The sequence below is a fragment of the Colius striatus genome, chromosome 1 (genome assembly GCF_028858725.1).
Source record: "Colius striatus isolate bColStr4 chromosome 1, bColStr4.1.hap1, whole genome shotgun sequence".
NCBI lineage: Eukaryota > Metazoa > Chordata > Aves > Coliiformes > Coliidae > Colius > Colius striatus.
The window spans coordinates 118,844,691-118,916,779 of NC_084759.1; the positions used below are offsets into that span (position 1 = coordinate 118,844,691).

General features: G+C 40.9%; 1 protein-coding gene across 1 annotated transcript; it reads right to left on the bottom strand.

Annotated features, from left to right (window-relative positions):
- Nucleotides 1–2,443: 2,443 nt before the first annotated feature.
- Nucleotides 2,444–31,852, bottom strand: ZBTB20 (zinc finger and BTB domain containing 20). Its single transcript, XM_062004967.1, has 3 exons — nt 31,669–31,852; nt 8,534–10,153; nt 2,444–3,301 (listed from the first exon to the last, which is right to left on the bottom strand). Exons 2-3 carry the CDS (start codon nt 10,131–10,133, stop codon nt 2,883–2,885), a joined length of 2,019 nt encoding a protein of 672 aa, XP_061860951.1. The 5' UTR covers nt 10,134–10,153; nt 31,669–31,852; the 3' UTR covers nt 2,444–2,882.
- Between the last annotated feature and the right edge of the window lie 40,237 nt (nt 31,853–72,089).

The following is a 72,089-nucleotide window of genomic DNA, read 5'->3' on the forward strand; positions in this document are numbered from 1 at the left end:
ATGCTCCTTCTCCAGCCCCCTTGAGCTACCTAAACAACTTGACAAAAAAGAAAAGATATGTTACCATATAAGGGACTCATTTGCTCTGCCACTTGCCTCGAAGACTCTTTTTGCTGCCTACTGCAGCTGAAAATCAGGGCTGCAGTGTTTAAGATCTGCCGAACAATACCTTGCAGGGTACAGAAAGATTCTGAGACTGAACCACCTGTCAGTTTTTTCTCCAAAATCAATCAGTAAGGGAAGAAGCGTAGAATGTAGCAATGAGGTTACCTGTGCTGAATCACAGACATCCAATATAGAAGCCGCAGGTGGAAAGAACAAGCAAAATTGTACGTGGAGATCTATCAAGTCAATAGTTAGAAAGTTATCCTGCATGAATGAATGTCTCATGTGAAATGCTCAGTGTTCACAAGCAAAGTTTTGTAAACTTAAGGAAGCTTGATTTAAATATAGACACGAGTAAAAGCTAAACTAGTAATTCTATTTTTTTTTTCTTTTTGCATATTTTTGTTAGGTGCTTCTTCTCTGCCTAAATCATAAAGTCCAGAGTGCAGGTGGTGCAAGTCCTAGCTATAGATTTCAGTCAAGACAAAGACGGTGTCAGACACTGATCCAACTGAACTAAGGACCCATGTACTTTGGGAGTTGGCTTTGGGGGAAAAATTGTCACACAGATACACAGAAGACAACTAGGGAGAACACCAGCTCAAACACAATAGAACAAAATACAGAACACTAACATATATATGAAGATCGGGAATCAATCTTTCACACTGATCCTACATTCCTTGCATAGTTTTGCATATGCAAAGAATGCGGGATGTGGCCCTTCAGCTAAATCTTTTTTGCAAATGAAGAAGGGAATATTATTTGCAATGGTAACGTTTTAAGTTATTTTGGCATCAGCACAAATTACCAGGGGCAGGATCAGATTCTCACACAAATATGGAAGCTCTCTAGCGAGCAAGGCAGGGATGAGAGAACAATACAGCAGATTAATTCTTGTCCAGTGACCAAAAAGAAGGGAAATCTTAGTTATTACACACTTCCAAAACTTTCAATATTTTTTCAACTAAGAAGAAATAAAAGACTACAGATTCTATCATCCCTCAAACCAAGGGAACATTGCTAGGCAAATCTCTTTCTCAAAAGGAATCGCCCTTCAGCAGAAATAAATTCTGAGATGGAACCGAAAAAAAAAAAGAAACGACAGAACCTTGGTAAGAGGCAAAAAGAGAACCAAGTAATTCAAAAACAAAGTAGCAGTTTCAACGATACTGCAGGATGCACAAACTCTAGTAGATAATCTCACAGATGACTTCACAGAGCCCCTCATCGACCCAGGTAATTCTTGATTCCATTAGAAAAGAGAGAGAGTAATACTAGAAAAGAAAACGAAGAAACATCCTTCCTCTTTTTTAAAATAAAAATCAAGATCATCTCCCCTCCCCCCCTCTATCTGGAAGCAGGTTAGCTAACCTTAACAGTCTCAATTTAAAATAAAATATATATTTTTATATATATTCATATATATAATAAAAGAGAAGATATTAGTGGCAGTGTACGCAAAACAAAAAAGAAAACAAAGAAAAATTACTTTCAACAATCTCAACTTTTTTTGTTTTTTTACACAAATACTGTTGTAAATATATTAAAAAAATCAGCATTCTATCTGGTAAACGTCACTTTTGCCCCTCTATAAAATTTTGAATTAAAAAAGTCCCAAGAACTCTTTTTTTTTTAATTATTATTCCCCTCCCCACCCACCCTCTATTCCTCTTCCTTCCACAAGAATAAATCCTGATGCAATTTTTCTTTTTTTTTTTTTTTGCAAAGATTGTGGGAACTAACCCTTCTCTTGTACCTAGATCCATAGGTTGCAACCTCTGATATCTTTGATTTTCCTCTGCGTTTCTCATTGCCTTCTGTGAAAGTCCCTCTTGATTGTGCTGAGGCCCTGGGCTCAGCGAAGACACTGAATAAATTACAAAAAAAGCCACCGTTGCTCGTTGTCTGAATCTTCTTGGTTTCTGCTGTAAGGTGGTGGTGGTATGGGAAAAGCAGCGGGGAGGGTGCGCCAGAGAGCGTGGGATGGAGCAGAATCCAGGTGAGGAACCTCTGATTCTTTTTCCTCACCCTGCCGGGACTCCACACTATCCAAGCCACACTGCCTTGCACTCCCCTCAGCCCTTTCGTGTGTTTGTGCATGTGTGTGTGAGAAAAGCGGACAGCTTGGTGGAAACCAGCAGGGCCATGTTTCCTCTGGTTGCTGCTCAACCAGAAGTAAAATATTCCACAGTTCTAACTGGATACTGTGAAGTCCAAAAGCGGTCAGCATTGTGAATTACGTCCATTGAAACACTGCGAGCGGTGCACTTATAACGACAGTAGGCCTTGTAGATTTGTAATATATTTTGTTTTGTTTCTTTTTTTTTTTGTAGTGCTCTTCACAAGTGAGAAAAAAGAAATTTTTTTGTTTTTTTATTTTTTTCTGTCTGTTTTTTTGATTTTTTTTGTGATTTTTTTTTTCGTTGTTTGTTTTTTGTAGTAAAGAAAGGTTGTATTTAGAGGCCAGTAGCTAGAGATCCAACCAGTGGAGCTCATGAAGCACTACCTGGCCTTAAGGCCACCATCCAAGGGAGGTTGGGAAAATTATTATTCACCCAGCCTCCAGAAATGTAATGTACCAGCAGGCAAAAAACAGTTCTTCATGTAGTACAAAAACAACAAAACGAAACGAACCAAAAAAACAAAAAAAGGAGAAAAATAAAGGTAAAAATGAAACAAAAATCATTTCTTAAATTCTAGTGCCATAGCTTTTTTTGTTGTTGTTTCTATTTTTTTTTGTTTGTTCATAACAAAGAGAGAGAGAGAGATTCTACTTATCCGTCTGACACATGCATCCTCATGTGGTCGTTGAAATGCTCGATTTGGTCAAACTTAGCTGGACAGACAGAGCAGACGTATGTGGTCCCCTCTGTGCAGGCCACCACCCCTGCAGGGACAGCCCTCGTGCCGGTGCCGGTAGCTCCGGGCGTGCCGTTGGTGGCACTGTGGAGAGCCACATGCCTCTCCAGCAGGGTCTTGTGGGAGAACTTCTTCTTGCAGATGTAGCACTCATAGGACTTCTCCCCACGGTGGAGGCGCATGTGCACGTTGAGGGAGCTCTTCTGGGTGAAGCGCTTGTTGCAGATGCTGCACTGGTACGCCCTCACGCCAGTGTGCGTCACCATGTGTTTGATTAGATAATCCTTTAAAGAGAAGGAGCGCCAACAGATGCTGCATTGGTGGGGTTTCTCACCTGCCCGTTACCAAGGAGAGAGAAAGACAAACAAACAAACAAAAAAGATAATAAAATTAAACCAGCTGGATACAACTCTATGCCATACACTAACGGGACGTCTTTAGAGAGGTACTCTGGCTAAGATAGTAATTCTGTTAACAATCCTGCTTTGATATGCCACATTTTTTTTTCAGCCAGAGGTTTCAAAATGCTTTACAAAGGGGGCTGTAGGTATTCCCAATTCACATACAGTAAAAAGGACCCAGGTGACTCCTGCAAGTTCACATAGTAAACATCGACAAACACTGGACTAGAGTTAAACTCTTGGCCCAGGTGGACAAAAAGGCCAATGGCATCCTGGCTTGTATGAGAAATAGTGTGGCCAGCAGGGCCAAGGAGGTGATTGTCCCCTTGTACTCAGTGCTGGTGAGGTTGCACCTTGAATACTGTGGCCAGTTCTAGGCCCCTCAGTACAAAGGATACTGAGGTGCTGGAGTGTGTCCAGGGACAGACAATGAAGCTGGTGAAAGGTCTGGAGATCAAGTCTAATGAGGAGCAGCTGAGGGAGCTGGGAATATTTAGTCTAGAGGAGACTGACCGGAGACATGATCACTCTCTACCACTACCTGAAAGGTAGTTGCTGTGAGGTGGGGTCTCTCTCTTTTTTTCCCCAGTAATGAAGACACAAAGAAATGTGTTCAGGTTGCGTCAGGGGAGGTTTAGACTGGACATTAGGAAGAACTGTCTCACTGAGAAGGTTATTAAGCATTGGAACAGGCTGCCCAGGGAGGTGGTGGAGTCATCATCCCTGGAGATACTCAAAAAACACGTAGATGAAGTGCTGAGGGATATGGTTTAGTTTAGTGATGGGCCTGGTGGCGTTAGATTAGTGGTTGAACTCTATAATCTTAAAGGTCTTTTCCAACCAAAATGATTCTGTGATTGTGTGATTAAAGAGCCCTGGCATCTACCTCAGGCTTCAATGGCACAGCCTCTCCTGCCTATGCTCCTGCCTATGCTCCTTGCACTCATTTCTAGACAGATCTCAGTCAAGTTACTTTGTCTTTTAGTGCCTCCATCTCCTGACCTGTATGCAATAAAAGCTTGGAAAAATGATAGAGATTACTAGATATCTGACCTGCAACACATTTGTTTCTGTCAAATTGCTTTAAATTTCTCAGAAGAGAAATGCTAGAGATTGCCAAGGAAATCATATGCTTACAATTGTTTACCCTTTTTCTGTTCAAATCTCATAGATGAAGCATGGAGAGGAGTAACTGAAAAGGCAATCTCCGCAGATAGAATTTCCCAGGCTAGCCAGTACCATGCAAAGGGCAACTCAAAAAGTAAACTTAATAGATGTGAAAATTAACTGATCTGACTGCCAATTAAATAGAACACCTTACTGAATAAACCAGAGATATCAAATAGTTATGTCATCTACCACATTGCCTCGTGCACCAGGGCTGCTGTAAAACTGAATCTGGTAACTGGTGAACTCTGATCACATCCTGACAAACCAGTGACTACAAGGATAAACTGAAAAAATTATTTAGCAGAGCACATATGATTGGTTTGTCCAGACTATTTTTAATTCCTTCTCATGCTCAGAGTTCTTCTGGAAGACAAGGAGTGCTGTGGCTTTGTGTTCCATGGTATCAGGCAATGTTTTCATGAAATGTTGACGTAATGATACTGTAAACAATACCCCAGATTCTGAATGACCCATCAAAACCTACTTTTAAATTTGTTTTCTGAATCACTTGTGGTATATTTCAGGTGTGGTAATTCATCATCCTCAAAGCTGTCAGGGGACAGAGATAGTACCATAGCTCTGTAACAAACAAAATGATCCTGTTTCTCTGACTGAAATATGTTTTTCCTTTGGTCATTCTTCAATTTCCTCTCTAGTAGAGATTATTTTTTTTTCCTTTCCCCAGACATTCTGATTCCTCCTTGTTACAATCTGTCTGTCACTGTTCTAAATCCTGAAGAACCAGTCTTTAGGGACCATTACACATCTGCAGTAATATATCATTTACTCTTTGTATAGTGAGATTATAATATGCTACTTATATTCATTTTTAAGAGTAGATAACTAATATGGACTGATTGGGAAGGACCTACTTTTGTACCTCCCCCAAGTCTCTGTTTCTTTTTATTTGATGGTTGCGCATATGACGGTGACATCTGTGAATTAAATCCTCATGCTGCTCTTCCTTTCACCAATGATGAGTTTGTCCTTACTTGGTGAAAGATATTTGGTCAAAACACCTTAAGTCCTTACCTTCTTGCTAGCTTTGCAGAGCTAAGCATGTCAAGTGCAGACAGACCAATATGCTTGACATGTTATGTGAAAAATGATAGTGTGTCAGTTGTAATAATGTCTGATTAACTTACAAGAGACTGATTATATTGACAATGCTCATTTTTGCCTTGGGCAGTATATGTCCCAGAGTTTGTAACAAGTCAGTCTCCTCTGCTCCAGACCTTGTTAAGATTATGATATAAAAATACCCTAACTTTTGCGTACACACGTTTCTAAGATACATTGGGTTCTGGCTTTCCAAACTTAGCTTCAAAATCTTCCTGGGATTTCAACTCTCCTAAGAATCTCAAAACATCTTAGGTTTTCTTTTTTGTATGCAAAAGTATGTGCTTCCTAAGTGAGCACTGTATAGTTTTTATTCCTATGATTCTTCATCTTGAAGCCAGAGAAAACTTTGCTCAGTGAATTAAATGTTCATGTTCCCCCTTTTGGTTCTTCATTTCATATTTGGCTGGTTTTAAGACAGCAACACAGGACAGTTTTCAAATATTAAACACAGTGTGACATGTCCGAGAAGCAATGATGGCTTATAACATGTATGGACACTGCACACATTCTAGCACTGTCACATTCTAGCACTGTATTTCCACAACATTCTAGGACTGTACTTCCATAACATCACTTATCTTGGGGAAGAACACTGTGGGACATGGAAGAATATCCATCTCTAGTATGTTTGTGTCCATGCGAAAGAAGAAAGAAAGATAGGTTTCCACTGTATGGAAAGCTACAATCCCAGCGTAGTTTTTGGAAGCATAAAAACATGTAGAGATTGGGAGGCCTTTGGGTTGTTCAATTCTGGTTTATGATTAGACTCCTCCATGGCTTCTCTTGTGAGCCCTTCAAAGAGCAAGACCAATTCCAACATTTGCATCTCCCAAATCTTTCCTTTTTCCCATGGATCTTTTCCAGAGCCACTTTGCCTGGCTTCCTTTAACAGGGCTGAGGAAAGTCACCCTGACAGTAGGAACAGCTGTCTCCTTTTAGGTTTTTTACAGAATGGTTAAGGGTTAGAAGGGACCTCTAACTTCCAACTTCCCCACTAAAGCAGGTTCACCTCGATAAGGTCACACTTTCATAATTATCCTGTCCAGCACTAGACGAGGCAGCAGACGTGTTCTCTGAGGCTGAACATACAACTTGTTTTCAGAATGGTCAGAATGGTTTTCTGAAATCCCCACTCTCTCTTGATTAAGGTGCCATTATGTTCCCAGACACTCCAGGAGCCTGTTTGTTCCTAAATGAATTTTGAAATCATTCATCTGCTCAAATTAATCCTTGCTGCCACAGTTCATTCTTTTCATCATTCTCAATTAAAATATTAATTCATGACTGGAGATGCCTATCAATTTCATTGGTTGACTTTGAGTTTGGTAGCTAAGATTATTTTAGGTCAGGTCTTCCAATACTATTCTTTATCTGACTCCAAATATCAAATGCAGGGCACAGTTGGGGGTGGGGGAAATAATGCATCTAGTCTCAGGGAAGTTATTTGTGAAAAGGTCTTTCTAATTTTTAGAATCAGGATGCAGGCAGATACATTTTATTGTGTTCTGCAGGGGACAATTTCTGAACAATACAATACTATCTACATGGCATTTTAGCTGCTCATCCACAACAGAAAGATGAAGAACATAAACTAACACAAAGGCTAATCTTGGGATTCAGGACCCTGGATTCTTGCAATCCTGCACTTTGTACCAGTCCTGAAAAGTTGACCTTTTTGTATATGTAAGTATCTGCCTTAGATGACTAGAGGAATTTTTCATTTAAGTGATAATTATAGTTAAATAGAAGTTAAAAGTTTACATATGCACATGGAAGTGAAATCTATCTGATACAAAGGGGAGGCTTGACTTACATTCCTACAATACCTTGGCCAGTTTCTCCAGGTTCTACTCCACATATCACAAACCCAACATTTATTTTAAGATCTGATGTCAACAAAACCACTGCTTGGTAAGAGAAATATTTACTCCTTCTCTAAACTAGAATTTCTCTCCGACGTCAGAATGAGCTGAGAGCTAAAGCAGGCAAAATTTATTCCTGAATCCAGGATAGCTTCTCCACATAAGATACTTCTAATCTTGCCTTGAAGCCTCACAACTTGACAAAACTAAAATAAGCATTTTTGTCTCAGTAGTAGATATGGTTACTTATATCATCTCAAAGGATCACATACTAAACCAGTTGCATTCTTAAACAAAAAGACTGTTGACGCTGTGTTCTCTGTAAATTATTTCAAGTTTTCCTCATTAAGCATTATGTTTCTGTACGCACAGCTAGTGAAACATCTGACTTACCATGAGACGGAGTTAGAGCAGTCAGCTTCAGTGAAGCACACAAAAACTTCCTGAAAACACTAAAAATTTTCTTTCTTATAGGAACACGTGAGATTTATAAAATATGTGGCAGTATGTGTAACACCCAGGTCTGGACCTACTGCTGCAACTCCACAAGGAATGAACTTGCCCTAAAGTCATGCCAATCATCATCACTTGAGCTGAAAACCCCATAGCTGTAAAACGTCACAGAAATGCCCTTTCTCAGAAGATACAGATTTTCTTTAATGACTTTTAATTACAGTTTCCTCGTGCCACTTTTACTTAATGCTGCCTGGTCAGCTTGTGGGGATCAACAAATGCTTACCATTTCCTTGAATGAGGGCAGGACATAAGTAAAATTGAGCTTGTTTCTACATCGTGCACATTTAGGCCCCTAAAAGGAACCTGTATGTTTCTGCAGGGGCTCAACTTCAAAGCAGTAAGCTCAGAAAGTGTTCAGTGACAGCAGCTCCCTGGATAAGCTCTCCCTCAGTTTTGTGCTGAGGGCTGGCTGGTTGGGAAACAGAACCTAAGTCTGTGTTTGTCAAGGACTTTCTCTTGCTCTGTGTATAATAAGCTGAAGTGACGTAGTCTTACCTGTGTGTACAAACATGTGCTTGACGTAGTTCTGTTTGGCGGTGAAAGTCTTGTTACAGAGAGTGCACTCGTAAGGCTTTTTTTCGCCTTGCCCACCTGCTGTGCTGTGGCCCGCAGATGGGGCCAAGGGCTGTGGGGCTGGCAGCTGGGCAGTAAAGGTTGACAGGCCAGGCTGGGACACTGTCACAAACTGTGTCTGTTGGCCAGGTAAAGGCTGGGGCAGGCTGAAGAGAAAAGGCTTAGGGCCACTGCCAGCAGACTGTGTGGTGAAAAGAGCAGGCAGGTAGGTGTTGCCAGCTGTGCCAATGACCTGAGTATTGCTGGTCAGAGTCAGTGGCATCCTCAGATTGCTGGTGAGGGTTTCTGTCTGGCGTAAGTAGATCTGCGTGGTTGGCAATGGCTGGGCAACAGTTGTGTTGACAGAAGGCTGCAAAGCCCCCTTCTCGGTGCTGTTATTGACTGTGAGCACTTTGCTGTCCATTTCAACGTCATTGCTTCTCTCTGGTGAGGAAGAGTTGGCATCTACATGCTGCTGTTGCTGCTGCTGTTGCTGCTGCGGCTGAGTGCCATCAGCAGGGACGTCACTTTGATCTGCTTGAGAAGGTTCTTGCTGCCCATCCCGGCCCAGACCAGCCATATACTGCTGCTCCATGGAATCGGGCTCAGTGCCAATGGAGGAACTGACTCCCGAGTCAAAACTCTCCCCTTTGGGCTCACTCTCAGTGCCTTCTGCTTGGTCAGTGTCCTCAGTGCATTCCTCAGACTCATTGCGCTCAAGGATCTGCACCCTCTGTTGGCCATAGTAGTCATAGTCATCCTCCATCTCCTGTTTTATGTGGATGTTGCCCATCAGGGTTTGAATTCTGACAGGGCGCGGTTGCTTGCGGCAGTGTGTGGTCTCTGGAGTGGTGGAGAGGTACCGCTCCATCTGCTGCGACCGTTCGTGGATCCGGGTAATCCAGCTGGGGTCTTCCATGTGATGGTCCCTGGGGAGTCCCAGGGCCGTTTCATGGTGGCTGACCACGGCTCCACTGTAAAAGGAGCGCTCCCCACTGCCATTTTGCATGGAACAGGCATAGAGAGCCGAATAGATCCTGTCCACACTGTGCTGAGAATGGCTCTGCAGGTAGCCAGACTCTGTGTCGGTGCTCTGCCCCGAGGTGCCTGATTCGGGTGTTCCCCTGGGTGTCTCCTGGCCAGAATCCTGAATCACCGGGTAGACCTCTCCCACATTTTGCGAGACAATCCTTGTGCACTCATCAATCACAGTCTTGATCTGCAGGATGCTGGCAGCTGTGAGGATTTGGAGGGCCTCTGACTGCGAGACCCGCAGCACACCGCTGTACATGAAGTCAATGAGCTTTTGTACAGACTGGACTGATACCACTGAGGGGATCTCGATGTCGCTGTAGCCCAGCAGCAGCTTGTCCTGGAAGAAGGGGCTGCCAGCCGCCAGCACGCAGCGGTGGGCGCGTAGCATGCTCCCGTGGATGCGGACCGTCACGTCACAGAAGTGGCCACGGTTGCGCTGCTCGTTGAGGGTCTCGAGCACAGAATTGCTGAAGTTGTGAAGGTTGATGCTATGAATGCGCTCTGTCATCCCCTTGCAACTGATGTTACCTGTAGCAAAAGCGAGCGACAAAAACAAAAAAAGCAACAAAAAAAACTAGATTTGAGTCATATCCTCTGCACAGCCACAGTCAGGGCATAGGTGAAGGCGACTGTCCACTGAGTAAACAAAACAGAGTGTGCTGGGAAAAATTACATACAAAGGAACAAATAGGTATCATCCCCCCAAGGCTAGAAGGAAACCTGGCTGCTCATTTGCAGATGCTCAAGTCCTGAATTTTCGGACAAAAGAAGAGGAAGACAGGTGTAGCTGGGCCTGAATTCCAAGCACACTCCTGGGCCTTTGACTTCCAATCAGCTTATCTGGCTTTAAAAAGCTTAGAACCAGCCAACTGTAAACACTGAGCACATGGATTTTTGGCTGTTTTGATGTGGATCCGTGCCAGAAAAGATCAGATTCTTACTTTAACGACCCTTTACACTGTTGCTAATGCAAAGAATCTATATGAAAAATGTGATTTCTATCTAGATTGATATTTTAAGGAATTTGAATCCTGTGTTTGACAGTACAGCTACTTGTATTTGGAAAAAAAAAAAAAAACACCCAACATACTGGCAGACACTTTGTAAAATCCAAATCTGGTTCAAGATTTAGGTTGTAAATGTTCCTAAAATCCCACGCACACTTTTGTCTGGGGTTGTGGTTTAGAACATTTGCTACCCAATAGTGACAAACAGTCCTCTGTAAGAACTCAAACTAAAAAGTTAACATGAGCTGTCCCATTCGTTTTTTAGCGTATCCCAAGTTCTGACTGGCACCAGAATGCCATCATATAAAAACAAATGTTCTCCTGCTGTTATTTACTTGACAGAAACTGGAAAATTACAGACATTTACTCCTAAGGAAGACTTTGTCTTAGTTTGGCTGTAGAATCTAAGTAGAGAACAGTTTAGAAAAGCATCTAACCAATTTGGGTACACAGCCATACATATCTTTCAAAATGAATTTTTACAAGAGACTAAAAAGTAACTTCTTAACCTCTTGATCCACTTTTCCCTATCTCCATCTTGCTTTCATTACACTGCTTTTCCCTTTCCTTTCTCATTCCGTACTATTTTTTTTATCTGTTCAGATTTTCATGGGCAGAAACTACAGTTTCACTTTTTAACTACAAAGAACCAACTGTCCTTTGAGTGGTAAACAATTAAAACATTATCAAGAATTTCTTTCTCTTAGTGTTTGTAGTGCATGCATCATCTGGATTCCCAGAAAGGTATGCAAAGAAAAGTAATGCAAAATCACCACTCGTATTACAGGCATTTTATCATGAATATCCCTACCAAAGCTACAACCCTTTTTGTCACAATTACTTGTTATTGTGTATGAATCCAAAAGTGACATTTGGTAGAGAAGAGTGAGAAAATTAAACTAGCTTATTGTCACTGTCTGTTTTATCAGAAATATACAGAGCAAACAAATGGCATTGAAAGTAGTTTCATACATATCTTTTAACCTAACACTGTCCCTCTGCTCCAGTCTAAAGGGTGCTTTACATCTCAGATGCAGGCAGGAAAATTTGTCGTCCTCCCTGCTCTGCCTCTTCCTTTTCATTTATCCACTCATATAATCTCAAGCATCTTCTATTCTGGTGGTTCAAATGGAAACTACCTTGGGCACAGGTGGTTATTTTAATTCTCTGAAGTAGTTGAATGATAAAAGGGAAGCACAAAGGTCAGGAATCAGAAATCCTGATGGGACCAAGCTGTCTGAAGAAGTCTGATGTTAACAGATGTAAAGCAGTCAGTATCAGAAGGGTACTAATTTCCATGTGAGATTAGACCACTGGGGGGAATGCTCATATAGCAGAAAGGAGGAAGAGACCACCAACAGAATCATGGAGGTTGTGAATTACATGTCTTGTTCATAAACTCTGTGAGGAAACCTGAGTTTCCTCCTCTGATAAGACTGATCATAGGACGAAAAAAAAATCTTAGAAACTGAGAGACTTTCCTTCAAGGGCATTGCAACTATTGTCACACAACACTATGTACAGAAATGATATATTCCCTCCTCCTTCCAGATAAAGTCATTCTTCAGAGGCCTCCAGGGCAGTTTACATAAAAAGTCAGAATCTTTCATCTGACAAGAAGAGAACTTGGTAAAAGTTTGGTACTTGTGGGGAAACAGAAGAGCAGAAAATTAACGATAAATAGGTGATGTATCTTTTCAAGACCTCAGCAACTCCCTTTGAGTGGTTTGCTTAACAGTACACTAGAAATCTTTCCATCAGTATCTATTGAACACTACTTGGTTTCACCCTAGGGCTCTCTTTTCACACAAACATGTCTTTAAGATGCGCTTCTGGAAAAGGGAATGACCTGTAGTTTATGTTCTGCTTTGTCAAATGAGATATTTGAAAAATCATCTACAAAAAGAGGAAAGTTCATCAGCAAGTTTCAGCAGCCTTTCTGGGGTCCAGTTGTGGGAAACTAGAGTTGTGTAGCTAGAATGTATTTCACCATTAGTTAACTTGTTGAAACTGCCAGCTGGGGTAAATCAAGGCTGAAGAAAAGAGATTTTGTACACATGTATGAGAGTGATGTGAAGAGCTCTCCTACAGCAACTGACCTAGGTGTACAAACTGATCTGAAAGTCACTTGAGTCACTGTCATGGTTTGACATGACAGCCTTTTCTGGTATGGGGGAAGGGGCTGCAAAGATGGCTCCTGCAAGAAGTTGCTCACAACTCTCCCCAGCTCAGAAAAGGCTCACTTCTGGGGCTGAGCCAATTAGACGCCTCCACGATCACTTTTTAAGAAGAAGCCGGAAGGGGAGGTGTCTTCCTCCATCTTCTTTCCTTCTTCTGCCCCTTCTTCTCTTCTTCTGGCTGGTGGTGGTGCAAGGAGTAGGAACGGTGAGAGAAACAACCATGCGGACTCCAAGGTCAGTGATGAAAGGGAGGAGATGTACTGTAGCAGAGACTCCCCTGCATTCTATGGAGAGAACTGGTGAAGCTGAGATTTATTTTCATTTCTTTAAAGACCCCACATCAGCGGGAGAGACTCATTTTGATAATGAGCCCGCATCAGGGGCAAAGACTCATTTTGCTAAAGCTGACCCCTGACCAGGGGCAGCGATTCACTTCATTAAAGGCCCCGAGCCAGGGACAGTGATTTCGGCCGGAGGAGGCCTTGTCCCGAAGGAGGGGCCCTTTATCACTATGGCCGGAGCAGGCCCTGTCCCGAGGAAGGGACCCAATATCCACAGCTGCAACTGTGGGGAGGAACCCACGACAAAGCAGCTCATTAAACTTATGCCCAGAAGAGGCCTTGTCCCGAGAGAGGGACCTTGCAATTGCAGAAACTGCAACCGTGGTGAAGAATCCACGTCAGAGATATTCACCAAGGACTGTGTCCCGAGGAAGGGACCTTGCAAGTGCAGAAACTGCAACCGCGGTGAAGAATCCACGTCAGAGATATTCACCAAGGACTGTGTCCCGTGTGAGGGAACCTGTATCGGCAGAAGCCGCAGCTGCTGGGAACAACCCACACCAGAGAAGTTTGTTAAGGACTGTGTTCCGGGGGAGGAACCCCGTGTTGGAGCAGGGGAAGAATGCCAGGAGTCATCCTCATCTGAGAAGACAGAAGCGGCAAAGCCCATCTGTGAGAGACTGACCACATCCCCCACTCCCTGCCCCCCTGAGCTGTTGCGGGGGGGAGGAGGTAGAGATATCGGGAGCAGTGAGCTGGGCCCGGGAAGAAAGGAGGGATGGGGGAGGGAGATCTTAAAGTGCTGGTTGTAATTTTCTCATCATCCTACTCCCTTTTTGCTTTTATTCTGTTCTGTTTCTTGTAGAATAAACTTTCCTACTTTCCTCTCTAAGTCAAGTACTAGAGTCTGTTTTGCCCAGAACCATAATTGGCAGTGAGCCCTCCCTGCCCTTGTCTCAATCCACAACTATCTTGCTTTTTTACTCCCATTTCACTGGGTCCTCCGCCATCTTAATGAGGGTGGGGGTGAATGGGGGCATCGAGCGAGAAACTGTCGTGGTGCTGTTGTGCTAACTGGGCCAAACCACGACAGTCACTTCATAAAGGCATGGAGTATGTTTTGGTTGTAAGTGATACAACAGAGTTTTCCCCTAAAAAAAAATCCTCTCCTCATTTGTTTACTTCTTCAAATGAAATTGGGACATCTAACACTTCTTCAACTGAGAAATAACTGAAATTTGCTACTTAAGGATAAAACAAGAGGAGTGGGAGCAAGAGACACATAATAAATGGTTTAAAAAAAACCCAGTGCTAATGCATATTTTGAGGATGCTTCCTCTAGGCCATCTTCCTTGACATTCAACACTGAAAATCATACCTATCCAAACTACAGGCAACCAAATAATTTGCAGTAGTGTGACAAGAGGCTACTACACAAGCCACAGCAGTATAAAAAAGCAGCTTTAACAAGTTCTAGAGACTGGTCTGTGGCAAAGTCTGTTGTCTGTGCAGCTCCTCTCCCTCTGTGCAGGAAACTGTCCAGATTCAAGTTTTTGATTGTCCTTTACTGTGTGCTGTTCTAAGCTGCATGTCCAAAGGTGAAGCATCAAATTAAAGTTGGACTTGTCAATGCAAGTTAGATTCCAAAGTAAATGCCACATTCTGACAAAGACTACTAGAGCCTTGAACAAGCCAGAAAGTGTGTCAGCTCTTCACAAGACCCAGCAACACACATGAACACTCACCTACTCGTCACTGCACAGAACGTCTGGCTCAGGAAAAAGACTGCAGTCTCAGGCTCTTCTCAGGTCTGCCTCTCTTTTAAACTCGAGACAGTGGGAACTGTGGAAGATGCCAATGTTGTTTTTGCAGAATGTAGCTGTTTTTGTGAAGCCAGATACAGCTGCCAGTATATGGCATAGCTGTATGCATTTGAAGGATAAAGGTGTGTCTGTAGAATGTAGTTGTGTTTGTGGAGCCAGATATAGCTGTCAGTATATGGCTGTATGTATGAGATATAGCTGTGTCTGGAAGATGTGGATATAGATTGTTTGCGTAAAATATAGCTGCTTACAGTATAAAGCAGATGTGACAGGGACTGGGACAAAAAGGCCTTTAATTAAATGATCAGGATGTACTACCGTAAATCTTATTATAGGAAGGAACCAATAAATCCAAGAGGAGTGCAAGAAATCTAAAATAGCTCATAGGAATTTTAGGTGTCCTGGGTAAGTTGTACACCTTGGAGTACCCAGCTGGTGGGGAAACAAGGAGGGGATCTTGCAGACAGGGAAGAAGTAATAAAAAGCCAAACTTTGTATCTGTCAGGTGTGTCTACTAGCTAGGACACCCGCTCTTGCAAGAACGTTTAATAAAAGTGCTTCACTGCAGAATCTGACCTGAGTCTTTCACAAGAAAACTTGTTTGTTTCTTACAGACCTTTCTGTGAAATTCAAGTGGTCTTTGTTGAGTGCACCCCTCTCTCTCTTCTTTTGTCCAGTAAACATGATGTAGAGATCCCAATGGACTTGTTCTGAGAAACTCCTGTAAAATGGTTTTGTCTTTCTGTGAAGCAAGTTCTGATTGGAAGGGTATTCACAAACCATATAGGAAAGAATGGCTGTGAAAATGCAAAGGCCATTCTTACCCAGATGGGCAATGAATAGGCGGTTGCCAGTTCAAAAACAAAACAAAACAAAACAAAACACAACAAAAAAGGAGAAAAAAAAGAAAAAAAAAAAACCAACCCAGGCAACTGCACAGATTATGCACATTTGAAATCCTCCTGGGATGCAATTTGAAGCTGGCATGGCATAAAGGTGAAACATATTACTGTGCAACTTTGAAAAAAGCTCCGTTTGCCCATATGCAAATGCACCGATTAAACTGTCAGGCTATTCACAGAAACATGCATGGAATTCATCCTCAACTAGTAAGAAGGAGCACAACAAGGATGGGAAAGGAAAAAACTTTTGTTGTGTAATACATGACTGAGTGCTTAGATTAGCCTTTCCCTTAATCTCACCCAGCCCTCCCGCTGACTTTCATGCTATGGGCACTCAAAAGAACCTAGATTTTACCATGACAATAACAATGACAACCTCTCCATGTACAGTACCAAAGGGGAAGGCAATGGCAGAAGGAAACAGCAGGCAGTGGACTCCACGAAGATGCTATAGAAAATGTGGAAGTGCAGCAGTGAGGTACCTCAAGCGTGGCTTGAAGTCAGTTTTCTACGTGCCAAAGCTACCGTACATAGACCTACGTAAGGCTGGACAGACAGGGCTTGTAAAGGGGTTTTTTGTTTGCCAAAATCATAAAAAATCATTCCAGCAAATACAATATACAGTAGAGCTACAAAGATGTATGGAATACTGCAGAATGTGGGACACACAAATGGCTATATTGTACATTTAAAATATATATATAGTAAAGTTATTTTTGTATAGCCACTAGATGTCCCTTGCTGCAAAGCCAAGGCTTACCGCTTTAATGCTCATAACTGAGAGCTATTTGATTTTCTCTAGTGTCTTTTAAAATCACAGCATCTTAAAGCTCATTGCACAGTAATGACTAACATTTCTAGAAACACAGTGGTGATGAAACCACCACACCTACTGTAACTCAGCAGCAGCTCTGTGCACAGCCTTTCTTCACCTGAAGCAGAACTGCAAGGATGCTGGAATCCAAGCTGTTTTTGGAAACTTACTCTGTGGTCTTTCATAGGAGTAACTAGCAGAGTGAACCCCAAAGGCTTTGTCTTGCTTCCATACTTGTGGGGCAAACAGAATGATCGTCTTATATCCTTGAGAATCAGTAGGCTTGCTGAGATGGGTATAGATTGACTTTTTGCCTCAGTTTTCCACAACAGCATTTTGAAAAAAGTTTGGCAACCCATCTCACTGCTACATAGATTAACTAAAACTAGCTTGGTATTGTTGCCTAGCTTGTCTTCCTGAGAAACTTCTCAGGCCTTGCACTGAGAAGAATACACACTTTGATAGACAGTAAGTAGAAAACTTGAAGGCGTTATATCTTCTATAGCATAAGGTATCTTTATGTTCTTATAATCAAAACGACAAGTGCCTTCCTAGGTGGAAGAACACCCTGGGCTAAGACAAAGATGTGGAAGTTAGGATTGGTAGACTGTCTTCTTGCATCTGGAGATGTTTCTCTTTGCATCTGTAATCCAGCCACTAGTTCCTGGAAGCTTCACAAACCTGAGTAACCTGCTGCTGCTGGACATAAACATCATCTACTCGTGCTCTCTTCCTTTGATGTAGAGCTTTATAATAACATGTGCTAATAAACCTTATCCTAACTTATCGCAATAGTATAAAGCTTATTTCTCAGACAGGACAAAATTCACACAAGCTGTAAAAGGTCACGCTTATCTCCTCACACAATACCTCCGGGGTCCTCCAACTTCCTTGAGGGCAGAAACCGGTTCTGCGAGCGGCCAAGCGATATCTGAAGATCAGGGGTGAGAAAGCCTCAGGACTTATCAGCCTTTATCTCCCAAGGCCCCAAAGACCATCACGGCCATCACCGGGAGACATCACGCAAATGAAAGGAAGAAAAGACCTAATTTACATGTGAAAATCGGGGACAGGTTGTGTCTTTGTCTAGGCGGATAATCTCATCATATGATTTTGTAACTTTGTAACAAATATAAGTCAAGCAAGTTGCCGAGTCGGGTGCGCACGTTTGTGGTGGAGCGATCCCCCGTGCGCCCGGCGCCGAATAAACATACCTTCTTTATAACTCTTTGAGTTATAGAGTTTGATTCCGCAAGTCACCTTTACCATGCATAATTTTGGAAATGTCTAATCCTTGGTCTCCACACCAAGTGTTGGATGACCACAGGCTCCTGGCTGTATCAAAAGGATGCATTAGGTTTTTCAGACAGTCATGTAGTCTACTCCTTTTCCTTGTGGTGGGAACAATTTACCTACATTGTCTCTTCAGAAATTTGTCTAACATATTTGCAAGAAAATAGCAATGTGAGGGATTTCCCTTCCTTCCCCAGACAGACTGTCTACTGTCTTTATAGCAAGACAGTTTTCCTAGTATTTCACTTTGAAATCAATTACTCATCCTTTCCTCCAACAGGCACGGAGAACTTTTTACCAATTTCCTCTTTATAGCACTCTCATATATTGGAAGGTGCCTCACTTTTCTTTTTTAGATCTATCTTTTCCAGAAAATACAAACTCAGGTCTTCCAATCACTCAAACTGGTTATATATACTCTCCTTGTCGTTATCTTCTGTCTTCTATTCAGTTTGTCTTTCTTTCACTTAAAATGCAGTGCCCTGAGATACCTCATAGATGATACTCTTTTAAAGACCTTACCGAATACAAAAACGAACCAAACAAAGCCCTGTTATCAAAACAAAACATCAGATTTTCCTTAAGAAAGACACCTCTCAGTAAAGAACCTCTCAACTCTCTCACAAATCTGACAGTTCAGTGGAAATACAGCATTTCCATTACAACATATGAAAGCAACTGTAGCCCCACAATTTCCACATTTTTTCATTCCCATACATTAGTGTCCCCTGTTCCAAACTTGACACCATAACCATGGGTGCTTTCTTCAGCTTCAATGACCTGCTTTATCCCTAGTGACAAAGTTTTATTTTCTTTCTTCCACAAGTCAGATACTCTAAAATAAAACCGACTAACAAGAGCAAAAAAATCATACCTAGTGTTTCCATACACAAAATTAGTCTTGCAACTTCCTGGGTTCCAGCTTTCAGGGACCAAATTTATTGGAACAACATTTTTTCCAGTCAAGGAAGTGATCTGAATTCAAATCCTGAAAACCTGAAAGTGGCAGACTTCCGAGTATATCTCAATGAAGCTAGAGAGGCCGATCCAGCCAATCCTGCTCAGATTGATTCTCTTGAATATTTGGCCTCGTTTTGAGCAGGGGCCTGCAAGCGGAAAAGCTTGTATGGAGTTTCAGGAACACAGAAGAACATTTGTATCCTCAGCAGGAGATCTGACCAGGAGCAGCCCTTGCTTTCTGTTGCTTTAAAGGTTTGCTAGAGTTTTCACCCAATCATCTGCCTGAACATCTTGAAAATCAGTATCTCCTTCTATAATATCTATCCAAAACAAACACCAGATGACACTACACGAATTGCCCTAACCCTACCAGATTGTTGTTAGAATCAAAATATGTAGCAGTCTACATTTAACAGGAAGTACTGTATTTTTACCAGCACAACATCTATTAATGTGTCAGTAATAGACTCTCTGGAAGAAAGAATCACTGCGTTCTGAAAGCTGTCAAACTTCTCTAAATTTCATAGTCTAATAACAACGTTTATTCGAAAGACAGAAATGCATGCACACACAAACACAACCTTATTCTCCAAGGAGCAAACATATTGAGTAGATGGCTAACAGGAAAGAGTTTACTTAAAACTTTGACTAAGAGACAGGCTTTTTTTTTTTTTTTTAATCTGCATAGAGAACGTTCAGCAGATTTCCCATGGACAATTTATTCAGTTAATTGCCCTGTCCTTTTAGGTATATACTTAACGACGAGATACCCATTTTACATAAAGACTAAACCATAGGTGTTCTGTAAATAACATTGCTCCTACAGCCAGTGGGCATAACTGTCCAATGTCAAGCATAAAAGCCTCTATTTGAGCCTGCCCACTTGGGGAGCAGGCAGTGAATCACCTTCCTATGCTTCTCCAGGAAGACCGCGGGAAGAGCTCTTCAGCATTAATCCTATTTACTCTACAGTCCACAGGTGGCCACGTCTGTACCTCAGTTTGCTGCACATGTAGAACAAAGACAGCATCACATACCCAATTCTGCAGAAGGATTGCCTGCCTTAATTAATCATTAACAAATTGGTTTGCTTTTCTTGGATAAAGAATGCTACAGAAAGATCAAGATTTAACTCCATAACTCTCTTCGTAGCCTTGTTCTTACAGAAACTAAGCTTTCCAGGTAAAAAACAGCTCCTATTCAGAGCAGTCTGGTGACCAAGGGTTTTGAAGCATTAAGCCACATTCAGTTATTTTTAAGTTAAAGAAATGCTCCATTTTTAGGCAGGGTATTTACTCTTCTCACTTTCAGTCCAGTTTGTATTCTTGCTATTTTAGGAACTCCAAAGATTCTTTTAGAGTAAAGAGAGTATACTCACATGCTGTTTTTATTGCCAGGCACATATCTGGGGTAAAGTCTTATAAACTTCCACTGTAAACACTGGCACACGTATACATACATTCTGTTTCTTTCAGTTCTTCTCTCAGCCCTTGTCTGTTGACTCTCTGCTGCTATAGCCATGTCATCATACTCCTCTAGCATAGACATGGACCACACTGATGGGAGGTAGTTCTCCTGAAAGTATCTACGACACCTTCAAGCAACAAATACTACGATAACAGAAGAAGCACTGAAGTTGTCATCACACCTGTATTAAGGAGTATTTTGACAGGCTGGCTCTATCATTACAGAGTGTTAAATTCCTGTGCTCCAGCCAGCTGTAACCCACTGACTACAGCAAAAGACGGGATCAAATAGCGTTTTAAAATGTACAACTGCCCTCTTGTAACTGGAAACAGGGAAAACAAGGTGGCCACATGATGGCACCATTTCCTAGGAAGAGAAAAGAGGCTGTGCTCATCCCTTCTACAGTAGAGAACGTTTTCTCACATGAGAACTGTTTCAACAGCGTTTGCTTACTCCCACAGAGCTCACGCACGGTCCTGCCAAGCCCCAGCATGGCCCAACTGTTTTAACTGGCTAAAAGTTTAAGGCGATTTGTCTCTTTACAAAATCTAGGTGCATCTGTTGCTAGTTTTCCTCCACAATGCGTGGTGCCATTACTCAGAGGGCATGCTGCACTAGTGGGCCTGCAACAAAAGAGATGCTGAACAGACAAGATGTGAGCTGGACCAGCAATGCTGGTGAAGTTATGATATGAACACTCCTCACTCAGAGAAAAAATAAAAGGATGCTTCTCGGGAAAAAAAAATCCAACCAACAAACAACTTTTTGAAAAGTTTAGGCAAACAAGGTTATTTGTTTTGCCACTATATTGTCCTGATTAGAAGCTTACTATGATTATTAAAAATACCTTCACCTGCTTCAAAGGGTTTTGTTTAAATCCTGATCATAGAATCATTTTGGTTGGAAAAGACTTTTAAGATCATCACATCCAACCACTAACCTAATGCTGCCAGGCCCACATCAACAAACTAAACCATGTCCCTCAGCACCTCATCTATGTGTTTTTTTAATATCTCCAGGGATGGTGACTCCACCACCTCCCTGGGCAGCGCATTCCAATGCTTAATAACCCTCTCGGTGAAAAAGTTCTTCCTAATGTCCAATCTAAACCTCCCCTTGAACCTACTTCCTGCTGTCCTATCATTCATTACTAGACAGAAGATATTGATTCCCATCTCACTACAACTTCCCTTCAGCTAGTTATAGGGAGTGATCATGTCTCCTCTCAGCCTCATCTTCTCTAGGCTAAACATCCCCAGCTCCTTCAGCTGCTCCTCAATAAGATGTGTTCTCCAGACCCTTCACCAGCTTTGTTGTCCATCTCTGGACACCTTCCAGCACCTCAGTGTCCTTTAGTGAGGGGCCCAGAACTGGACACAGTATTTGAGATGTGGCCTGAGCAGTGCTGAGTTCTGGGGCACAGTCACTTCCCTGGTCCTGCTGGTCACACTACTTCTGATACAAGCCAGGATGTCATTGGCCTTCCTGAGCACCTGGGCACAATCCAAATAGCGTATTTCAGACTGAATACCCAAAAGGAAAGTGAACAGGGATTGCTTTTGGTCATTTTGCTGTGGTGGACTGTAAAAACTTTCTCAGAAGCATTTAAGGAGGAGAAGGGGCTGGGGTTGTCAATTGGAGCTGAGTCTGGAGGAGGAATGAATTAGAAGGATAATAGGCGCAAATATATTAAAACATGTTTCCAAAAGAGACAATTGCTATTCCATGAACTCTTTCACATTTGCTCTGTATTGTAAGGGTTTTCCCCTAGGCAGAAAGAGCAGGAAAAGCTTATCAGTCTGCATGTGGTTAAATACAGTAAGCCTGAAAGCCTGTGGGCTTTGGTTAAAAGGAAAATATAGATTAAAACCTCTTAAGATAATTACCTGTTTAGAAGCTTTCTATTCAAGCTAGAATCCTCTACAGGGAGTGTTTGTAGCAGTCTGTTAGGAAAAGGGTGCAGTCAGAAATGGTTGACTTTTGTGGGTGAGCTGCTGCCTGTGGGAGAGCACTGCTTAGACCCTCCACGTTTCCAGATAAAGGCCAGGAGATTCTGCTCTGATCACAGAACAACTGGTTGTCAGGAGAAAGAAGGAATGGATGAAAATCTGAAAACGCCAGTCATCAGGGCTGGAAAATGATTCTTTTTTCTCTTGCAGTGGCTGTGTCTCAGCCCTGAGTAAAGTTAAGCTATCACATGAAAATGCTAGATTTTATTTGGTTATTTTTTCCGTTTATCTCTTTTATGTATTAGTGAAAGGGTAATTGTTAACTAGTACAACTGGGTGCTTTGGTGAATATTTCAACTCAGAAATATCGTGAGACAGACACTCATACTGTTTTGAACTGTGGCTTCCTTATTTTGAGTTTATGGGATGAGTGTTCAGGCCTGCTTATAATTCAGATTTAAACATCCGTGGCAAACAGCACATGCCCATGTCAATGATGCTGAAGGCCACAGGGAAAATTGCTGTCCTCAGTGAGACTTCTGCAATCCCCGGGAGCAGACTTATTTCCAGAATCACGTACTTAGTTTTGATAAGAGAAATGTATGACGGAACGCTTCAAATTAATAAATGAGGGTAATAAACAAGAACACAGCATTCATGGGTGGCTTGATATCATCAGATGGATCTGTGGCATTAAATGTCAGTTCCAATGCTGCCTTTTCTTCCTGCCCCCCCCTACAGGGAAAAGGCCTGTATATTACATGTATACACAAGCATACAGACACCAACAGGTGATGCTAATACAGTGCATGAGAGTTATATCTCAAGTCTGCCTTCAGGCACATTCTACCCTCTATGCTCAGCCAAAAACGTTAAGAGACAGAATCTGGGAGTTTTCTTTTTGAATACAGGGAATATACCTTGTTTTGAAATGCTGCATTGGATCAAAGCACAAGGTATTTTTCTTAAAGCTGACATGGTTGCCCACACAGGCATGAAACTGTTGGGAGAAGTCCCTTGCTCTGTTTTTATTTCCTTTATCATACCCCTCTTCACACAAAAATTGCTACTTTGTGGGTTTTTCTCTATCTGTGTAACATCAATAAATTACACGTTATCACTCCTATCATCTAGTTATAAAGAGCCTTTCAAGATTTTTTAATAGATGCACAATATCACTCTACTTACATTTTCACTGGTTAAGAACTCAAAAATAGCTGTTGTGAGATTACTCTTAATTTATACTACTTCTCTCTTGTGGGCTTTCAAGATGCAGCATTTCACCACATGTCACAGATTGACACAGAGTATATATTGCATATCCCAGCCAGGCAGAGATCCTTTCAGCATTTAACACAACAAAGCTGGGATGAGTAGGGGTTCTAGGATTTGTTTATCTTTTTTTTTTTTTTTCATAGGCACAGCTAATTCCTCAAGGAGCTATTTGTGCTGACAGATTAACCAGAGGCCTCAGATTTTCTCTGTATTCCAGTTCCTGAATGGTAGATACATAAGACCAGATCTCATGTTATTTTAGCCTTGTAAACGACTCCGTGGTCACTGAAAACAGTCACAAAAACATAAATGAAACGATGGCACAACAGCATTCCCTCTGGAAACAATAATAATTGGTGTCCTTGGGAACCCAAATGCACAGTGCCAGCCAGAACACCTCGCTGTGGTCCCTCCTGCAGCAGGCTGCCAGGCAAATACCCTGATGCAAATGAGGGAGTTTAGTGACACTCTGATGGCTTACAACTGAGTTTCACCTACAGAGTAGATCAAACATCACATTTCTTGTGGAAATGCGATGATTTTTTCCTCACAACACCCCCTAGCACACTTTATAAACATTAGTAGGTGGTATTAACCAGTACCTTGGTTTCATGTTTCAAGTTCTCTCCCAGTGCTGCATTAGGGCTTTGAAAATGTTTTGAATGAAAGAGGTCCCTTTGTTCAACCAAGAACAGTACAAGAATTGTTTTAGTCTTCTGTCATTCCAATACTGCTCTGACCCTACCTTGATCTGAAGTTATTGAGTGGGATCACAGCACAAAGATTACATGGCTACCTTACCACAGATAAACAAGAGGAAGGAGGAGAAAGTGACTATGGAAGCTTAGACAAAATGAGCTAAAAACACCAATGCCAGACAGATCACAGTGGTGAAAAGGAACACGAGGTGACCAAGACTATTTTTACATCTGTAACTTAGGAGTGACGTAGTTGCAGCAAACCAGGCAACTAAAGCAGGGAAGTTGTCTCCCCGAAGCACACGAAGAACTAACCAAAAAAGACAAAGACATTGAGTTATGTAGGGTTTTAACAACACACAGTAGGACAAAAGGAGACATGGATGTTTAGTTTCCTTCAAGTAAGTCACCTGTCAAACACTTAAAAAATCTTTTCTATTTAACTCTGCTACATGAGGTGTCCCTCTGCAGACCACATTAGGAAAACAGGACATTTGGTTTAGTATCCTCACACGATTAGGACGGAGGAGATGACAGCAGTAGTATGCATGGTTAAGACATGAAATAACAATGATTGGCATGATTATTTTTTACAAGCTTCAAGCAGGTTATATAAAGAGGCAGTTCTGGTAGGTGCAACTTCAGGAGGACCAACTATTAAAAGGAAAATGTTAAGAGGAAGTTACTCAGAAAGAGTCTGAAAGGAAAATATAAGGAATCAAGTAAAATCCATAAGACCAGCAGGGAGGTGGCTTTAATAATACTTTAGTCCATATGCATATAAAAGAACAACAACAACAGCAAAAAAAGGAAGTAGAAAACACTACAATTTTTTAAGTAGCAAGGTGGAAGAGTTCATTAAGCTGAAAATGTACCCTTCCAAACACAGAAATCATGCCCAAGTGACACTAATAGAAGTGAGCATAAACTGTAGCAGGCTAGATGTAAAACAAAGATTAGGTAAGGTGAAGGGGAAATGTAAAGAAAAAACTGCTAAAGGTATAAAGACAAATATTGTAATAAAGCATTATTTGAACACACTAGACAGAGAAAGCTTACGAGGGCAACAGCTAGTATCTAAGAAGTTTTGAAATAAAAGATAAACAAGTCCTAGAATGTGGATTGATAGATTAAGTAGGCAAGCAGTAGACTCAACGAGTTAGCTAGATTACTGATCTATGAAAGCAGTAAGGGTTATCAAAGAGGTAACAGAAATTCTGCAATGGAACTGACATTGTTGTTTTAATTTTCAGGAGGGAATATGATAGAAGAAGGTAAGATAGCTCAAGGGAGAGAAGAAGAAAGCACTGTTCTGCGGACCATTATTAAAAAACCCTCAACCAACATATGCAAAAACAAACAAAATCTCAAACAGCAAGAGTAAAAGAAAATCTTAATACACTGAACAGTGACAGAAAGTTGTATTCATTAGTCACTTGTTTCCTGAGTGAAGCGGTACAGAAATGAAGGATCTACTAGAAGACTCACAACTTAAAGGGTTGTAATAAAAATCTAGTGGGGGTAGACCTTGAAGACAGGTATAGGTAAACTCAGACTGCAGGTATCTTACTGGGCACTTGCAGTACGTCTAAGTGGCTGCAGCACAGAATCATAGAATCATAGAATAGTAGGGGTTGGAACGGACTTTTAGAGATCATCTAGTCCAACCTCCCTGGAGAAGCAGATCAACCTCGATCAGGTCGCATAGAAACACTACAGCATTAGCAACTTGATCACCCACAAGAATTGACAACCCAGCATCAAGCCAGTATTACAGGGCCATCAAATAAGAGAATCAGGATTTAGGATCATTAGACAAATTTTTAAAAGCATCTATGTGTTATAAGTGATTTATGCATCAGTGAAAGTCAGGCTCTAAAGCCACACGGTTGCTTCTGAAAACATACTCACTGACTGAAGTAACCATATGCTATTAGTCATCTCTCATGAGAAGAAATGCCCGAGAGACCAACCTGACAAAACTCACTTAGTGTACTGATTAGGAATATAGAGACCAGTTCCTATCAGTAGAACAACATTTTACCCTGCCAGTTCTTCTGTATATTGTGATGACTTTTTCAACAGAGGCAGGGTGAAGCCAGCTTTACATACCTGTCCTTGTGCTTACTTCTCTCTGTCGCAGTTCAAGCAAAAAATATTTGCTTCTATGAAAACACAAGTCATTCCCGGCTGATATTTCTTTGATATTCTTACAAACAGAAACATAAACCTACAGGGCATAGAAACCACTTACGACTGTTTTGAAGAGAAGCATTTACTACACAAAATTTCCAATATTCTGCAAGATGAAAGTATAATTAAGTGTCATGACATTAGTATTTGAGAATTACGGATGTCCTTGCTTTTAGTTTAGCTTGCTACAGAAAAAGCCTGTATTGTTATTATTATATCATCCAAAATAGATATCTAAACATACATCATTTCTTAGGTCACCAAAACCAACCTAAAAATATTCAGCATTACCTAACACAAACCATACATAGATTAGTAAAAATACGGATCAAATTACTATTGACATCTGAAAACAAGGAATCTGGTAGAATCAGGGGCCCCCTCCTCCCCTCTGAGAGTGGAGATCGTTTGAAAGCTCCAGAGCAGTTCCTCGGTAACCATAGCCATGAACTTTCAGAGGCAGAGGGAAGACTATAAGGGCATGTAACAGCTTTCTTCCTTCCACAAAACCTCAGAGTGAAACACAGGAAACCTAAAACATACAGATGAAGTCAAATCACCTTCAGATCCATCTAGTCTCCATATTAGCCCCAGGCAAATCAAACTTGTTGATTCATGGGAAGGGTTTGTTTAGCTGCTCCAGAAAATGAACACTCAGAGATTCCACATACACTCTCAATGCCCAGTGGAGTTCAGGAACCTTATGAGGTTCCCTCTCTGCCTTTCCCCATTATGCTGGAAGGCTATCAAGCTAGAAGAATCAGAAAACAGACTGCTCCAAAGTTCCATCTGTGAAAGCTCAAAAATGTTGGAATTGGACCAAGTCAGCCACATCACTTGAGCATGGACGGACAAAGGGTTAAGATGTGGTCTACCATCAACAGCATTTAGAAAATGTATTCCGTTTAATGCATAAGAATTCTCTGGTCTCTCGCTAAAACACAACTTTAGAAAGTCCTCCTCCATCTCAACGTCTCACCACTAATTGTTTCATGATTTTTCGGTTATCACTTTTTTCTCAACTTTCATTCCCTACAAGAATCTCAAGCGTCTGCAAAAAATCTGGATTCTCTAAAATCCTAAAAATTGCTTTAGCAGTTTTTCCAGTCATTGTCCAAGCTGCCTCTCAGTCCCATAGAAACTCTTTGCAAAGATGTTGCTTTTCCCTTGTCTGGAACAAATTTCTTCACAGATGGACCATCCAATGTCTAAGAATAACTCTTTCAACTATCAACAGAGACAAAGAGATTCAGTTTTCTGCTCTTCCCCTGGGATTCTTTTGAGTTTGGACACATCTGTTAAGATGCATATATCAGAGCTTGAATGAAGTTTTTGTCTGATTGTATCTATGAGAACTTGTGAAAGTTTCTGCCAAAATGATCTTATCTCCTGGCAATGGCATTTGCAAAACATATATAGTTATAGATGCTTTCTGAAAGGCTCCTGAAGTAAGTGTCCCGTACAGATCAAATCAGTTTAAAGACAGACAAATGCTAATGACTTCCTTCCTCCTCAGCAAAATCTTTTGAAGCTTTACCTAAGGCAGCTCAGCATTCAAACTAGGATCCTACCAACTTTATGTATTTTCTACTCATAAGCAAGAAAGTATCTGGAAAACTGCAAATAGCACCAATCTCATAAGCTTTCCTTTCCTTCTCTGTAACCTTTCCAGAACCTGTGCCTCAATGCTTGTCCTTGTAGCTTTTTGCAGAAACACCTTTCTTCCGGATAAGCAGCTACATCTGTTTGTGACAGCTGAGTAGCTAGAGGTATAACTCATTTGGAGCTCTATCAGCTCACTCCATGATTTAATTTCAAATTAATTCAAAGTGGTGCTTTTAATCTGCCAAGCCCTACATGAAAAGAGTGACGTCAGGAAGCACCTCCTCCTCTAACTTGTTTTTTCAATTGCATTGTGTGAGCTAGCACTTCCCAAGACTGAAAGTTGATAGGAACTGGGCACAATGCATTCTATGTTCTGGATTTTCCTTCAGAGGATTTATCATAGATCACAATGTTCAAACCCATAAACCTAGGACCCAGTCCTACAAGGGTCTGAAGTAATGCAATTTCATCAGGAACAAGTGGCTGCAAAAACACCATGTAGAACATGCTACACTATAGAATTAAGCCCTAAATTAAGTTGCACGTCGCATATGACTTTACCCAGATATTTTTTTGCTAAGTACTTGTTTCAGTGAGTCTAGCATTCAGAGTATTGCTTAGGCATTCTTCACCTCTGCCTTTTACAGCTGAGGAGCAGATGGCTATTACAGAGTTTATATTTCCTATGCTTGGAAAAAGTATTTTGATCTGAATCATTCCAAAAGCACCCTGATTTTTTAAGGTAGATTGGCTTCAGAATATTTCTCATAATAAATATGTGGTGATGTTTTCTGCCAAGCACTAGTGCATGCAAAATGGTCAGTGAAGATTTCAAACTGATCTGAATAGGTGGCCCATAAAATCCAAGTCTTTTTTCCAAATATATGAGTGAGGGCTTATGGAACCATCTGTACATCAGTGCATTTTCCCAAGAATTGATAGACTTTACTATGCTAACTCTTTCTGGGTGTTTCTGGTATTTCCAATGAAAATTTCTCTCACACTTCCTGTTTAATCTTAGTTTAAGTATTTTAAATATTTTAGCATCCACTAGAAAACTCCCCACCTGAATGAAGACTGGCTTTTGAAAACGAATTCCAGTTTGCCAAGTTGTAAGAGCAGAGGTGGTATGGTGGTCTGGGCAAGGGACGAGAAGCAATGTTGTAGTGTCTAGAAGGTAGAGAGAAGGACAGGAAGTGCTGCTAATGTAAAGAAGAAAAGTATCACCACAGGTCCAAAAATTGAGAAGAAAAAGAGATAGGGCAGTGTACTTCTGAGGGGAAGAGAAGAACAAAAGGAAAGATTCTAGAATGAAGGGAAAGAACAAGTCCAAAATGGCAGGGGAGGCAAGAGGTAAGGAGATTGTAATGTCAGGGAAGAACGTTTGTAAATGTTGGGAGCCATAAATAACAATCTCTTGGGCCAATGAACATATTCCAGCACTGAAGATTGAGGCACTATTTAAAAAAAACACCAACACATAACATGGGAGAGAGCTATAATAAATATGCAGTAAATACTCATCATGCTTTGGTTTTAGTTCACGAGACATCGGCATTGCTATTTTGTAAAGGAAGGCCAACCATGAATTATATGCATACTACCTCGAACAAACACAACCTGATAAAGGTTGTAATCCATCATAAATAAAGGAAGTCTTCCCATTGGTTTCAGAGCACATGGACTCAACTAACAGAGATGATATCCCAAGATGTCTTACAACATCTTGATTTTTTGCAGGACTCTAACTGTATTTTGGGAACTAAATTTTGATAATTCCTGAGACAGGACAGTATTAATACTGAAAACATTACATTTATTCTCTGAAAAAAAACCCTCAAACTTCATTGTGAGAAGAACTTCTAACATAGGTTTGCAGTTTATTCATACTGGTATTATAAATTTAGCAGCAATGGAAGGTGATTTGGGGACATAAAAAACTTTGGTGTCCAAACGACTGTCCACAGTACAGATAGTGCATGAAGAGCTGCAGGCTTCACTCCCCGCTACAGCCCTCTGCTAATACTCCTCACCCCTGAACTTGGCCACCTCAGAAAACAAAAGCAAGAGTTCATTCTCCAAGTTCCTTCCAAACCCTGCTGGCCTCTGTCCTAAGGTTGCTTTCACGGGTTTCCATTTGTACTGTCAAAAAACATCAGTGTGAGGTTTAAAAATCCCATTTACTGATGAACTCTTTCATCTTTTTGAATGGGATAAAGAGATTCTTTGTTTGAAAATAAGGATTATTTTTTTTCTTGTTGTTCTGCTCATTTTTTTGCATCTTTTCACCCGCTTTTTGTTTTCAGAAAACACTGTAAGACAAAACTGTACCTCAGTTTTAACAAAGAGCTTGACATTTCCAATTTGAAGAGAATTCTTGTATATAATAAATTGCATGCTGCCTGCTGCTCGATTGTTTCACATCTCTTTCTTCTCCCCAAATCACCAGGTGAGATTTAGGAAAGTCTCCCCAATGTTTACCAGCTCTATTAAAATCAAGATCTCTAGCAGAAGCTCATAATGAATAAAGTCAGAAGCCAACAGGAATGAATTGCAGCTAAAGTGATTTTGATAGTGATGATCCCTATAACCCGGCTGCTTCCAAGCTTGGCCCTGAGGCAGGATTTTTAAATTAAAAAAAAAAAAGGATATACATATTTTTTAATCTGATTTTTTATTGTCATGCTCTGATTTTTTTTTTTTTTAATAGTACTTTGCAAAGGCTGGTTGGCTTCTGAGCTCCTGAAATGCGGTGTCATTATCTTTCTTTCTCCTTTTTTCCCCATTGTAAATCTTACAACATCCTAAAACCACTGCAAAGGAGGCAACTATACATTCTAAAACAACTGAATGGTGAGGTTCCCATCACCCTGCATGTTCTTCACCAAGAGACTTCCAAGAAGGGATCACTGTGATATGACAATATTTTGAAGAGTTGACTAGGTAAGCTCTGACTTTCCAAAATCCAGTTTTAATAATTCCCTCCCTTGTTTTTGTATTTTCTGGCAAAATACAAAAATACAAAACATTTTTAAAAGGCCCATTAACCCATGCTGAGTAATCTGAAAGTGAATGCACTCAAAACAAGGGCCTCCACACAAGTCTACAAAGATTTTCCAGACTCTCACAGACTGATCCTATCCACAAAACACTTTCTTCATGGAAACTCTTTACAATCTTGGGTGTCAGAGCCAGACACTTGCCTTCCCCTATTGTAATACAGAACAGGCTGATAAACCCCAGTCAGTAGATACGCTTGGATAGCATGAGGCATGTGACTACGTGGAGAAGAATAAGTACAACTCTAGTTGGAAAGACACACATTTGAGGAGTCTTCCCTTTTTCATTTGGAAGAAGCAGCAACCTGACCCCAAAAACATGCTCTCGGCTTCTTCCAGCTGATCGCATTATCATGACCATTAACACAAAATACTCTGTTTCAGCAATAATTCCCAAAGAAGGGAAAAGGTAAGCCCTCAGAGGATGTCCTGCTCATGCCATTATGGAAACAGCATTCAACTGGAAATCTTGGCCCACAGTAAGGATCACGTTTTCGAGAACCCCAGTGCAACCCAGCAGTGTGTTGGTGTACTCACAATCAGATGACCCTGTGTGTGCGTGCAGGTTTGTTGGTGAACGTGGTGAGTGGATGAGGGCCGGGTTCAGAGACAGAACAGCTTCAAGGTTCAGGCAGGGAAGGCCCGGCTTGGCGCTGCATGCACCCGTCTGAGTAATCTCATTCTCCTCAGACGCCTTCTGGTTTTCAGCTGTCTTGGGTTTCTTCCTGAAAATAAACAAAGAGACCTTTGAAGGGACTGACTGCATATTTGGGAAAAGGCATTTTTAGAATCTGTTAAAGATAACTTTCTTCCCCCACCACCACCTCCTTCTCTCCTCTCTTTTCCCTTACAGGGGAGGAGGCAGAGAAGACTTTTCTCCATGCTTCTTGTTTGGAAACAAGCTGCTCCTTGTTTTGACTCTGATGCAACAGACTGTATTACAGCAAATAGGCCAAGCACGAAAGTCCTCATTCTGCCCCTACTGATGACATATAAAATGAAACTCATCCCAGTGGTTTAGACAGTTGGAGCTCCATTTGACAAATATTAACCAAGGCTGTAGCATTCTGAACAGAGTTATGCAGAAATGTAATAGAATTGTCTGAAAAGCAAACAAATATGCAAGTTTCCAGTTCAAAACAAATCAGTGCAGAGACTCATCTTGTAGGCAAAAGCATTGGAGAAATTATGAGATGCAGAGGTCCTCTAAGTAAAGCATGATGATTTTGGAGCCTGAAACAACAGGCTATGAGCACAGTATATACAAGGTCTCAATGCCTCTCTCCATCCAGGATCTTTGAGCATTTTGTAAACCCAAGGAATTAAGCATGAACATTAAGCAGGTAGTTAATCATCACCTTAATTTCACAGAGAAACAGAGGCACAAGGACAGGTGGTGGGCTTTGGATCCCCTTTATGGAGAGGTGAACACCCACATCTCACTGTTTCACCTCTGTTTTCCAAGTGAAGATGTTCTCCCCTCTGCTCCCCAAGGTGGGTAGCTGCACAGCCAGGTCCGGTTACAGACTGCAGCCCAGAGAGACCACTGTCCTGACCCCGAGGTGCTCGGGTAAACATGTGGCAGTTCCCAATGCAAGCCCATACTTGCAAGAGAGCAGCAGAAGCAAAGAGGTCAAAGCGATCCAAATGAAATGCCATTATCTCTCTTTGGCACCCGAGGTGAGCAGTGGTGGGTTGTGCTGGAACATGGCCTTTCTCTAGGCGTCACCATGCACTGCCTGCTGACCGTGTTTTTTGGGCAGCATCTGGCCCAAGCAAGGGTCTACCCCAGAGCATGGAGCTGGAGCTAAAGTGGCCCTGTACTGCATCTGCCCAGGCCACGTGTGTGAGGGCTTATTGGCAAAGCCCCTGTCAACAGGGATGGACTCTCCTCCTGAAGGACCAAAGCAGGAACTGCTTCTCCCCATACGGCCTGCATCTCTCCCCATCACACCTAGGACGGTGGCAGCTGAAACCACCGAAATATGATTTTTGAGGACTGGGCTGGCGTTTAAATTTGTAAACAGGAGCAAAAAAAGCCCATTCCCGCGGGGGTGTGGGGGACAAGGAGGAGCCGAGCGGGCCGGCCACCTCGCAGGAGGGAGCAGAGCCCCTAGCCCGTCCGCTTACATAAAAGCATTACATAAGGGCGGCACGCCCGGCCGGGGGCAGGGCCGGGACCCGCCGCCGTTTCCCAGTGGCCGCCGTCGGGGGGCAGCAGCCGCCTGGGCCCGGCCCGCATCGGTCCGCTCCAGCCCGCCCCGCTCCGCTCCCCTCCGGCCGCCCACCACGGGCAGCAGCCCTCCCTGCTTGTCGCGGCCCGGAACGTGAGAGCTCCTGGAGAGGAGGAAAACATTGTGAGTAAAAAAAAAAAAAACCAACAAAAAAAACCCGTCAAAAAGAAATAAAACAAATCCTCCTTCACGCCCCCGCAAAGGTCCCCCCAGGAGGTGCTGAGTCCGGTCGGCTGCTGGCACCTGCCTCAGGCTGCCCCTTGCTGAAGGGAATGCCCTGAGTCAGCCAAAACGCAGAAAAGGTGTTTGGTCCCAGACTGACGAGGTTTCGGGGTGCTGCGGGGGAGCTGAGCTCTGCACTGCCAGTGGAGGGTCATGTTGATAACCCCACAGCTGCTGGCAGCTCTGATGTGTTTTGGATTACCAAGGCTAAAAAACTCCATGCCATGGTACAGGCAGTGTTTTTACTGCTGTAACCTCCATGTATCTCATTGATATGCTCAAGATATAAAAGCCTAAAGTCTATGTGATCTAAAGGGACCTTACTTAAAGTTGCTGAGGTATTACAAAGGGCTGAACTGATTTGCTCCATTTTAAATGGAAAGAAAATCAAACCATTTAAAGTGTGGGGTTTTTTTTCTTGAAGAGTAAACAGAGCATCTCATCACTCCAAGCTCGGGCATCCTTCCGTCTGTTTCCCATTCTGTCACTGGGATCCATCTCTAGCTATGTGGATGAGACGCAGAGCTTGCTTGTACATGGGCACATATATTTTAAAGTATATGGACTGCATATGTTTTGTTCCTAACAGTCTGTATCAATCTTTGGCATACAAACTCTGGCACACCTTCACATGCCTCATTTCCAAATTCCATGACTTCCCCATGTGCAGCCAGCACACACTGGAGGCTACAGGGAATTTGTGTATAAAACAGATTTTTTACAGCATTGCTACCCAAGAAGCTTTCAGATAGCATGGCTTTTTGTCCAGGCAGCAAAGGATGCATGTAGGGTTATACTCAGGTTATAATCAGGGCAATGAAGTCCCTTGCACCTAGAAGCTGAACTGCTGTATTTAAGGTCTATTTTCAGTTCAGAGTTAACCAAAGTTACATGTTCAGAACACAGCCTCTGACACCGGCTCTATCCACACACAAAGATGCCTCCCCTGGGCAGGACACTGTTGTTATTCACAGGGTAGGGGCCCAGTCAGAGTAAGCATGACTGGTTGGCTGCTAGCACAGCCACAGTTGCTAAACTAAGCACTGACTGATACTTCATCATGAGGCTGATCCCATGTGTGCCTCCTAGGCCTTCAAACTCATTAGAAAGGCAAGTTAAAAAATACTTTAGCAACAGATAATGACACCATAGAGGCCATGCACAGCAGCCCCTGCTTCTTAATTTCCAAACGTGTTTATTTTCTACTTCACTCTTATCACAGAATCACAGAATCTTAAGTGTCAGAAGGGACCTTGAAAGACCATGTAGTCCAACCCTCCTGCCAGAGCAGGCCACCTAGAGTAGGTCACATAGGAACTCATCCAGGTGGGTTTTGAATGTCCCCAGAGAAGGAGACTCCACAATCCATCTGGGCAGCCTGTTCCAGTGCTCCATGACACTGTCATCAAGATGCTTTTATGTCATCACTTTTTCACATCAGAGGCCTGCAGCTTGGTGACTTAGGATCACAAAGATGGGAAGAGAAGCAATGATGCTGGCTGGTACTACAGGTGATACTTCTACAAGCAGTTTGGTTTTTTTCACTGTTTAGACATGGCTTGCATCTCCATACCACCTGAAAGGAATGCAGGCTTCCACAAGAGGAAGGCTGAGAAAAGGAAACAGCTAAGTCAGCTAAGGAGATAAAGAAAATTTTTCAGAAAAGAAAAATCTTGAGGACACCGTGATCAAAACTATCTACAAAGAAATCCAGACAAGGTTCTTCTCCAGTCTGTAATACCTGTCTGTTGCTGCCAGGAAAGGACAATGAGTAAAGCCATAGAAATCCTGCTATTGCTATCCTTTTGTTCTACCTTTTTGCCCATATAGAAAGCTCCTGTTGCTATGATCTTTACCTATATATTCTAATTAAATATTCTTACATTCACTTCTGTAGTCTGCTTCTATTGCTATCTTATTGCTGTAGTCTTCACAGGGAGGGCTGTTCAGAGCTGATCAGGTTGTAGCATCTCCATCCTTGGAGATTTTCAAAATTTAATTGAACAACACCCCAAGTAACCTAATACAGCTTGGAAGTCAGCCCTGCTCTGAGCAGGGAATTGGACTTGAGACCTCCAGAGGACTCTTCCAACCTAATTTTTATATTTTTTTTCTGATTGCACACTTATTTGAAAACTTCCATCAGCAAGCTCTCTAATGTAACTCCATGTTCCAGAAGATAAAATGGCACGCTAACTGTGGAACCAGAGTATGACTTGTCATGGCCATGTCAAAAAACTGTGGAAGTAGAGAGGTAAGAGGAAGAATAAATATTGTTTGTGGAACCTTCCCAAATTACACCTATTCATGTGACACCCCTGGGCTTCATTGATTGGCAGTCCTGTGTGATTATTTCAGCAGTAAGGTTCAGTCTACGTCACTATTTTAGTTCATGTGATTATGTTCTCTACAGACTAATCCTGGAAACAAGAGGCTTGCTATTTACTTGTTAGTAACGGCAACAAAAGTTGCAACTTATTTGCAAAAGACTTGGGAATGTGTCCTTGGAGCAAGGGTCTCCTCTATTCTGATCTCCAGTTCTTTCTAAGCTCCTGTCATACATCTGTGGTGCATTATAAGTCCTTCCAAATCCTGCACTTATTAAATTACCAGAGGGCCATCATCATGTTTGCATCTTGTGAAGGACAGCAGAAGGCCAATATAGCAAGGAGATGGCACTTCTCTGATATGTACATGATGCATAGACTCCCAGAAGTTGGGAACAGAAAAGATGCTGACCTTTCAAAGGTAATATGAGTCTTGAGGGTCAATGCAGAATTAATATTTGCTACTAATTTATAAGAGATTTGTTCAATCATTTCTAAACATCCTACCTATTCCATTTGTTATCCTATGTCCAGGCACAATACTCACCTTAAGCATTCTCTTACATTTACTGTGTTATTTTTCATTGTGTTCATTTACACCACTTTAAATGTATTCTCTTCTTTCTTGATAGTACGCTCTCTGATACCTAATATCAGGGCAACTGCACCCACTGTCAACACGGAACTGAACATGTCAGTACTCTCCAGCTACTGAGCAAAAGCAAGACATACAATCACTGCCATATTTTTATTTCTGTTTTCTGTCAGTATTTTCATTGTCTTCCACATACCTTAGCACTACACTATCACACAACAAGATCTTAAATGGTGGACAACTCGCAACGCTGCACTGACTGCAATGATCTGGGTACTGGCTACAAACCAGAATTGACTCCTGACTCCTTTTTGTTTAATCTGAAGGCAGAACAGGTAATATTGTGGATGTCCTAACCTCAAAGCTGTCTAGAAACTAATTACTACCTCTGAGCTTTGGAATGCCTTTAATAGCCCTGCTATACTTCCCCCTCCTTGCTGCCACTCTTGCATAGAGCCTTGTACTTCCACTCCACACATGGTTTCTTTGTATGTATATTCCTTGCAACCGTTACTTGAGTTTGGCAATGATTTCCCCTTGATGAGTTCATATGTTCTCACAGAAAGGTGACCAGACCAGGTCTCTGTCAAAAATAGGCAATATATGTTGCTGGACTTCTCAGACAGCTGCTCTAACTAACGCTTGAACCTTCCCTTACACAGAGAAGAGCTCTGTCCTGCAGAGACACCAGGTTAGCAATGAACAAATTAGCTCAGGTATAGGAACCGGTGTAGCTGTGCTGAACCCACAGTAGCATCCTAGCTCTCAGGGGAAGCTATGATAATGTGACTGTATGAGAATAATACTAGATAATGAACAATAATGAGGCAGTTTTCAGCCTCTGAATACAGGGAGGGCTGGGTCACCAACCAGACCTTTGTTCGTCGCATATTAAACAGCATGGAGAGAACACGCCACAGGGTTGCTGATGTTTTTACAAGTGCTGCTCCTGTCTGAGTCTGCCCACCCATGTTCCAGACATTATTTCTCCTCCTCACAGATATGGCATCACCTTCTAGTAAGTGCCCTCAGGTCAGAGATGCCTGTAGTGCCCAAGCACTGCACTTAACTCTCTGCTGTACTGTTTGCCTGTAACCTTAGTACTTCACAGATAGTGTACATAGTTAAACAAACCCCTCCACAACTGGATTTTCAAGTCCTAAAAATATAAGAGTGTGAAAACAGTTCACATTTGATTTTAAGTGGTATTCTTCCTGAGTGTTCTGCTGCACATTCTTCCTCTGCCTGTGTGCGACTAATGCAGCTCCTGATATCAGTGCTTATCACTGCCAGTGTTGTGTCTCTTGCAGACATGACATTGACAATACATATTTAGAAACTGACAAAGTGAAAGAGAGAGAGAGAAATGAGTACAATCATTGAATATATATTAAAAAAAGAGAAAAGCCCAAACTGAAATCTGCCCAAAGACCTCACCTCAAAATTCAGGGCACACTGAATACCAGAGCTGAGGGTGAAGCTTCCTGAGACAAGCTCACTTTAAACCACCTGAGCCATCACAGTTTCCCTGCCAGAAGTATTGCTTCAGTAGTAAAAAGTCCTGCACAGGCTGACTGCCTGAATATTCACACAGCCTCTCCGATGATTTTGCAGCCACATTGATCGTCATGCTGTTACAGCTACATGACTGGCAGTTTGTTTAAAATCTCTGATTGCAAGTTGGTGTCATACAATGGAAAACACAAACTCCTGAAAACATCGCCATAAAATGTAATACGAAAGAAAAATCCCAGAAGAACCCTGCAGAGCAAGAATGGGAGGCATGGAGAACTGACGAGAGAGGCCCAATGTTCTAGTGCAATAAAAGCCTGGAAAATTTAATCAACACAGAAAAGTAAAACAAACTCCAAAATCCCTTACTAGAGACTGATTAACATAATTAAATTAAACATGGAGATTAAGTTAAGCTAAGATTGAAATTTGCTGGGTTTCTTTCAAGCTTGAAGTGAGGTTTATATGCCCCCAAATTTGTCCATTTTTTCTCAGCTAAACCACAAGTCTCATGGAAGTTAGGCTCTGACTACAAAACTTGCCCGATTTACAACCTTGGAGCATCTCAGCTACAGCAATGCCGTGACAATGCTGGGAAGCAATGAGAATTCATTGTAAGAAATTAAACCCGTGAGATCTATATGGGAAAAACAGTGCAAATAACAGACAACTGATAATTTCAGAGCATAATAAAACCACAAAACACAGTCAAAATTTTCACAGACAACTTTACCTATGTTATCCAGACAAATCTACCAAATTGTAATGGCCTTAAATCATAAATGACTCAGGGCCCAGAAAGAACAGCGTAAACCTTTAAGTAGTTGCAGTAAATTCAATCTGTATTGCATGAAAACACCAACAAGAGGAAAGGTGTCTCATTAAAAAGTAATAAGAATAAAAAAGAAGATAAACACTCCAAAGACAAACATGGATGAACCAACGAGAACAGCACGAACCAGAGCAGTAAGCAGGGAGAACCTGCCAAACCGAAAGATACAAGCAGATCAAACCAGGCATTGCTGAACTATGCTGTGAAGCTATGACTTAAATATTTAACAGGTTTTTATTGACATATTTTTTGCCCACATATTTCCTTGCAAATTTCAAAAGAAAAACTTAGCTTAGCCTCATCAGTAATGCTCACAGGTGCTGCAGTTTGTTTTTATTTTTTTAAAAGATGTCTTTTTTTTCCCCTGAAACAAGAAGCCTTTTATAAGAGATAAAATATACTTACAGTGGTTTCCAAATGGTATCACTCTTCAGGTAAATTACTCCAAGCCTTGGACCTAGTGCAGACGTTCATTGGGGCAGGGAACAGAGAGAGGCTGTGTCTGTACCAGAAAGAAGCAAAAGGAAAGGTCAGGGGGAAATCATAATTATTTACTGAGAGCAAGAAAACTTGCTGCAATGCTAACTGTCATTCTTCACTGTGGCTGTACAGCTGGTTGCAGCCTGGTAGGGCTGAATTCTTCCTGCTTTGATTCCTCCAGCCCTGGCTGCAAGTAACAACAGAGTCAGACACCAGTTACCCCAGTCTACCAATGACACCTATTCTGGTGAAGTGAGGAGGAGAGGGAGTATTAGACAGCAAAGCGCTATCAGTGGGTTTCATTCTGAGAAGTTGCTCACTCTAATGGCATGAACATGGGAGCAGTGATGGAGAGCTAGCACAAACTTGGCACTCAAGAGCATCTCATCAGAACAACAAGGCTAGTGCTGTTCAGAGCAGCAACAAACACTTCCTCAGGACCGAAAGGCAGGAGAAGGAAGGAAAAATACAAATCAAAGCAGAAACCCCACTTTATCTCACATCAGCCACCAAGTCTACTGCAGCGATAGCACTGAAATAACTTGTCAGTCTTTCAGGAAAGATTCACCTTGGCAGTAGTTTTATGTTTGAAATCTCCTGAGCTGGAGGGAGTTGGACTCAATAGACTAATAGAGAAAGGGATTCAAAGAAAAACTTCAGCTGTAATATTCATTAGAGGCTGACTTCACCACCCAGAATTAAGTTTCTGGAGTATTTATATTTTGAGGGGACTTGAATCCCTCTCTAGACTAATAGAACTCCCCCTTTGCTAGCTTCTTATGATATTTGGGTGGCTCATTGTGGATGTCGGAAATACGTTTGAAGTTAACATCCAGGGACAGAAGTAAATCCTGCGCACTTCACTAATGCAAAGAAGTCCTGGGACATCAGCTTACTCAGTCCTACCCACCAGTGATGCTATTTCCATGAATAAATGATTTTGCCTACTCTGATCAGATAAGAAAAGAAAATATTTGCTTTATCAAAGAAATCAAGAAGGTGAGCAAAAAAAAAATGACAAAAGATGTAATTGTTACTTCACAGGTAGGTAATGGCAATGTGTAAGCTGCAATTTATGTCTGTAAACGTACCACAATAAAATAACCTCACAGTTACTGCAGTAGCAACACTGGAATGAGCACCAGCAGACACAATGAAGGATTTTAGGTGACAGTGTAAAAATGTACTTCACAAAATATAAATTCAGTTCTACACACAATTAATATATTTTGTAATGGTGACGTTTATCAGTGACTGGCGTACATGCCATGTACTGATTTCAACAGGCTACGTGAAATCTGGCAGCTGCACCTCACAGGGGCTCAAGCAAACATTTTCTTTCATTCCAGTTTTTATAGGCCCTCCCCTCTTGGAGTCTGCTTTGAATTGCAAATTCAGTAAATTTAAACATGCAAAGAAATATCCTCAACTTCGTCTTAACCTCTGAGTTTCACCAGGGCTTGGGAGAGGAATCATATGCCAGCATAAGGTTAGCTCAAAAGCATTACATAAAACAGTGACACCTTTGACCACTACCAAGGCTTGAATCTCAAGGGTGCAATAATGCCCAAGGATTCTGTAGATTTAAGTCCTTGCTAACACTCAGCATGGCTTACTTTCAAGCTCTCCTTTGCATTTCCATATATGCCCCACCTGTTCTGTTAATGCTGACCTTCCTTCTTATATCCACTTTGCACACACTAGGCTGTCTTTTATCTGGCTATTGCTCATCTTTTCAAGGCATAAATCCTGTGTGCCTTAAAGATTGCCCAGTTCTTTGGTATTTTCTGCATTTTTAATTTGCAATGGAAGCAGAAAAAAAATCACAGGATCAGGTCTTCAGTCTGTACTTCAGCAGAACTCCTGCTCACTGCACTCCTAATTTCACACAAGATAAGCCTAAGAACTGCATGTACTAATCCTGCATATTTTGTCACCTCTCTTTCTGTGTCATTATTGCTCTTCCAGTCTCTAGGATCCCAATCCAAGTGGCTCTCTCTTGTAGCACTGCCTAGCACTCAATCTGGCTTCACTTCAAGGGTCAGGCAGACAAGTTGTTAGAGATGGGCTGTTCAAAGTCTTCCACAAAATCTGGGCACTAAAATCTCTGTGAAAGGCAACACTTAAAATATCTTCATTTTTCTCCATATTTTTTGCTATGGCCTGGGGAGAAATCTCTCCTTTCCTCCAAAGTGATGAACATAAAACACTGAGATCATTAGCAGCTGATAGGTACATTTTAAGAACATAAAGTTAACAAAGCTGATGGTGCTTTAGAGGACATGGAAAGTGCAACAGAGAATGAAACACTCCAAATTTTTCTAAAAGTCTTAATCTAGATTGGGAAAATGTAGAGGAAAAGGATTTTTGACCATGAGGAGATGAAGCAAAAAGAGAGAGAAACAGGTCAACAGGGGAATGGGATGTGTGACATGGATTAAGCAACTCTTCCCCTATCTACCTGGGTTCCTCAGTCCAGGAAAGGAAAGCATTACATTTCTATTTCATGAGGTACTGTGTACTTAATCAAGATTTTGGAGGATAAGTTTTCTGCATGAATGCATTCCAGAAATGCAGAGTCTTATTACTTAAATATTTCCACTGATAGCAACTTGGGCATTTTATATATGCTCACTTTTACTCCACCTGCTCTTCCCAAACTTTATCTGGTAATTTAGAGGGTGTGAGAAACATTAATTATATTACTGTTTTTATTAAGGAAGGTCCATTTTATGTTAGCAGTGATGTTCTACAGATTGTGATTTAAGAGGTACACTTTAGGTCAATTCTATGATGGCTTCAGTGGAGTTGCAGTGGGCATAAAGTCAGGAGAAAATGTGGTACTTTACATAACAATGCCAATGATTAAGGCGCTCTTGGACCATAACTCCATATTCTGGAGGCACTGATTCTCCTTCTCTTCCCTCCTGAAATGTGTGTATTGATCCTTTCATCTCTTGTTAGCTACCTTTCCAGATCTCTTCAGCACCATTGATCTGATGTGGTCTGTCATATCAGATTACTTAAAGCACACATAAGGAAGCATTGGCTTGACTCTGCTCTTCACAAAACACACTATCACAATGTTTCCTTTACAGATGACTTAAATATGATAAACATCACTTTTCTGCTGGTGCTTGGTCCTGAAATTTGTTTTTTCTAGGTTGGTTCCCTGCAAAAAATTTCTATTTCTCCCCTTGGCTGTGCTTCCTTCTGCTCAGAGACACCATCAAACCACCTTCCCTGTTTGTTAGGGGCACTTGTCTATCTGACCTGCAAGAGACAATCAGCAGGATACCTCTTTCTCTTTGCTCGAGACCTAGTCTTCTGTTACTTTCTCTTAGTGAGTTCTGATCAAGAGGACTACATTTTTCAGTTAATTACTGTTTATTTTATCCCTGCAATACCCTTTTCTCTGATATTTTCAGAAGTCTGCTTCCTTCTGCCTTTCCTGTGATCCCTGAATGAATGAAAAAATTAAAAGATGAGCTTCTTGTGAGCTTATTTCTGATTATTCTTATTTGCTGTACTGCCACAGTGCTGTCTATCATAAGGCAACAGAAAATAAGAACTTGCTAGTGCCACAGAAGTTAGCATGTCTGATCTTAATCCACATATTGTACAGATCTCTTGAGTAAGGTGAGGTCAGTTTTAATAGACACTTTCACAATCATGATATGTTTTCAGACTGAGCTGTCTAGGCTGAATACAATTATTTTTTGGTCATTTTTCTCTCTGGGAGAAGCATTTTGGGTGAAATTCTTCAAGCAGCAATGGGAAGGAGGAGAACAGCAGTGTTAGATGTCAACAGATATGATTTAAGGGTCAACTTGCTGCATGAAATGGTTTATTCCAGAGGCATTTTACTGTTTCGTTTTTAGAAGAAGGTACATCCTCTGACTAGGGCAGACTGTGGCATTTATGTTAGATCAACAAGGTTAAGCCATTGGCTACCTATAGGTAGATGTCCAACCACAGAGTTTTAAATAGAGATCAGGATGGACTGTGATATAAAAATCACCTTTCCAACAGAAGCCAGAACTTGTGCCACAGAGAACAGAAAAATTTAGTACCACAGGACATGCTATCAGAAGGCCATCACATGAATTTTTCACAATAGTCAGGACTTCATCTATGAGAGGAAACTGCTCATTTCTGTATTCTAGTGGGAACACTGTATGTCCACTGTCAGTAATTGGGCCTGAAATTCAGAAATTAATTTGTTAATGTATTAGACATTTGCAGAAGGACTGTTTAAAAAGGCTGGGCTGCTCTAGTCTGGTAAAGGCCAATTTCCCACAAGGACGTCTTTGCAAAAGTACTAGAGAAAAAATCTCTCCCTGAAGTCCCAGGGGTACTTAGTGAAATCTGGAATAGCAATGTAGTTTGTGGAAAAGTGTACATCCTGTTCCCACTTTTTGTCTCACAAATCCTCTATTACTTGTCTGTATCTGTTGGGTTTTTTTCCCCCTTCTTCTTTTACTGCCTTTTATCTGATACTATAGAATTTCACTTCCCTTAAGCTGCAGTTGTTAAGTCTGAATTTGGCACTTGGAATAGGCATTTTCCAGGTGTCACTTTCGTCTATTGATTCTTCTGATGTTTCTTTCTATTTGCAAGCACTATTCTTAATGCAACAGCTAACCACACCTCAGAGCTAAGGTCCAAAAGGATAACTCTTCTCCTACTGATTTTTCTTTCCAATCATCACGCTGAATGTCCCCTTCCACCCTGGGCAGTGGTACAAGGCCTCAATCCTGAACCTCTGGATATGTGATGCTCTCTTGGCTGCACCTTGCTGTGGGCAGGGTAAAGCAGTATTAGGCAGTGTTAAGCATCTGTTTGGATTTTGCACAGCTGGTGTGAAATGGTGAAGACAACTGGTACCTGGAAGAAGCAACTAAATATTAGTAGTTGCTAGTCTTAATCTCAGCAGAAGCAGATCAGTTATCAGTTATCTTTTGACAAGTGGTAAAGAGAAGAAAGTCTTGTACACAGATGCATGCATATATGGTATATGTGTATGTGTGTATGTATAGTTATATACACAGTTATTATTTTAAAATTATCCTATTGTGGCAAAATATTGATGGGTATAACAATACAGAATCCTCTGTGTTCCTACTATGGAACCTTCAGAATCGCATCCGAATGTTGAATGAAGACATACACGTTTCAAAGCAATTCATTAAAGTGGGGTTTGACTGAGGCAAATATACAAAGTCATGATTTTATTGATGCTGGTGTCAACATGGAGCACACCTTCTGTGCTCAGTGGAACTGCACCTCCCCAATCTTTCCAGGGAACAGACGAATTTATGGGTAGCGCTTGCATACTGCTAGCATCGAGTCTTGAGTTTTCTACAGATACTTAGTATTAATAGAAACAGTTTGAGAGTATAAACAGCCTCAGGCATTTATGTGCTGATGCTGTAGGTTGCAAGGCATCAGCATTATGGTGTGAAACTCAAAAGGTTTGTGGGAGGATAACAAGGTAAGATGTTTAGGTTTCGAAGCTGTGAACACTGAAGATGGCCAGCACAATCAGAGTGTTGCCTTGTTACCAAGAAGATGGATGACATGACACTGCCTTGCTACCTTAAGCTAGGTTCTCACAAAACCAAACGTATAGATGTGCTGCAATTACTACCAATGTTTCTGCAACTGAAACACGAGTTGCCATCACTGCAATCACCAGAAATGAATAAAATGTGTAGAAATGAAATCGTTACAGTAATATATCCGCCTAAGCTACTGCTTTGGCTAGATGAGCCAGATTAGCTCATGACAGATGAGCTTCATGAACATTTCATTGCCAAGGAACCCTGTCAAAATATTGGTGATTTCTCCGAATCTGTTCAACATCATGGAGATGTCAAACGAAATCTGAAAGGACATTATTTTTTCACGAAGAACAAAAACAATGAAAGCATTCGAAGAGAATGAGCTGAGTTTTTTCCTCCTCCCCTACACATTGCTTTGGATTCACTAAATGCTGTCCTTGTAAATACTTTGGCATAAACCCTGAAGCCCTTAGTTCCACAGATGCTGGTGAATTGAAGAAAGTACTGAATGTCCTCAAAGAACAGATCTCCGTGTTTCAGCAATGAGGTTTGCAAACTGATAATGTATTTTAACCTAGGTGCAGGGACTGTATAATCTCAACATGTAACACAATTTAATGAAGATTTACACTACTGGCAATGGTTCCACCATACACTTCTCCCTCCTGGTCACAATGACATGGCACTTGACACATCAATGTGTGGTCACCTAATTTGTATTTCTTCTGCTGAAAGGTGATTTCAATCACAAATCTGAAGTACACTGTCGTGAGTAGGGAAAATGACACAAAATGATAACTGATAACAGCCACGAAACCCTGGGTTTTTCGTGGCTTGCTGCTTGCAGAAATGATGAGATACTGTTTACATTCATTTAAGGTATAATTCCACGTAGGACAATGCAGTAGCAGTGGCTACTATAAATTTCAGTGGATTTGATCCATGGGTCAGAGAATCACTCCCCTCAAGATAAACTAGGAAACAAAACTTTCACTCATACTTCTTGTTTTCTCAAGCACCAAGAGCCAGGTTATCAAACAGATGAATACAAAAATTGAACAGCTTCCTCCTCCCCAAAAAACTCAGCATCGTCGTGATGGAATTTCTTCTTCTCACTGAGCTTTTCTTATCTGACTTATTTTATAAAGAGAGGAGGAAACTTGCAAATTTTTTACCCACCTTTACTAGAGGAAGATGTGTATTAAAAATCATGTCGGCATGCATTCTGAGGTGTGAGGTCTGAGACAAGGAATATTTTCTTTAAGATTCCTAACAACACTGCCTGAATGCTGATATAAACAATTATGTTACTGACAGACAGGACAAACACTCAAATGACTTTGAATATTTTTTTGTTGTTGTTTTGGATGACTGTCTCCTGCCTCTGAAGATTTCTCTTGCAAGTCAATCATTAAAGAGTCAGTAGCCAACACAGAGAAAAAGACTAGGTAAAAAGCACCACAACATGTTTTCCCATACCATTCTTCCCGTGTGCTTGCTGCCTCTGGCCTCAAACTGTACAAATGAAAGCTTGTTTGATTTATGTCAAAAACTATATATAAAATATCACACAGGATCCACAGAGAAATGGAGTCACTCTGGGCTTTGGTTTCATTATCCATTGAGGAATAACTGACTACAGCCTTGGAGTACGTAGAACTGATCAAAGCGTTTGCTTCCTCACAAGCAAAAAGAAACCCACTGTAGATTTCCTGTTTCATGCTTCAGTGCCAAAACACAATGAAAAAAGTTCTAGATGAGCATGTGAATTATTCTAAAACATTGTTCAATCAAATCTGATGGTTATGCACATTTGTGAAACTCATCATTTGAAATGTCAAGTCACTGACAGCAATGTGTCCTGAGGTGTGATGTATATTTGTGATAATTATTTGCTTTTTAAAGTTATGTATCAATTGCATCAAACCAGGATTTTTCTTAAGTGTGCCTGAAATGTAGAGATGTCAGTGCCGGCTGCGTTATTCAGCTCTGGGATTTAAATACCCTGTGCCAGGAAAGCACTGAGCCAGGATATGACTACAATGCCATTTTTAAGGCACTCCGAGTTATTTTTCACTTTTCTCCCAAAACTGTATGTAGTGTGGCTGATAGAGAATGATTACTAACATTAACAGCAGCTGAAGTGATTTCTACTCTGTATGGTATATTCAGCATGATGCATTAAGGAAAATAACATAGCAATAATTGTTGTTGTTCTTAGTCCAGTATTAGCAAATGATTAAACCCTTGTGGTTTATTGGAATTCAGTATTCATCTCTCTTCTGTGCCTCTGAGAGGCTATTTCTCTGGTCATTTCCAAACCTTCTTGAATGAAACTGAAGGCAGTTGGCTCAAGTTGGATAAGTTCTGCTAACGTAGGAGGACTGTCTCCTGAGTGCTAAAAAGACCATTTCCAAATCTTCAGCATCTTCTTCCTTGACAGCAGAAGTTACTATGCAGAAAGGTTTAGATGACGTTGAAATGAAAATTTACAGGAGATCCACAGTCTTTCAACAGGAGACATGGTAGGGAATGGCAGTGACTTGAAGGGACCTGATAGCAACTTCCCCACTTTTGTTTTCTGGAAGGCGACACTCTGTAAATAAGCACCTCACCGGTGCTCACTTTGATATTCTGAACATAACCTTTTTTTCCTCTCAGGAAAGAAATTCTGTGAGGAGGAGATTGGATCTTTGACTGTAGACAACCTAGCAGCCACTTTACTCCTGCTATTTGTTATGAGAAAAATGGTCCAGATGAAAAAAATTATGAATGCGCTTGCAGATATCGTGATCTCTGCCATGAGCAGCAAGAAGTGCCCTAGGAGATGGATCAGGAATCTTAGCTGTAGGGGAGCTCATAGCTATTCTGGTTCAATCAGATTTCACAATTTGCACTAATGAAGAGTGCTGGCAGAAGTTCAAAGCTACTCCAGGTCTCGACTCTCCCTCCACATTACTATAAAAATGACTGTAGAAGTGTTAACTGCAGAGAAGCCAAAAGTTGTTTTGGTTCCAGCCTTTCCCAGCAGGAGTAACTGAGAAAATAGAGTAGGAGTGCTAGTTCTGCTCACAGCTCCCTCAGCCTCCTGCAGAATGCCACAGACACTGCCGGGAACACGGCAAAGTGTGCCCAGTGCTGTCCCTCCTCCCAGCTCCTGCAGCCTCAGCCGCTCCCTGCAAACACCGCGATACACACACACACGGGTTCAGTCACTCCAGAAGTATTTGGAATTAGCCTCAGCCTCCACTGCTGATAACCTGATGGCTGTTTGAGAAACAGAAGGTATCAGGAGGATGGCTGTGTTCAGCCAGCATTGATTTCTTCAGTCTTTTGTCTGAGTCTGCTTTCTGTCTCGTTTGGAGGTGGTTGCCGTTACTACAAGTAGCATGAATCACGTCTCTGTTAAAAAACAGCGCTTCAGTTGTCTTACATAACCCCTGGTAACTGCATGCCTAATAATAGCAAGCCATTTCCAGGTAGGGAATCTGTCTGTGTCCCAGACCCAGGCACAAGTATACGCACACAAACTCGCATGTTCATATTACTGCTGTACACCCCATTTCTGGGAAGGAGTGAGCTTTTAACATGCAACATGACAGTTCTGAGCTACAGGGCCTGGCAACTATTACTTTAAATGTCATTTTTCACTTATCGTCCTGAGAAGACTGTCTGGTACGTGCAATTTGATTCATGGACGAAGCAGTGAGAGGGAGTGGAAAGAGCACCGGACAGTACTGTTTGGTTTTGAAAGAGGATTGAATGGCAAAGGCCATGGTTGAATCCTGACCCAAAAGTTTGATTCCTTCTAGAGGTGAACTCTCCTTCTGTCTCTTAGAGAAGGCCCATGTTTGATAAAGTCGGTCCTGACAAACCCTGATTGTTTCTACTCCTCAGTTTCTCCTTTGGAACAGTAAAAAGACAATATGCAATTTCCTCAGTACTGCAAGACTAATAGATAATACTGCAAGTCAATAATGAGGTCTTCAAATGAAACTTCTTTATAGAAGGAAAATATTACTTGTGTTGAAACCCATGAGTGGTCCACAGAAAGAAGGGGTTTCTTAAGATTACCATTGTGCCACAAAAACTTCCAACTTTCGTTCAGTAGGAGATGTAGGAAGAAATTCTCTCCAGCAATGTTGCTGCTGTTCTGTGAGACACTGAATTGTCTGTGCTCTTGCCAAAAGACACAAAGTTTTGCTGCGGAGAAACGTATTATCAGGTCCATCAACTACAGTATCCTGATTCTGATTACTAACAAACACAAGACTCTTCAAAGGGAAAGAATCATAGAATAGATCAAGTTGGAAGAGACCATAAGGATCACTGAGTCTAACTTTCTGCTCCTTGCACAGCTACCTAAAACTAAATCACATGACTAAAAGCATTGTTTATATGATTTTTTTAATTCTGACAATCTTGGAGCTGTGACCACTTCCCTGGGGATCCTGTTCGCAAATGGAGTTGTTCTAGGCTGTTTCACAAGGTTTTCCAGAGAAACTAATTCCTTACGATCTCTCTTATCACCAATCAGCATACTTGGGCATCTAAGCTTGGATCATACGGTATTACAGACTCCAGCCATTCCAAAGTTTTGTATTCTTTCAGTTTAAGAGACAGATTGGAGTCAGGGATTTGGAAAGTGAAATTGACTTCCAGATTTGTTCAGCTCTGAGAGTTCAGTTTAGGTTCATCTCTTCACATTGTGGGAATGTAATAAACAGTAAAAAGCTTAACTGGTAACATAATAAAAATGTTCTCCGTCAGGTTTTATTTCTAAATCTATTATCTTTTTCAGCTCAGATAATCTTTCTTGAAAGTGTGTTGCAAGTATCTGAAAACAATAAAGCTTAGCGGATCAGATGTCAGACTCTGGGTCTATGCCTACTTCTGACCAAGAGGTATCATATAACCAGGCAATATAGGAGGAATTGTTACTTGCCTATTTCTCAGGAAAATAACTAACAATTTAGTATCATTACTATGGGATCAAGCATCTTAATATGAGTCCCTTGATCTGCAAATCACCTTAAAGTCAAGTCAGAACTGAACTAAACCCAAATTGTGTTTGAACTCACAAACTGACTGGTCTGGCCAACAATTGCAGACTGGCTTTCATCAATGCCCTCCCACTAAGTTAGTCTATAATAGTCATATGATCTCAGACAGATTTCCGTGGGTGCAACGGGGATAAAATTGGACTGGTATTCTTATTTTTTATCAAATAAAAACCTATGGTTCAGCAGCAATAAGCCTACTGTGAAAAGTCTGAAGACCCAAGCAAGTGAAAAAAACAAATCAAACAAGAAACCTGCTGAGCTGTAAACTGTAGTTTATCAGTATCATGCAGTCATGATGAGCTGACTGTGTTACTGCCCTAGGGTAAGAAGTTCTTACCTTTTCTGTAGGAAGTCAAATTAATTTGCCTTCACTATCTAGCAATCCCCTTGTCAAGCAGTAAGAAACTCAGATTTTGGCCACTCCACATTCCAACATAGAAAGCCGGAAAAGATAAAGGAATGGAAACCACAGATCACGCACCAGTTGCTGAATGTGCAGCATTCCTTCTACAAAAAAAGTATTAATATTTTAATTGCTGATCATAATGCTATGTCCCAGGTTTCACCTAAGCATCTGAGAACAGAACGTATCTTCTGCAGTCGGGTTATTTTTACAAGGATTGAAACTCCTGCAGGAAATGCTTTCACTGGTAGCTCAGTAAAGGGTTAAACAAAAGTTGGACTCGGGTTTATAAAGCCATCTGAACTGGCTTCAAGTAGACATGAAACATCTATGCATCTGGAAAATGGAGCTTGCCGTTGACTGTTCTGTACCATCTGCTTTCAAGAACATTTTCTGCTTGGGAGTTGCATAAGCAATGAAAAAAGCACAAAAACAACTTCCTGTACCATGTTTTTGGTCACTCGAAATGATGCATTATGAAGTAAACCAACTAAATATGCACAACTGTGCCTCATTCCACATGACAAATGTATAAGAGAAATGTCTGACAGAAAGAAACTTATTTTAAGGTATCACAACACAGAGAACCCAAGGCGAAATTTTCACTAGATGTGAGAGTTGGGGGCAAGTGCCAGGAAGAGTTTTGCCTCCATCTCAAAAGGCCAAGTGCAGTTCAGAAGACAGAAAAATAAAAAAGAGGTTTGGTTGTTTTGGTTTGCAAATTGAATCGACAGAACTTGTTGCATCTCCTTCTGTAAAGGGTTTAACTTGTAATGAACGTAAGCTTTTTGTTGTTATTTAATGTCACTTTAACACATTTTAGATTCAAAATTATTCTTATCCCAAAAGCTTTTAAAAGTATCATTTGTTTAGACTTGCTTTGCCTGTTGGGAAGCCATGGCCTGATTTAATCTCATATTGTGGCATAAATAAAACAATATCCACAGGAATTAGAATAGTTTAGCCAAAGTAAAAATATCTACCTCTCCGAATGGGTCCCAAGCCTTCAAAACCATGTACATATGTATGCGTTGGCCTCTTTCTCTTTCCAGTGACTGCACTAATGGAATTGAACGGAGACATATGAGGGAAGCCCAGTATCCCTGCACACATAGGGAACTGCTGAAGGCAAAATGGGACTGAAGCCCAGATCAAAGCTAAAGGAAGGTAGTTTGCCTCTACTCTGGTGGATTTTTGACACTGAGGTAGAGATGAGTTTCCCCAGTAAAGAGCAGACTCAGTCCGTCAGTCCACAACCGTTACCCCAGGATCACTCAGCAGCACAGATCTGACCTGGTTTGGTCATGGGCACATGATCACATTACTATCAAATTAGCAAGAGTTTATGTTGCTGCAAGAGAACAGACGATATATAATCTAGCCTGAAGTCAGAGTGGCGCAGACAGGTGATATCTGATCTGGCATAAAGCCTGCCATATAAAGTTAATCCATTTGTTCTGAAAACATTCAAACCAGTATGTGCATTTATACTAGATCAACACTTTGTGCTGTATGGCTACAGTGGTTTTTTTTATAGCGTGTTACGACTCAGATCCACTGTGCCATCAAACCACAGCTTCAGAAACTGTTTGCCCTGGAGATTTTGCATGGAAACAATACACTGGGTGTATGAACAGCTCCACCTGAAAAGCAGACTGTCTTTGTGAAGACTAGCCATGTAAGAATAAAGGGGTTCACTTTCAAAAATAACATCTATTAGTTCCTACAGGCCAAAAGGACTTTGATCAACAAATCTTATCTTCAGAATATGATGGTTTTGTTGTTAGAATTTTCCTAGATAATGGACCCTGTAGTCTAGCATCTGCAAGACTAGATTATTCTCAAGGCACCAGTCCACCTCCAAGAAAATATCTCAGCCTGTGGCAACAAAATCTCAGGTTAATGAAAACTGGTTTAAGATTACAGCTGAATTAAGCAAGTGTACAGTTCACGTAGGCCACTTCTATGTGAGAAGAAACATCAACATGTTTTCTGTGGCTACAATTCATTCATAGAAACACCTGGTTCATATCTTCCTTGCTACAACAATTGTCCTCTCCCTTCCTTTGCCACCTAGCCTCCTTCCTGACTCAAGCATCTTATCCCTTAAGCCATCAGAAGAGAACCGTATGAAATTTTGTTCATAATTACACTGGCAAGCCTCCTCTGGTTTTCATGGAAGTCGTGCCCTCATAAACAAGAGCAGAATTTGGCCCTCCGTCTTTTCCAAAGGAAGACTAACGATCAAATAATTTTCTCACATCTCTGTTTGCACTTTCACAGTCTGATTACATTGATTTGTGTCTCATAAGTAGACATTTCCTTTGTTGGTTACAAATCAATGTTATAGACCTGGCCTGCTTGCACATTTTTCCTGTCCCTCTTACTGTGTGAAAAACGAAGTGCAGCCTCAATTCTTGCTTCATAAATGTGAACTTCCTTGATGAAGTGTAAGAGAGAAAAGCAGATAAAATTCCAGCTCTCCCTCAAAAAACAGGAAACGTCTGTGCTTAAATTTCTAATTACCAAGACACTTTATGGTGTGATAAACACCTCTATCATTCCAGTCCTGCCATGACTTTGTTAACCTAATTATAATCCTCTCCTTCAGATATCGCAAGATCTGCCATAGCAGCCCACTATGATATCACAGACAGCTATGACTCCATGGCATAAGTAAGGAAAAAAGGAGGCAAAGGTTTTAGTCTGCAGTAGGACTGAACTGCCACACAAATCTCCGGGAAAGGATGGAAAAGAAAACGTTTCACAATTGGTGCCTGAGTGGCAATAAGTTCTTTGACTGGAGTATGAAAACACAACAGTGAAAATAGCTGGTATTTTACTACAAATGGATACATGTGATAATAGAAAAGGAATGGTAGGAAACAGAGCCATCAATCAGGATATATCAAGTGAAAGAAGGTACAGTAAATGTGGAACATATCAGTTTGATTTGCCTTAATTAAAAGAGAGAGAGAAAAAGTTGTGGGTTTTCTTTTTTTTTTAAAAAAAAGGAGTAAAAGCAGTCTCAACTCAATCTCATCAATTTTAATACCATGAAGAAGTTTAGTAAGTGACAGTTCCACCAATTTGATGGAAAACTCATGGCTGCCAAAATAAAAATAGAAATAGATTAGAGCTGACATCAGTAAAAAATAAATAAATAAATAAATAACAATAATAATAAGGTTTAAAGGCTGTGAGATCAAAAAGGAAAAGAAAAGTTTTACAAATACGAAACAAAGCTTGCTTTACTGCTGTCAATACCATCAAAGAGCATCTTCACAAGTCAAAAGGGAATTTTATTTATTTTAAAGAACAGCATGAGGAATCGGAAAATCTGGGTCCCACTTACACTTCTTCTGGGGAATCTATGCTTGGCCTTGAGAAAGATATTTCAGTGCTCTGTGCTTCAGCTTCTCTGCAGGGCCAATCAAGATAATAACAGATTGACTTCACAGGCCTTTTATAAAGCTTAATTCATGACTGTTGAGAAAACACTTTGAGGCTTTTACGTAAAAACTATTATATGGAGGGAAAAACAAAAAGGAATTTGAAGATTTGGGAAATGCTTGACAAAGAGATCCTAAAACTTAACCATCTTCCGGAAATCACAGGAAAAGAACATATTGCTTCTCCTTTTGGATTTTATTTCCAAATGAAGGCAAAGCTTCTCAGCCAAATGGGAAAAGAAGCTGTCCCTGCAAACAGTCGAAGAACCAGTGAGTAAGTGTTAACAAGGACCACTGGCTTAGTCGTGTGCTCACTCAGCCTCACTCCCCACTGGACTGCAATATTGCAGCATTGTCCACATGTGCCCATTCCCAGTGAAGTAACATCATACTGCTGGCCTGGTGAGAAGAGAGATGAGCAGAAGCAATGACTACTTGGATGGCTGGCTACTCACACAGCCTTCTGTCAGCAGCAGTTTAGGCAAGATGCCACAACTGTTGCTATAAGAACCATTCGGTTTCTCTGTTCCATCAGTCCAGAACTCTTGCCATCAGCCTGTTTTGCTTGTATCTAAAATGGACCTGGCTTTCTAAAGCTTTGGAGTATTTTAATAGCAGATGTGGTGGAACAGCCCTTTATAGATAAATCCATAAACTAGGTTAGGAAGAAAGCAAAAGAAATTCCAAATGAGAATGCTAAAATTAAGAGAACTATAAAAACAAACCAAAATTATTCTGATTTGATACAACTTTTCCAAATAATATTGCACAGACGTAAATGACAAACAAAAGATATCAAGCTGCCATGAGTCAGACCTGCATAATCACATCTGTTTATTGATGCTGTTTTGGTAGCATCCATCACTCTTGCAACTCTTGTCTCTAATAAGAGGTAATCCTAAAGGAAAAAGTCAAGAGACTAAACTGGCCAAATGTGGGTTAACTTACTGATTAAGAGTATAATTTACCAAAAACTACAAGCAGTGATATGCTACCTATTTTAAAGGACTACCACAACCACACTCATCTATAGGATGGGGAGAACTCAATATGCATTGTAACACAAATAAATTTGTAGCTGCTTGTTTTACAGTTTGTGGTGCCTTCCACTGTATTCTTATCTTCCACTATCAAAGGTAGCAGAAGGTGGAAAGGTATGTATCTTTTCCTTGCCTTATCCTGAGCAGGTTTCACTAACAAGGACATAAATTCTGTCTTTTCAATACCAGGCTGCAATTAGCACAGAGGTCGGGACATTGCAGTTAGCACAAAGGTCACAGCAGCACAGCTACCCAGGGGTTTCCACACTAGAGCTAAGCATGAACTCAAAGTGCTCTGGGCATATGGAAATGTATAAGATTTCTTTTCTGTGCCTGCATATATGCATGCCAGAAGTAAATATTTAAGGCAAAAAACAACATGATAGCACCAGAATGAGAAAAACAATGATTGGAAGGATAACAGCGATCGAAAGATCTAATTGCCAGATGGACAAAATAGGTTTACCTGGTGGTAAGCACTGTGAAAAGAAATGAAGTCTTGCTTTTACATTTCATGCATTTTAAGAAGCTGCTCAGATTATTTGTTTACTTTAACCTGATGTCAGTACTGTTGACGGCAAGTGCCAGAACAAAATTTGTACTGAAATACAAACACCTTCAGAAATTCCAAAGTATCTCAACATTGCTTTTTTTTTTTTTTCAGTTCATTTTATATAGTTGTTTGAATAAACACCAAGAAGTGAAACATCTGGGTTCAAGTCACCCAGAGATGGGGAGAAGAGCCCGAACTGAGCATTTTGCTGCAGGTGCCTGTTACTTTAAAATATGAAGACTCATTACAGGACAATATGATTCACTTACACTTAGATAGCTAAAGGTGCATTCCAGTATTTGCTACACATTGGAGCAAGCAGCCTCAAAATTTCATCCCACAGGACTGGTTCTGAAAGCAGATGGAGATGGACTGCTAATTGCAGTATCCAAAACACAGGGACCACGAGAGGACTATCCTGAGATTTGTGACAACTACACTTTAGGAAAAAGAGGGAACCAAGGTGCTGAAGTAGACTGAAAGTAAAATGAATAAATTCAGATCAATGGAGCAGACTTGGAGGCTACTGAAGAGGCTCTTTCAAGAGCCACAGATGATGGCCACAGCCTAGACCAAACACACAGAGAGAGAAAAGTCAAGACAAATCAGCACCATTAAAAGCTAAGTAATCACATCACATAACAGTGAGATACAGTAACAGCCTCTCCATTTCTGCTGTGAGGTGAAATCACCTGGAATATGACATTTGTTTCTGGGCACCTCTTCATCAAAGAGGAGAGAGTTCAGAGAAGAGCCACATAAATGACGAAGGTGGTGGAAAGACTGAGTTAGTAGGAAAAGAAATTAAGAGCTACATCTGCATACCCCAGTTACATGCCAATGACTAGCAGACGAAGTGAAAGGCACAAAAATAAGCTGTACATAACTGAAAGATGCAAATGCAAAAAAACAACAAAAAAAGAGAGAGTAACTAATAATAAAAAGATGTATGGATGGAATCAAGACCAGTAACATAAAGTTGAAGTTCCAGGAAGCAAATAGTGCAAGTCTGTAGAGTAGTCTCCCTAAGAAAGGAACTGAGGGTTGACTGTGTATTTAAAACTGTCCTAGACAAAACACTGGACATGTGATGCACACGCCATCCTTCACTGGCCCTGGGGAGATGGGCTGAGCAGGTCTTGATTGTTTTTCCAGTTTGGTGATTCCAAGGCACACTGTGTTTTTCTGGCCTAAAAACCATCTGTAAAAATATGGAAACCCATGAAACACACTTTGGCAGGTTAGATGATGATTAACCAGGAGGGGACTAAATTCATGTTCGTTGGATAAACCTGTGAATTAGACAATTTGTATACAAAGAAAGGAATAAACCAGCAAAGAGCAAAACCTAGTGGGCCGAGGAAATGGCTATTTTAGCATCAGATGGTACAATAAGGAACAGACACACAGAAAACTGGATAATCCATTGCATAAAAAGTGAGCGGCATGTATAGATCAGGCAAAAAGATGTGACATTGGGGAAATGACTTTAAACATTGTGACCTCCTGAACCATGAAGTCACCAGCTAGTCTGTGGAAAGTTTAAAAGTTTGCATCACAAATCCAGAAACCTGATTGAGTAAAAAGGGAGCTAGCCTCTCTCTATAAAGTCAATGGTAGACAGACAAGAGTGAGCCTTGCACTCTTACATACTATCAAATCATGGATATAATAGAAAGAAATAATACTCCCCTTACTTTAGTATTAAAACACTGTGAAAAGCTTCACATACAGACAAAAAAGTATCACAGTCATGCAGGAAGTAGCAGTAGAGAGAGTGCAGGTGTCTGGACATGATGAGATGAAATGCTACTGTCACTTCCCATCCATAACCCCCTAGCAGCAAGGAGTGCAGACAGGAAAACCACCAGCTCAACCTGAGACATGAAAGTTATTACATAAAGCAAACCAGATCCTGCCTGATTTCAGCTCACACTGGAAATAATCCTTAGTTTTTTAAAACTGAAAAGTCAAGAGCTTATGGGTGAGAAACAAGGGGAAGGTAGAGACAGTAGAATTAACTTGCTTTTACTGATAGTTTTCAGCAAGAAGCACAAACGCTGTCTTTACAGCAGTTTTATCAAAGAGAAAAAATAGGTTAGTGGTATATTCATTAGAGTGGCATGTTATTCTTTTTATGTTTTTAGAATCAAGGGGAAAAAAGATAACTTTCCTTGGACCAGAGACACTAACTATTCAACTCTCCTGTGGCCTTACATTGGAAGAGTTACTTCACATTTGATGCTGCAGTGTAACTCTGACAATGCAGCACCTTGCTGATACTGCTAGCTAATCCCGAGGTCTTATGAGTACAGCTCTGCTGACTGTGGGATCTTTTCATCATGGGAAGGACAGGCATCTCAGGAAGTTTCAACTGACATTATACAATGTTCACCTTTGCTTCTGAGTTATCTTTCTGCTAAATTTCCTCATTGGTCAAGTATTATATTCATAAAACTCTTTGCCTTTGCTCTGCCTGCAGGAGCATTCAGCATTAAAATGCATCTTTGGAGACTGGAGCTGTTTTGTACCAGTAATGGTGCCTCTTGAACAAAATGGTAAACATTAATGCAGTACTGATTACTTTGCAAATCATGCCCAAAGGCTGATGGTCCAACAAACGGTGACTTCAAAAGCAATATCAGATAAGGTATCCTCAGTACTCCCCAGGCCATGGCAAAAAAAAAAAAAAATTAGTCCCTGATCCCTGCAAAAATAGGTGATTTAAAGAAAGACTGGTTGTCTCCGATCATAGCCCAACTCCACAAACAGCTGTGCTGGCACAACTGGGAGAGTTGTGCAATGTGTTGGCAAAACTGAGCAGCCAAAGAAGGAAATTTGTTCAACTGTTTTGGTCCCTGAAGTCCATGTATTGACAAACCACAGCCTGTGCACCTTATTAGCTTTCTGCAGTTCCCTGCTAACTAATGGTACATACCTGTCCCATCTGCAGAGCTAAACATAGTTACTAAAAGAAAAGAAAGGAATCCCTGCTGAGCCTGACAGAACAGAAGCCTGTCTGCCTGGTGCTATGGCATCCTGTGTCAAAGGTGGCTGGAGGCCATGTGTTTATTTTCCAGCTGATGCACATTGATAACTTGACCTCTACACTTCACAAGATCTGTGTAATATTTCACCACTTACCTCAGCTTTTACTAGACTTGTATCCTAAAATCCCATGGATGTCACATAGGACAGTCCAAGCAGCTAATGGACAAAACATTTCTGACAGTCATTCTGACTAGGATAACATTTAAACATGAGGAGGAAATGCAATGCTGCACACTCCCCAAAATTCAAGCTAATTTTCAAGTTAATACTGTAAGTCCTTAGGATGTTTTAATTACTTTCAGGCTGTCCAAACCAACACTCCTGATGCTCTGGGTACTGTTGATGTGACTGACAGCTGATAGCTTTGCTAAACACCACACAGAGCACTGAAGTCACTAGTGACTCAAACTGCCTAAAAACAGTGTGATTTTTAACACTTTGACAATACTTACGACAACTCTCTTTAAGCATAAAGTGATTTAAAATATTTGCTAGGATTTATACAATGAACCTACCTAAAAATTTGTTGTGGTGTGTATCTAAACCGATGTTTAAAATCACATACAAAACCAGTCATCAGACTTTGTCTCATACCAACACTAAAAAAGGTCTCAGCTCACTGAAACAAGATTGACCCTCCTTTCCTCAGTTTACATAGCCTCTCCACTCAGCTTATTCTCCTACTCCTTCTTTTCCCCAAAGCCTGGGATAACAAATAGGTCTCATCTGCAAAATACATGCTCTTTGGTTTCCTCTGTGGAAGGGCACATGAATGTGTTAAGCAGTGAGATAAGACATAAGAGAGAATTAACAGCTGAGCTGATCAATCTAATTCAGCTGTTAAGAAAGAGACTAAAACCCATAAAGCCTCTCAAATCTCAAAAAACATCTCCTAGCTAAAATGGATGCCCGAAAATGACCTGGAAGTTGGTGTCATCAAGAGAGTCCTAACACATAAAAATGCCTCAAAAAACCTATGCAAGCTAGAACTTGCTCCGTATACGAGCTGAAGTTTCTAAATCGTCCCCCACAGTGGTAATCATAGTAAGATCCACAAAGAGAAAGGTCTTGTTACAATTCTCCACCAAGCACTAATGTAAACAATACCATGCCACTATATTCAGAAAGCACCTACATGTCTCACAAGTAGTCTAAGATTTCTGAGAGCGGAGCAACAAAAGCCAGTCAAATGCAAGTAGGTCTTAATTTCCAAATACAGGTGTCTTAACATTCGAAGGGTGCATTAGGATTTTTTTTTTCTGTTTCACAAAGTGCTAGGAACTAGAATACATAATATCTAATTTATATCCGATTCAGTTTCTGCTACCATAAGAGATGCCAGTGGTTTCAAATGAGAGGCTAGGGCATTTCAAAAAACTCTAGCTATTATCAGGCCTGGTGGCTATGATACATAAAGATGCTTTTTCAGGCAGAAGCAACGAACATAGCTCCACCCAACGCAAACTGTGGTCCTGCTAGAATGGTCCCTTTAGTAGCTATCTGTACACTTTCCCCTGTGTATCTGACCTTCTGTATGTTGTCAGAGTAGGTGCACCTACTGATGGTGCAACAGATGTTAAAGCAGGAAAACCTGACTCCTAGAGTGGAGGGATTAATGGGGCATTAACAAAGGCCCCAGTTGTGGCCATTTAAATGCTAACAGCCTTAAGTTAGTTATCCAAAATTCAAGCTTGCCATGTGAGACACTAGAACTTAATTATAGAACATTTGGGGCTAAAACTTGCCGCAGGATATGCATGAAGTCATCCCAACGATGCTAATGGAAACCCATGTGCTATATATTAGAAAAGCAACTGGTCCTAAAAAGGGCTATTAAAACAGAACGTAACAGGTAGCTTTTACTGAACAGTCCTTTTACTATTTACATTTACAAAAATGAATCACATCACAGATGCCTGGACTCATCAGCTGGGCTCCAATTTACACTCTTCACTACCATTCCCACAAAATCAGTTAAAGAAAAGCTTGGTTTTAAAATCTAGCATGTTGAATTAATGTTCTGTTAAATCTGGCAGATTTTGTCCATGGTTCTCTACTGACCTTTGTTGTAATTCTCCTTTTCACACTCTTCTGATGCGCCTTTTCCCATCTAAAGTGTATTTCATGGTCCAGAGATGGGGTTTTTTTGACTGAGTGTATTTTCACCTCCTCTTCACCTCCCAGAGCAGTATTTCAGGGCCCATCATGAGGTGTGCCATTAAACTTAAAGCATGCACACGGCTTCTCTCGCACTTCTAGCTACGAGACCTGTTAAGACTTCAAATCCGCTGGGCAGCAGCAGGTAAACACAGCTTTTGTTTTAGCAGCTCAGTTACAGCTAAGTGAGCATCTGCCTTAGCTGTACACAATAAACCTTCTATTTCAGTGGAGTGTAATTGTCATTGCATTTCACTGTCCTTTGAAACTTGGAGCAAGAAGCTTCAGCCTGAGGGTCCACCGCAGTCTTTAGAACATAAAAAACCCCGTATCCTTCACTGCTTACTGCTATACCCAATTACCGATATTTGTGTGAACCAAAAGAGCAATGTATTGCTACCTAAAGCCTCAAATGATCCCCTTGGCACTGAATTCACACACAAGAGGCAAAGCATTAGAAATTCAGCATTGTTACATGATAACAGTACTTGCTACATGCAATATACTGAGCAAAACTCTGCTGCCACTTTAAAGGTTTTCCTATTCCTGTTAGCAGGTTAGGGGGCTCTAGAGAAGAGTCTGATCGGACTCTACTTTTCAGCTTTAATGAACCTTTCTGCACAGTGGGAGCCGAGCTGGCTCCATTTGCCACTTCTCTTGTAAGAATTTAACTTGTGGAAGTTATGGGCCTGTTCACTTACATCCAGCCCCTCGGTTCCCCCCCAAAAAGACTTTTATATCACCATTTCTTTAGGGAATGCACTAGGACTTCTATTTTCTGTCTCTGTGAATGGCACAGATGCAACTCTGAAAACAAATCCATGGTGAAATTCAAGACAGGAGCACGGCATATACGTGTTCAGAAGAGAGTGCCCATAGCATGCAGACCACGAGGTAACTGGCAACTGATCCAAAATCTTAGAATGGGGAATTGTAGGCAACTTCATCTATGTAAAGTTGGCTACAGCATGTAGAAAACACATACATACACGCATATGTGCTTCTGAGAAAAAAAAAACCAACCTCACTGTACATGCTGACATTGCACAGCATAGGCATTAGTGTTTAATGAAGTGTTGGGGGCCCATGCTAACTTTGATTTGTAGGCCTTTAAGTCATGCAGCTCATGCTAATGTTACTGTATGCTGCTATGAATACAGAGAAGAATTTTAAAGACCAGCTTAGTGTGTCACACTCACAACTCACATTTTATTTCAATGTTAATTGTGTGTTTAATCTCTTTTGAAGGTTTCAAAGATCCTATCCATCTCTTTTGGGCAGAGTTTCATGAAAGGATGCAGTGTAAATTACACAAACCCATTCCATTGCATTCCTCTCTTTTCCACACTTTTCTTTCTGCCAGTCTCTTTATCTGCCTTTTTTTTTTTTTTTCTTTTTCTGTGTGTGTCTCTTTACTCATTTCTAGTCATTCCCTTACCCCACTACTTCTTTTTGGCTCTCAGAGACACACTTTGTAATACCCTCCAATATACATCTTTTTCCTGGAGTTTCCACTTCTTCTGGCACCACCAAAGTCCCATGCCACCACAGCACCTGGGCTGTAACCGGTGTGTTTACCTTTACCTTGCATTTATTATGATACACTCTGTCTGTCTCACACCCTCACCTTCTGTTAACTCTGATTTCCTCTCCTATTCAGGTCTTACCACTCTTGAAAAGGCAGGAGGGGGGCTACAGTGCTTGCGGAGGCAGTGTGGGCCACCACAGATTGATTGACAATGAGCACGGTGCCTACAAGTGCTGAGATGCCACAGTCTGCAGAGTGAAGTGAGACCTCAGTGCCTCGTACGCCCTCCTTGATTGAACAGACATTCTGAGTGTGGCTGCCGATCACTGTTAGCCCAGTGACTCCCTGCATTCTCCTCACTTCCTTCTCCCAAGCTGTCAGACTGGCAAGGCTCAGGAGAAATCACAGGTTTCCTAATTGCATTTGTGCCTGCACAGAGAGAATACTTAAATACAGGCTGGTCAGATCTGTACGGATGATGGAGAATGTTTTGCTCCATTCTGCACTAGTGTATGCTCTTCAATTTGTGCCTGGCAGCTTCCTTGTTCCTGAGGACAGAAAGATAAACTGCAGCTTTGTACGGATGGGGAAGATGACAAAGAGAAAGGAGAGAAAAGGAAATTCATTACATTTATCTGTGCAAACATTTTCTCAAATGATTCCTGCAATTTCATGTACCAAGTCCCCTTCATGGGCACATCCATCCTGGATGGCTGTATCTTGGATTTATAGAAAAAGCTTGTTCCTTTATCTACACAGTGAGATTGGAGCCCTTCATTGGTGCTGATCAGTCTGCTCAGACTATTCTGACTGCTCCTTGCTCAGAGGCAAAGCATCATGCACTGTTTTCAATGGCTATTTAAGTGGTGAGTAGGCTTTGGCAGATAGTTAATCCAGAGAGAACCTCAGCAGCAGCCAGTCTGGACTGTGAATGTGACTCAAAAGTGGTTAAGTTTTTTCTTCTACTGCACAGGATAGACTCATCTTTTAACAGGTCTCTTTCTAGTCAAACCAAACACAAAACTTTACTAAATCGTGGTGGCCCAGTGACTCTTGGGAAGCCCACTGCCTTTAATGATCTGAGAGAAAGTAGGAGCCCCAGACAGTCCTTCTCCCAGGTTATGGGTGGCTCTACGGGCAGCCTTAGTTTACTTAGCTCAGTGGCTCACGATTACTGAAATAACAACAAGTTGCTTTCTTCTTTTTTGTCGCAAAGTCTCACGGGAAGCTTATTTTGCATACAGTGACTCAGAAAGCTGCCTGCTAAGCTGCACGTACTATATGTCTGTCTGGAACAAGTCAGAGTAATTTGTCCTCTTGTTTACAGCAGTCTATTTATAATGGTACAGAGATGACCCAAGGATACACCAAGTCTCCTCTCAAAATGCCCAGAAAGGGGCTTTTCACACTCATCACAAAGCTACCAATACTATAGCTCCCTCAACTCTTCTTTCCAGTGAAGATGATCTCCAAGGACAACAGGGAGCAAGCAGAGTGGCTCAGTGCAGGCTTTGATTAAATACATCAGTAAGAACATTTGTTGTATCATGATCACAAGAAGAATCCACCTACCCAAAGATGACACAAAGCCTAAAAGATGAAGGACAAGTGTCCTTGAATACCTAATGCTTACGGTATCCACTGTTACTATTTTCCCAGAAACACGTTGTTTGCAAAGGGCAATGTCCTGAGTGAGCGACATAGACGGGTGATCTGTGTCTTTCATGATTGTTGTTAAACGGCTTTCAATGCTCAAAACTGCTAGAATAAAATCTATAAAGCCACAATCTTTCTCAGACACCTTAATCTCTTAATAATACCTGTTTCAGAAAACATCGTATGTCATGGATGTAGAAGTGATAGGTGTGTTGTGAATCATACATGTGTATTCCAAATTAATTTTTCATAGGACCAATTTTAAGTATCCTACATTAACATCTCCTGCTGGCTAACCCTTCCCCTCAAGAATCAGATTAGCAGTTCTGCAAACAGTGCACCTGTAAACAACTGCTTCTTCCCAGACAAGGAAACATGTTTTTCCTCCCTGTTGCAGATACAATACTCTTAGAACTGCAGGAGCCTAAGGTCCAGTTTTTATTCAAAATTTTGTCTTTAAATTCATGTGCAACTTCTATTTTGCATTAGCAGGATAATGTCATTGCTCTGGAAAAGAGAGCAAATTTCTTGATCAGACACGTCACGTTTATTTTTGACCTTGTTACTAGTCTGAAATTAGTGACTATATGAGCACATTTCACATCTTTCATATATAAATATAAGCATATGTCTGCCCAGACACCAAACTCCAACAGTTACACATATTCATGCATGTATATGTATAAACAACTAATTAATCTTATTTTTACATACATACATATTTACAGGCACCTTTGTGTATATATTTATAAATACATACATATACTCACATACATAACTTGTAAGCATATTACACCCATTAAACACTTCCTTCATGCTGTCTCCTTCGTGATATCTGAAGTTTTTAAGATGAAGGGATAAGGCCAATTACCCTTATACCTACAGCAAAGAGACCCACGATGCCTAAAGCTTATCTTAAATATTTTTTTTGTAATACATTTATCATGAAAGAACACAAATCCTCCCCACATGACCTTATTTGGGCTGAGCAGTGCTACTTGAAAATGGAGATTACAAATGTCCCAAGCTCATATCAATACAAATGTCTGCAGCTTAGCATGAATATGTCTGCCGTTTCTACCACAGCACTCCGCAAGAGGAGCTGCAGCAGATACTGGATATTCTGCCTTTGCTCAGAGGCTTCTCCTCTACAGTGCAATTTCTAGTACCTCAATCTTCTTAACACTTGAAAACAACCTCCTTTCCCGCTCCCTAGTTAATTCTCCTTCTTTTGCTCCCTTTTTTATATCATAACAATAGTATGGATTTTTTTCCTTTCCCTAAACTTGGAATATTTGACCATAAACTAAAGTGGCCCAAAGTTCTTGAACGGCGACTTTGATTGCTGGAGCAACGACAAATACAAGGTGTGAATTTTGCAATTTGTGATGACAATAAATAAGAGAATTCTGTCTCTAAGCAAGATGATTACTTAAATTTTTAAAGAGGATATGCAGAACAGGATTAGAAGTGGCTTTTAATGTCCTGAGAGATCAGTAGCACTACTTAAAGCAACGCTATGTACCAGAAAACCACATATGTAATTTTCAAAGTATTCTAAAATATGTTTACAGCTATTCCCCATTTCTAAGGTTGGTCATGAAGGATTGGTAGAGTTGACTGAATTGAATCAGAATGGAAAAGATTATCCCTTTTTTGATATATTTTTTTTGTACACAAGTCTTCATTTTTTCAAACGATGTTGTTACTCAGTTGCATGAACTGAACAGCCTGGATAAATGGCATATACCCCTTTGGCAATATATGAAGGATTCTCTTTTTTTACCGTTATTTATACTGTCTTATCATCTATGTAATATGCTTCCTGTTTTTAACCAAATTACAAAACTCTTCAAGCAGGAGGACAGATTCCAAACGATGCATAAGTACTCATAACCACAAAAGTCTTCACCTGAACATTTCTGAAATGTTCATTAGGAAAGATGGCAGAATAAAACAGAATCTGTACAAATATGCACAGACAGCATTTTCTGGTGTTTTGCCAGGCCTAAGATTAAAGATTTAAAAATACAAATAGGTTAAATAAGGAGTTCTAACATTTTTGTGTATGGTTTTACTTTACAAAGAATTGCATGTCTTGAGTGACACAGTGAGGGATTAACGTTTTACGACATTAAAATGGGAAGATCTTTGTTAGTAACTTATCATAGACTTTTACTTTCCAGGAAGGTGATCCTCCTAAACTTTAAAGATATTGTGCCAGCTGTCAGACATTCTCTAGCCACATCACAACAGTGAGAACAGGTACCTTCCTACTTATCTGCATTTTGTCATCTCCTTGTGATCTACTTCAGGTCTTTGAGCCTTCCCCATCCAGAAGGAGTGCAGGAGAAGTGGCGGAAACAAATCTGACTATTGCTTGAGAGCAACAGAAAGCTCTCTCTTCCCAGAGAAAAGATTTCTTATGGTAGTGCATGATATGATGGTAGTGGCACCAGAGAAGTGCATCTTGGAGTGCAAGGATTATTCCTTGGCCTTACAAGATGCAGCCTTTCAGCTCAGTTGCGCTATAGTCCCTCAGCATATCCAGAATAGGGCTTGCAAAGAGCTGGTTTCCCCCAAAATCCTTAGCAGGACACACATGTGGGGATGTGGGGGAGCTGGTGGTGGCAGCTGTGGCTCTCAGCATCATGGACAGGGCAGGCAGCAAATGGGCTCTGCTTGGAGGGACACCAGCAGATCCCACAGAAACGGGAACTTCTTTCTTTGTCTTTACACACTGCGATCAGGCTGATTTCATGCACTTACGAACGTGTTGACTGGCGCTTTTGACAGTGCTCTTAGCTGCTGTGGCTTGGAGGGAAAATAGGAGTTCTGATGCTGAGAGGTGCTGAGATCATATACCACTGACCATCAATAGAAGTTTGAGTGTACCTCAATATCCGAGAGACTCCAATGCTCAGTTGTGTTACTGAAGCATTCTGGTGAGAGTCAGAACCTGACATCCTTTGTACAATTCTTTGAAAATGATACTTAAGATCAGGAGGAGAGATTTGTACGATCTTTTGAAAATTGTACTTGATTGGGAGGAGAGCTGGACCTCGCCATACATCTTATGATCATCTCTTTATCTGGCAAGACCATTTTATACAACTAAACCTACACTCTGCTACCCTCAAAGTAGGCTTCACTCCATAGATCTGCACTCACATTCTTTTCATGATACTTATTAAAATCACACAGCCGTATCATCAGCTTATTGCAAGACCTTCAAAATATTTTGTCTTAGAATATCCTTACTAAAGTGCTGGCATTCCTGTCTTACAGGGCTAGAAACTAAGGCTTGGAGATGTTACTTGCCAGGGTCATAGAACAAAATGATAAGCAGGAATCTGAAAATCAGACTTTTAGAATTCAAAGTCAGGGATTTACCTATTGGAATAGTCATGCTATCCACTTCAGGATTAACTCATTAGGTTTTGTCCTGTGCTTTTACTAACTAAATATATTGTTTTGAATACTTCCCCCCCCCTTCCAGCCACTTCCACTATTCCTTTTCTGCATTTCTTCCCCCACTCCCTCCTCTTTCTATTTCTCTTATTCATCTCCCTTTCTTTCTCAGTTCTTAGTTTCCACCACGGTCTCTAATTCAACCTTCTCCCTATTTATAGGCTTTTGTAATCCTTGTTATTCATTTTCCCCTTATTCTCTTCTAATATCCTCTGCTACAATTCTCAGAGGGATTGATAACACTCAGAGAAGTAATTTCTGATGCTCAGGTGCTCTTCTCAAGGAAAAAAAACCCCAAGCATATTGGCCTCTCAACTTCTAGAGTTCAAAAGGAAGGTGAAGAAATGTTAAGTTTCCAATAAATTTACCTTTGCACCCTGTAACATTCACATATATTTTTGGGGTGAAATTCATGCTACACAGCATATGGCTTTGGGACACAGCTAACCGAAACTGCCTCTCCTTCTGTGTCCATTTCAGGCAACTAAGATCAGCAGAGGCTGCTGTGCTAGAAGCCCCTAGAGTCAGGAAAACTTCATGGAGAACTTTTAAACTCTTGACCCTACTTTCCCCCTTTGCTTCATTCAATTGCTTAAAATTCCATGCACTGTGCAAAGCCTGAGTCTAGTTTCTCTGTGGTAGCATAGGCTACGATTTGTTATGGCAACATTTTCTGGGGGTGTTAAGGAGAGATGCACATTTCTTCCTATTGCATTGTGTATTTCTGGTTTCCATTCTAGATGCTCAGAGATCACTGGATATTTATTGAGTCTTTCATGAACCTGAGCTTTATACATCAAGATTCACTTTCACAAACCAGTTAGGAGCACGGCTGGTCCCTTGTCCCATATTTCCTTTCCTCTTTTCTCTGCCAATATGCTCTACTGCTCCATTCAGTCTTCAAGAGGTCTCAAGATGGTGTGTTTTTCCCTCAACTCTACTACTCAGTGCCACAGACTGTCACATACAGCCGAGATCACCATAACTGAGTGATTTTGTATGCCAGCAACAAAAGTAGGCTAAGAATGTGTCAGTCAGGTCTCATAAAAGGTAAAGAGTGTCTGGCAGCCACAAACTTCACTAAATCCCTACCAAAGGCCTTACATAAAATGATTCTCCCTTGGTGCAAGAACCTTGTCTTTCCATGTTTCTCTATAACTTCAAGAACAGTCCTAGAACCAAACTGATTGCAAGTGAAAAGTAGGCTGAAGGCCTTTTTCCTGGTGGAGACAAATAGTGAATGCTAGTTATGTTCAATACCGTGCACACTGTGCTTTGGCATTTGGAGGCATCCTTAAGCATGGATTTCTTGATTTCTATTGTTTGTATGTTCTGCCCCAATGCTATTCCAGTGTACATTTTAATGAGTGAATTTATTATATAGCTCACTGCACAAAATTTTCAGTTTGATTGTAAAAAAATTCCCTAGCACTGATTTTTGGATCAGATATTTCCTGCGTGTATTTTGAATCCACTGTTGGTTATCAAGCAGCTTTTCTCTATTTTTTTTTACCCCGGTCCTGTCTGGGTACAAAGCTTAATGTGAGTCTGCCCTCAGTACTACTACCTTTCTTTTTTTTCCTCCTCTCCTGTATCCCAGACTACAGTATAGACCTTTCTCAAACCCAAGATAAGCCTTTTCTGCCTGGCAGCATTTCAGAGACATTAAATGTAAGAGAGAAGGTAAGTAATTCACCATGCCTCCCCATTTCTGTAATGGGGGAGGACATCTTGATACATTTACAATACTCCTCTGGGGATATTTCATCAGTTATACCTAACTCTAATGGACGAGAATTGATTTGAACTTTCTACTTAGCAAGGAGCTGTAAACAGCTCTACTCCAGGTTGCAGCAATGAACTGGTGTTTTGTAAAATTGAGAGAAATTTGGAAAACGTCTGTGTTGGTCTGTTAAGTAAGCTAGCAGCTGAATGATCCAGAGGTAAACTAACTGGTCTTTTCAATTTTAATAACAGAGGGAGTAACTATTAACCTAGGCGATACATTTTTTTGTTTTAAGATCTCTCCTCCATTTCTGTCACGGGCTGGCAGCTATTTCAGCTATTTCATTTACTTTCAGTTGAGATTTGTCAAATCAAGACAGTTCGAGTAGGTATTTTTATTTCCCTGTTTAATGTCAGATGCTTATTTTTGTAGTTCTCAAAACAAAAAGTCCAGAGAACTCTTTTTCCTGCTGTAGTCATTAGGTAGCATTTGCTAATGTCTAAAGATTATTAAAAAAATAACATCTGAGGTTCTTGGGGTGTTCCCCCCCACCATCAAATTTTTCTATTGGTTGGTACCTTAGGCTGTTTTATTCCTGGGCATGAAAGCAAAATTCCATCATTTTTTAAAATTTGGCATATACAACATTGTCTCTTTGCCAAGGTTTGCAAAGTGAAAATACAGAGTTCTTTGTAGCTCTAGTGCTAGGGAGTAACTAAGCAGCTCCTGTTATCACATACTGTATTTTTTAATGCCTGTTACATTAGAGATTATCCAGAAAGGTTGTAGCTGGGGCAAACGATCACGTAGTAGTCCAGATTTTAAGATCCCTATTTCCAAAGTACCAATAATCGTGGTGAGCTATAAAAACACTTCTGTAAGGCATTAACAATTTTTTACAGATAACACCAACAGTCACAGAAAACAGGTAAGCACGGGGCTATGCTTTGTATTAATGCTAAGGGTAGAAGTCAGGCAAGTATAATCAAGAAAGACCGAAACGAAGACCTTTCTAGTTCAGCGTTTTGTTCATCTAAATGGCAGATGTCATTCTGCAAGGCTGTATTTCTACACTGTTTTCTTGAGCTGAGGAGAGAGAGAATTGTTTTTTGTTTTTGGGGTTTTTTTTTAATCATAATCTGGATCTAGTGATGGAACAAGATATTGGACTTGAAAGCTTTGCTTACAGGGCCACAGGAAGTGCCTCTAACACAAGTAGAGCATAAGATGTCAGGTTTCAAAATCAAGCAGCTCTAGCTGCCACCACTGTCTGACAAATTGAATGGGATCCCAACCTATTTTCAGCTGATATGAACACAAAGAGCCTCATCCTTAACAGTCCTTTCTTACTTTGGTAGTCTCTCTGACATCAGTGACATTGGCCCCCTGAACAGGATCAGGCCTTTCGTTTCAAATTTTTCTAGTTTGCAACAGACAACTGAAGATGTACTGAACCAAAATGGCAAAAGGCAAGACAGTCATCAGACGAATGTAACTTTAAAAGCGTGAATGATTGAGATGAAAAACAAAAACCAGCAAACAGCTTATGTGCCTTCAGAAAGCTGAGACCCACAGTATAGGGTATGCAGCCTCTACAGCTCTGGTATTTTAGAAGAGAAAAGCTGTTAATTTCCTGACGATCCCTTGAGTACATTTTTCGGCATTCATCCAGCACCACTTTAAGAAGTTAGTAGCAAATACTAGGTGCCAGTCTAAGTTTTAGTCTCTGATTTGTATCAGTGCTACAAACATGGCAACAGGAGAACCGGACTACTGCCGTTAAACATGTTCTCTTTCACAGTTTGTAAATAACTGATTAAATTGTGTATTTCCATATTACCAGGGTCAGGTGAAACAATGGTGAATGCCAAGATGTTCTGCTTATTACTTTGGTGCTTTTGTTCTGTTATTATTTTTTTTTAATAGTTCAGTTTAATTTGATTTAATATCAAGAGGCACAGCTGTATTTTAAATGTTTTCTAGTAAGTTACTCTAAGGGATACATTTCTTGACCTAATACTTCAATTCAGCATCTTTCTTGAGACAAATCTGCGATTTGGGAATGGCAGAAGATGAAGAGAGAGAGGTGCTAGCACAAAGGATTTCATCTGAACACTTCACATTCCAGCACATTTCAGGAAGAAACTGCTAAAAGGAACTGGCTCTTCTAATACAGTCCTTATCATGAAACCGCAGACAGACTGGACTGAATTATTAACTTCTGTAGTGATAACATTTGCCCCATCTCTTCTATCCTCATGGATATCCTAGGAAATGGATCCTGGATGCAATACACCATGCTAGCTGCCAACTACTGCCTCACAGACCAGCACCTAGCTGGTAGCGGGAAGCAGCAGAAGCTCCTGGCATTCAGTGCTTCAAAAGGTGCCCTTCCACAGAGATGACACCTGGGAACAGAGGGATAGTCTGTTCAGAACAGGAGGCATTAGGCACCGAAGCACTCAAGCACTGACAGATTCTTCCAAGCAAGTGGAAAGAGTCAGAGAAGACTAATAAGTCTACAAAAAATTGTTTATGGTTTTAATTACAGTGGTAGACAATTTACAAACTACTGAAGCAAGGTTTGCTAAATTCATTCATAAGATAACTGTTTGGTCTTTCAAAAATAATAGGGCAAACTTTGACTCTCCTTGTTTCTCCAGGAGAACAGATTGTATTAATTTTTTTTTTTTGGCTAGGAACGCCAACACCTTCTCAGTTCCCTGAACGCTCTAGGATTCATATGCAATATAATCCTAGATGCTCTGTCACTATTATTTATGGGTTTTTTCCCCTTTTTTCCATACACCCTTTGTGAAAGTCATCTAAAGAGAACCCGACTCTGTTGAAAATCATAAAAGGCTCCTCCAGTACATGCAATGATGCTAAACAAAAATAAATTCTTTATGGTGTTGCAGTATTTCCATCCTTGAAATATTTCCACTCTTTTTCACAGTGACCCTATCCACTCCCCTCCTCAGGCTCTAAAGCTCAAGTAGAGAACCTGTGTCTTTCTATGGGTTTGCTCTTTGCTTTTCCATCCACTGTTGCATGCTTTTTTGTGAGACTTTAACCTGAGATTTATAAACCTT

Excerpts from the sequence above, each read along its gene's own strand:
- ZBTB20 (XM_062004967.1), bottom strand. The coding sequence starts at position 10,133 with ATGACAGAGCGCATTCATAGCATCAACCTTCACAACTTCAGCAATTCT. Across the intron at positions 3,302-8,533 it reads GCACATGTTTGTACACACAG|GTGAGAAACCCCACCAATGC; the intron begins GTAAGACTACGT and ends GGTAACGGGCAG.